This window comes from Gigantopelta aegis, chromosome 4 (genome assembly GCF_016097555.1).
Source record: "Gigantopelta aegis isolate Gae_Host chromosome 4, Gae_host_genome, whole genome shotgun sequence".
In the NCBI taxonomy this organism is placed as follows: Eukaryota; Metazoa; Mollusca; class Gastropoda; order Neomphalida; family Peltospiridae; genus Gigantopelta; species Gigantopelta aegis.
The window spans coordinates 11,116,539-11,188,627 of NC_054702.1; the positions used below are offsets into that span (position 1 = coordinate 11,116,539).

The 72,089-nt window shown below is 37.0% G+C and overlaps 3 protein-coding genes across 4 annotated transcripts in view; 2 read left to right on the top strand and 1 right to left on the bottom strand.

The window, feature by feature from the left end:
- Window positions 1-1,228: 1,228 nt before the first annotated feature.
- On the top strand, window positions 1,229-8,957 carry LOC121371964. Its single transcript, XM_041498193.1, has 5 exons — window positions 1,229-1,816; window positions 3,445-3,795; window positions 6,377-6,613; window positions 8,002-8,040; window positions 8,482-8,957. The coding sequence occupies exons 1-5, from the start codon at window positions 1,513-1,515 to the stop codon at window positions 8,748-8,750; spliced, it is 1,200 nt and encodes a 399-aa protein (XP_041354127.1). The 5' UTR covers window positions 1,229-1,512; the 3' UTR covers window positions 8,751-8,957.
- Window positions 8,958-12,538: 3,581 nt separating this feature from the next.
- On the bottom strand, window positions 12,539-34,856 carry LOC121372658 (dentin sialophosphoprotein-like). 2 transcript variants are annotated; one of them, XM_041499104.1, is made up of 3 exons: window positions 33,970-34,856; window positions 29,811-29,993; window positions 12,539-18,383 (listed from the first exon to the last, which is right to left on the bottom strand). In XM_041499104.1, the coding sequence occupies exon 3, from the start codon at window positions 18,318-18,320 to the stop codon at window positions 16,098-16,100; it is 2,223 nt and encodes a 740-aa protein (XP_041355038.1). In that variant the 5' UTR covers window positions 18,321-18,383; window positions 29,811-29,993; window positions 33,970-34,856; the 3' UTR covers window positions 12,539-16,097. The 2 variants fall into 2 exon arrangements, with proteins under 2 accessions (XP_041355038.1, XP_041355039.1); XM_041499105.1 differs by lacking the exon at window positions 33,970-34,856 and having other exon boundaries at window positions 29,811-30,243.
- Window positions 34,857-54,047: 19,191 nt separating this feature from the next.
- LOC121372380 overlaps window positions 54,048-72,089 on the top strand; it is a 119,105-nt gene continuing 101,063 nt past the window's right edge. Inside the window, exons 1-5 of the mRNA XM_041498684.1 lie at window positions 54,048-54,101; window positions 54,783-54,933; window positions 59,775-60,149; window positions 62,075-62,457; window positions 68,625-68,671. Of these exons, the coding sequence (XP_041354618.1) occupies window positions 54,786-54,933; window positions 59,775-60,149; window positions 62,075-62,457; window positions 68,625-68,671 (953 nt within the window). The 5' untranslated portion in view covers window positions 54,048-54,101; window positions 54,783-54,785. The remainder of the gene's footprint in view (window positions 54,102-54,782; window positions 54,934-59,774; window positions 60,150-62,074; window positions 62,458-68,624; window positions 68,672-72,089) is intronic.

Genomic DNA, 72,089 nt, shown 5'->3' on the forward strand with positions numbered 1-72,089 from the left:
TGATGTTCAATGAGGGTGACAAAGCTAGCACTGAGGCTTGTTTTAATGAGGAGCAAAACGAAGCAGTTTGATGCAAAAGATTGAAAGATTAGTTCTGTAAACTATCTGATCAAGAAGGTTAAAGACGCTGTAAACATCAATTCAAAAAGATTGAAAGATTAGTTCTGTAAACTATCTGATCAAGAAGGTTAAAGACGCTGTAAACATCAATTCAAAAAGATTGAAAGATTAGTTCTGTAAACTATCTGATCAAGAAGGTTAAAGACGCTGTAAACATCAATTCAAAAAGATTGAAAGATTAGTTCTGTAAACTATCTGATCAAGAAGGTTAAAGACGCTGTAAACATTAATTCAAAAATAGTTGATTGGCGTCACGTTGGAATATCTGACGAATGTGCCATCTGGTCGTTTACTTACTTATATTTTTACAGTATACCTCATATACCGTTGAATTACAGCCAGAGTGTAAATAAAGTTCAAATTCAGTTCAGTGCATTCTCCAAGGTATTATATATTAATTTGACTTTCAACTGGGAAAGGTGCAATGCGCATGATGTGTTATCTTTTGACGCCTATGTAATTGGGCATAAACACGAGAATAAATTATAATATAAACATTTTGTAAGATAGGTGGAAAGCATGTGCACTAAATTTAACTACACTGAGTTTATTTTAAGTCTGTAATCTCGTGTATATATTTCTTATGTAAGCCTTTAGCAGAGATAATCTATAAAACAGGAAATATGAAGAAAACAAATCTACAGACTAAGCTTTATGCTTAAAATTAAAATGCAAAAGCTTTTAAGAGGCAGTTCAGTTTCATTTATATCAAATTATATAAATATGTATTTGACATAGATTGACGTTTTGTTAATCAAATAAATCTAATAAAAATATATAACCACACCCCTTTGCTCTAGGCTGTAACTGCACGTGTATATACGATATAAGTAGTTCAACATACTTTTTACATTAATAGCTGGCACAATTTTCCACAGTATTAAATGAATGATAACATCGGCACCTGCACGAAATGCCAGCAGGTGCAAGTATCTCCTGGGGAGACGCCGTCTTCGTTTACCGCGAAGAGCCGCAAAGCTACAGAAGAAACCGCAGTTCGTTGGCATGACATTGATGATTCGCATCTCGAGTTGTATAGTTTTAGTCGATCACCGTGTTTATCGAAAACACGGATTGAGTTACAGAAACAGATGGAAGGCGCTTTGGGTAACGAGTAATTGGAGTTATCATGACATCAAACCAGATCTTGAGAGAGCTTAAAGCGATATACAAGACGCAAATCCTTGGCAAGCATAATGAAGAAATAAAAGAAGTTATCAAAATAATCGAGGGAAGGGGCACTCGCGTGAATTCGTGCCGCATAATGGAAGTATCGAGGTCTCGAGATAGGCCAACTGTTCAAATGAGGTAATACACACGATCAAATAGATTCATGGCATTCCTTCTGCAGTTATCCCAGCTTCTACACCACAGCATTCTGACAGTTGCATCATGAAGCCGGCCCGTGCAATAAGTGTTGTCCTAGTTGTGATTACCATCACATCCATGACCTGGGGAGAAGATGTCAGTATCGGAGACACATCGCCAATTCCTGACTTCGAATTTCCAGACTTCGATCCAGGAAACAGTTTCTTTCAACCTAATGGGGTTATACAGGGTATGATTTTAGGTGATATACTGCAGAGGATTCAAAATTTAGAAGCATTTTGTGAAGTGGATGGCGAAAAGTTTCAAAAGCTACCAGACACGTCAGTACCGTCGGGCTTTGCTCCAGGCCCCCGTCAGGAGGAACAAGGTAGGAGAAACGAATGTTTGGTTTCATAGCATGAACTAAATGGGTGGGTGGAACCATTAATTGAGCAATCTTAGTAACCATTCCTTTATAAATATCACATCTGTGGGTACGTAATCTACTTAATGCATGCATAGAAAAGGAACGATATGTTTGGAATGGATAAACCGCAATGAGTCCACAGACGGGGATCGATTCTACAACCTATCGTAAATCAGGCGAACAGTCTACCACCGAGCTACATCCCACCAAGTGCATGCATAGTTAAAAGATTGTTTTGTTTAACGAAACCACTAGAGTACGTTGATTAATTCGTCACCAGCTATTGGATGTCAAACATTTGGTAATTTTGACACGTAATCTAAGAAGAAACCCGCTACATTCTCCATCAGTAGCAATGGATTGTTACATGCACTTTCCCTCAGACAGGACAGTACAAACCATGGCCTTTAATACACCATTCTCGGCCATTGATTGGGTCGAGAAAAAGTCAACCACAGAAAAGGCCTACCGATGGGATTCGATCCAAAGCTCCACCGACTGAGCTAGATTCAGCCCTGCATGTGTAGAGTAAATTCATACGAAAAGGAAACCTTTCGACAAAATATTGTATTTGAGGAAATATCCGTAAATCATGCACAGTATATGTAATCCATAATGCGCAATTTACAAAGAGGTTGATTCCATATAATATCAAGGCTCGAAATTATTTTTATGGAATGGAAAGCAAATGTCTGCTTCCGACATTTTAATCTGGAAGCAAATACATTGTACAAGAAATTGAGAAACTGGTATGTGTGTGTGTGTGTGTGTGTGTGTGTGTGTGTGTGTGTGTGTGTGTGTGTGAATGACGCATTGCAGATTATGTCATAGGCGATACAAGTGTCGGAGGGTGGTTTTGTCCCGCCCTCAACCTTGAAGATGATGTGACCAGATTATGCTTTGGTTCTTCTGTTGAAAGGCGAATTAATATGACTGATCACACACACACACACACACACACACACACACACACACACACACTCCACCTCCCAGCTGCAGTCATAGTCAGACACCTGTGGATTTTTATGCATACACGCTAAAAATAAAAAGTTAAAGTTTCTTTTGTTTAACAACACTACTAGAGAATATTGGTTTATTAATCATCGGCTAGTGGATGTCAAACATTTGTTAACTGTGACACGTAGTCAGAGGAACCCCGCTACGTTTTTTCTTTAGCATAAGATTTTTTTTATGCATCTCCCACAGACAGAACATCATATACCACGGCCTTACATATACCAGTCGTGGAGCACTTGTTGTAACGGGGAAAAACAATCAGAGAATATCGACCTTTTGATCCAAGCACTTCAGGTGAGCGGTCCATGGACTTAGCTAGATCCCGCCCCTTTTATGCATACGCATACAAATTACAAAAATGTTGGGGTTTTGTTGTTATTGTTGTTGTTGCTATTGTTGTTGTTGTTATTATTGTTGTTGTGTTTTTTGTTGTTGTTGTATTTTGTTGTTGTTGTTGTTGTATTTTGTTGTTGTAATTTTTGGTTGTTCGTTGTGGTGTTTTTGTTGTTGGTTGTGGTGTTTTTGTTGTTGCTTGTTGTTGTTTTTGTTATTGTTGTTCATTTTCCTTCTAGACGTGAATACTAAAGAAGAACCAGGACTCGAGTTTCCGCCAGATTTTTTCGACTCCGACGACTTTAGCCTGACGTCCAAAGTGGAGGAAGTAGAGGCAACTCTACAGCTCCTCCGGGAGTCGATGCAGGAGTCTAAACGCGAACAAGGTGGTTTCCGTGGCGACCTTGAGGTGGTCAAGGAGCAGGTGGCCAGTGTACAGAAACAGATGACCGAAACGCAGCAGGACATCGCCCACACCAAGGAGGAATTGATGGCAGCCATTGCGGAGACCAATGAAGTACTGACCACCCAGAACAAAGATATTGGCAAGCTGCAGAAGAGTGCTTCCTTCGTTTCATCAGGACTGGCAGGTAAGGTGACTAAACACAAAACAAAACAAATGTATACATCTATGTATTCTCACGGGGGAATCATGTCCCTCCGGACTTCTGTTAATGCATATGCTACTTAAGATCTTAAAATTGTCTTGTTACTCAGATTCAGAACGTCTATACATAGTCTTACGGTGTAACATGAATTGCAGATCTCGGAATTTCTACACGTATTTATATTCTTGGGGTGTAACACAAACTCTTCTATAATTCTTGGTTAAAGGGACATTCCCGAGTTTGCTGCATTGTAAGATGTCTCCGACTAATAAAATATTTCTACGATTAAACTTACATATTAAATATATTTTCTTGTTTAGAATATCAGTGGCTGTATATTCAATGTTTTTGGTCGTCTTAATATTTGTAAGAAGCCCAAACTGGATTTCTTCTTCAAATAATTTCGTACGTACGAAAAAATATATTTTAGGAAATAAAATGAAATTTAACCCAGTACAAATATTAGAACGATCAGAAACATATTTAATACACAGCCACTAATATTTTATGCAGGAAAATATATTTGATATTTAATTACAATCGTTAAAAAATCTCTGTTAGTCGATAACACCTTAAACATTGCAGCAAATTCAGGAATGTCCCTTTAATACATATGTTGCCTTATAGTTTATTGTTACTCAGAATTGCTATACACATTCTTAGGTTGTAACCCAAACTCTTCTTCAGTTGATTGTTAATACATATGTTGCGTTATAGTTTATTGTTACTCGGAATTTCTACACATATTATTAGGGTGAGTAACTCAAACTCTTCCTCAGTTCTTGGTTAATACATAGGTTGCTTTGTAGTTTATGGTTACTTAGAACTGCTACACATATTATTAGGGTGCAACACGAACTACAGTTAATACAAATGCTATGTTATAGTTTATTGTTCTTACTCAGAACTTCTACACATATTCTTATGGGTGAAACATAAACTCCGGTTCTTGATTAATACATAAGTTGTTTATTGTTACAGAAATATAATATTTATATGGAATTATGATGTTGTTGCGATTGTCAGAAAGCAAATACCATTGTTTTCTTATTCAAATTCACCATATATGTTCCTACTGTTTAGCTAATGACACGGAGTCGTAAAGGAATACAGTATCGTATCGTTCTGTTTGGAAGAGTCAGATTAAGAATAACGGTATCGTATATCCTAGGTAAACATCATGGGCGTGATAAACTGGCTTCAGAAATTGCAGTGTGGTTGATATTTGATTGATTTTTAGTACAGATACCGTTCTTGGAGATCTGATGTCTATAAAACATTTTTTGGAATAATACACCTCAAACTGAAATGATTCGGTAAGTCTGTAAAACAGTTTCTAAGATAATACACTTCAAATTGAACAGATTCCGTAAGTCTGTAAAACAGTTTCTGATATAATACACTTCAAATTGAACAGATTCCGTAAGTCTGTAAAACAGTTTCTAAGATAATACACTTCAAATTGAACAGATTCCGTAAGTCTGTAAAACAGTTTCTGATATAATACACTTCAAATTGAACAGATTCCGTAAGTCTGTAAAACAGTTTCTAAGATAATACACTTCAAATTGAACAGATTCCGTAAGTCTGTAAAACAGTTTCTAAGATAATACACTTCAAATTGAACAGATTCCGTAAGTCTGTAAAACAGTTTCTGATATAATACACTTCAAATTGAACAGATTCCGTAAGTCTGTAAAACAGTTTCTAAGATAATACACTTCAAATTGAACAGATTCCGTAAGTCTGTAAAACAGTTTCTGATATAATACACTTCAAATTGAACAGATTCCGTAAGTCTGTAAAACAGTTTCTAAGATAATACACTTCAAATTGAACAGATTCCGTAAGTCTGTAAAACAGTTTCTGATATAATACACTTCAAATTGAACAGATTCCGTAAGTCTGTAAAACAGTTTCTAAGATAATACACTTCAAATTGAACAGATTCCGTAAGTCTGTAAAACAGTTTCTAAGATAATACACTTCAAATTGAACAGATTCCGTAAGTCGGTAAAACAGTTTCTGATATAATACACTTCAAATTGAACAGATTCCGTAAGTCGGTAAAACAGTTTCTGAGATAATACACTTCAAATTGAACAGATTCGGTAAATCTGTAAAATTGTTTCTGGGATAATATTAATTCAATTCAATTACGTTGATATGTATGTATATATGTGTGTTTGTGTGCGTGCATGCATATATATAGGAGGGACTAATATCTTGGCAACAGAAGGCCGTGAATTACTCGTAGAGTTAGTAGTAGGTTGTATGCTTTTCTTGAAAGGTTTTGAACCTTGGATAATTTTTGGTATATTTCGGCACCAACATCCAAAATCCGGTTGTGCTATTACCTTCTCGTATATACTAGTATATTATTAGGCTAGCTGTATAATATCATCTTAAATTTAAAAAATGTTTTGAACCTTGGATAATCCTTGGTATATTTCGGCACCAACATCCAAAATCCGGTTGTGCTATTATCTTCTCATATATACTAGTATATTATTAGGCTAGCATATGACTTCCTTCAGGCAGTGTAATGATTTTCTTTCTTCAGATCTGCGGCACAACCTGTCACATTTAGACCGTTTGGAGATGTCGGTAAGGCAGGCGGTTAACTCGTATGGTAAAACCAGTCGGCATGTCGATCTTTTAGTAAGAAATGTGACGTCACTCCAAACAGACGTCGACGATATGCAGGCGGCACTGAATCGGTCGACAGGTGGCGAAAAAGTAGACCACAAATCAAATGTAACAGACCGACTGATAGCTCGACTTTCCAAGCAGATGTTAGGTAAATATTTGATTAAGTAAATGCAAAATACAGCTGTGGTTAATGCACCATGCCAGAGGCGGATGTAGGGGGGCCCAGGGGCCCGCCCCCCACCCTACATTTTGTGAGTTATAATTTTATTATATATTTTAAAAAAAATTACGATCCCTCTCCAAACCTCCCCAAAGTTCCCTTGGCATTCCGCCTCATGTCATTGCGCCCCCCCCCCCCCTGGATTTTCTGGATCCGCCACTGCATGCATAACCACGGTAGCCTTGTCAGACGGGAGATATAAAACGTTTTGTTAAGAAAGAAATATTGATTTCGTTTTTGTTTTGTTTGTTTTGTTTTTTTCTTTTATTAACTATAGAATAAATCTTAACTCAGATGTATAAATGGGGGGGGGGGGGGGGGTATATGCATGAATTATATTTAAGGAGGCTCGAATCTGACTAATACGTATATATTTAAAGGTACAGACTATGTAGCATATAGCCCTATATATATTTTTCGGTTAGTTGATTGATTGATACAAGATGCTTAGCTTACTCATTAAATTATTAAAAAGAGACCGGAGGGCCGTAACATTTTATATGCAGTGATTTCTACATCTGGCGCAACCGACATTTCAGTTAAGTGGTTTCCTACACAAGTAACACATCATCCTGTCGGCACGTGACATGTTTTAATATGGCTGGATATGGTATCTTGATCACTAAATGTTACAGTACAACTCGTGTGTACAAAAGAGAACACTGGAGATATTAAAACATAGTCACAGATATTATTACTTCAAACGAAGGAAATGTTTTATTTAACGACGTACTCAACACATTTGATTTACGGTTATATGGCGTCGGACATATGGTTAAGGACCAAACAGATATTGAGAGAGGAAACCCGCTGTCGCCACTTCATGGGCTACTCTTTTCGATTAGCAAGGGATCTTTTATATGCACCATGCCACAGTCATTATAACACATACCACGGCCTTTGATATACCAGTCGTGGTGCACTGGCTGGAGCGAGAAATAGCCCAATGAGTCCACCAAAGGGGATCGCTTTACCACTGGGCTACGTCCCGCCTTACTTCAAACGAATGCAAAATAAGTATTGAAATATACCATCTTCTGTCCTCTATCAACAACAGAGGTAAGTCTAGATAGATTTATATCTAAACCTCGGCGGTGTTTAACACGTAGATAGAAATATCCATAAGATGTACATCCCAACTCGGCAAACGTTAACCATTGGTTACTACAGCGAGGTAGTATTAAATAATTATATTACATAAAATCATTAATGTGTATATTGTTTTGTTGTGGGTATTTAGTAGTCAACTGTCTATGTCATTGTCTTTTTAAGACTAGCTGTATAATATCATTGTAAATTTAAAACATGTTTTGCAGGAATTAAAAAACGACTCAAGAAAGGAGAAAGTGCTAAATGTAAGTACCCGCGGGTCTTTGTTATTACATACGTACGTACATACGTACGTACATACATACATACATGCATACATGTGTGCGTGCGTGTACGTGTATTATAGATATTGTGTCATTCTGCTGTAACCCCATATCATATAACAATATTTTTTTCAATTAAATAGCTTGATAGTTCTTTTCCTCATTTTATGACTCATTGAAAAGATTTTAAGTGTATCATTTTAAATATTGAAGTTTGTTGATGTCCTTTTCCAACTTCCTTTCTTTTATCTGTAGCCTAAAGCAAATTGAACATTGCAGTATTTTAGTTACCATACTATTTAAAACAACAACAAAACAAACATCCATTCAACCAGAGAAACAACAACAACAACAACAACAACAAACATCCATCCAACTAAAGAAACAAACAAAAATTTGCACTTTTTAAACTTAAAATTTCAGGTGAATCTGGGAGAGTGATGTTCATGAACTACCCGTTCTCTTATGGAAACTGGCCACAAAAGCGTGAGATACATTTCTCCAGACCGTTTGCCCGCCGTCCCGTCATCACGCTGGGCATAACGCAACTGGACGTCAGCTACAAGTACAACACGCGTGCTGGGGTGCGGCTCGTCAAGCGCTCTAACGTCGGCTTCACGCTCTCCTGCGACGGCTGGTACAACACGCGACTTTACAGGGTCGAGGTCACCTGGATGGCCTGCTTGGTGTAATGGACGGCCAAGAAAATGGAAGCTTATTTTGCGTGACGATGGAGAATTCAGTTTTATGACTTGTTCATTTGCCTGAAAATATATACATTAACATTTTCTTGAAAAGTAATTTATTCAGCCAACAGCAGAATCGTGATATCCCACTTGTTATCAATATTTTGATACATAATTGAATTGTGGCTTCGTAGCCATAAATGGAAAGAAAAATGTGTTTATTTATTTTTAGGTAGCACTCTTTAAAATGGTATGCGAGCGTTAATAGGAGAAAAGGATGTGTAGTAGTTGGTATAAAGTACTCCTACTGACAGCAGCTAGAATTTCCCATTTGTTCTGTTGATAGAGCGCTGGACTTTCATACTAAGGGTCTCTGGTTCATATCCCCTTAGTGGAGGTTGATTTTTCTGTTACATTTGGAGCCGACGAAGGGACTTGGTGTGTTCTAATGTAAGAATACATTTATAACCCAGTCAGGTAGGACCCATAACAGAACCTCAGGTATGCTTTTTCGTTAAACTACAAATTAAATTGAATTAGACAAGAGAGTTACTTTTTAAGAGTACTGCTAAAGCAATACATGTCCCCAAAACGTCTTTGTATCTCCTAAATTCAAGAGACAGGAGATAGCCCAGAGGTAAAGCGTTGTCTGTCTGCCCCGTTGGTAGGCCCTTTGGGCAATTTCTCGTTCCAGCCAGTGCACAACGACTGGTATATCAAAGGCCGTGTTATGTGCTGTTATGTCTGTTGGATAGTGCATATAAAAGATCCCTTGCTACTAATGGAAAAATATGGCGGGTTTTCTCCGAGACTATAGGTTAAAATTATCAAATGTTTGACATCCAATAGTCGATGATGAATAGATCAATGTACTCTAGTGATGTCGTTAAACAAAACAAACTTTTTAATTCCCTTTGAACGTCTAAGTTTAAGGGCCATAACCCTGTGAACAATTGGTAAAGTCAAACTTGATCTGTAACAGTACATGATAAAGCTATGCATAAAATATCAGCTCAGTATCTTGAGGCATTGCAAAAATATAGTCCGTATAAAACAAAAGTTTAAGGGTCGTAACTCTGTCCAAAATGGGTAAGACGCAAGGTAAAGTACAACAGTTCAGCCAAATATCATTGTAGTAAAAAAATAAAGTAAAAAACCCCCCCAGAAAGTCTGGAAAACTGCGTGGGACAGACACTTGGACTTGAAGAAAGAATGTTTTATTTAATGACGCACTCAACACATTTTATTTACGGTTATATGGCGTCAGACATCGTTAAGGACCACAGAGATATTGAGAGGAAACCCGCTGTCGCCACTTCATGAGCTACTCTTTTCGATTAGCAGCAAGGGATCTTTTATATGCACCATCCCACAGACAGGATAGTACATACCACGGTCTTTGTTACACCAGTTGTGGAGCACTGGCTGGAACGAGAAATAGCCCAATGGGTCCACCGACGGGGATCGATCCTAGACCGACCGCGCATCTGGCGGGCGCTTTATCACTGGAGACACAAACCTATAGTCTATATACACTGGTTTGACCGGTAAAGGACTAATAAATCAACCAACATACAAAACAACACCCTCAATTCAGATATAACGATATAGTGGGTTATTTACACACACACACACACACGCGCGCGCATGCAGTATAATGCTCCAGGTTGTAAATGTACGTATACACATGTATTATTTTATTTGAACACGTGTTGGCAACCATTTACATTACTATAATAGTTTGGCACAATTGGTACAATTTTCGACAACAAAAACTAATACCAGCACCTGCATATAATGCCGGCAATTGTACATATTTCCGAGTAGAACACAACATCAAAGCGAATCCATAGTGGGCTTCTAGTTATACACACGACGCGGCTAGGTTGCCAAGCATAGTGAAGCCAACAAATCGGAATATTTGAGAGGGTGGGATACTTGTGTAAGCCTTACGAGAAAGATCATCTGTATCGAGATACACACGATCAAGTAGATTCGTGGCATTCCTATTGCGTTTGAGTTTCAACAACATTCTGATGCTTGCATCAAGAAGTACGCCCGTGCAGTAAGTGTGATCGTGTATTTGATTATCATTGCGTCCGGGAACTGAAGGAAGGAAGGAAATGTTTTATTTAACGACACACTCAACACATTTTAATTACGGTTATATGGCGTCAGACACATGGTTAAGGACCACACAGATACTGAGAGGAAGCCCGCCGTCACCACTTAATGGGCTACTCTTTTCGATCAGCAGCAAGGGATCTTTTATATGCACCATCCCACAGACAGGACTGCACATACCACAGCCTTTGATATACCAGTCGTGGTTCACTGGCTGGAACGAGAAATAGCCCAATGGGCCCACCGACGGGGATCGATCCTTGACAGACCGCGCATCAAGCGGGCACTTTATTACTGGGCTACGTCCCGCCCTCCACATGAACTGAGGACAAAGCATTGCGGAATTCGAAGGTCAATCTGCAGTTACATTTTTCCTATTGCAGCAAGGGTAAATCGTTCAATATAAGCCTTAATTAGACAATGTCATCTTATATTTTCATGAACTCCACACCCTAGAGATTAATTTTAGCCACAGTGACAAATGTTATACTTCCGGCCCCGGTTACTGAAAAACTAAGGCTCTTTTTCAGCCTCTGCTGCAGGACTATTAAGCTTTTGACGTTTTGAAACAGAGGCCGAGTATATAACGTGGCCATTAACTTGAATAGCGGATGTTGGCCTTTATAGAAGGCAAACCTTCTATTTAAGGCAGGCCTCCATTTTGTTGTTGTTTTTTCCGACGCTCCCAGTCAGACCCCCAACCTCCACTAGAGGCAGGGGCGGGATTTAGCTCAGTCGGTTTAGCAGGATCGAACCACATTGGTGGAACCATTGCAACGATTGTTTTTCGGGGGTTTTATCGTTCCAACCAGTGCACCACATCTGGTCAAAGGCCGTGGTATGTGCTTTCCATTTGTGGGAAAGTGCCTATAAATGATTCCTTGCTGCCAATGAAAAATGTAGCGGGTTTCCTCTGATGAAGTCAGAATTACCCAATGTTCGACATCCAATAGCCGATGATTAATAAATAAATGTTCTGTAGTGGTTTCGTTAAACAAAACAAACTACTAGTATTTGTTTAGATATGTGTACGGACTCCGTGTATTGGCGGACTCCTATTCTCGTGAAAGTATTTAGAGGCTTGAAATGTCGGCTAATGCACGGCGATATACGAGTAAAATAGAATTTCCATTCAAATAAATAGCCGTTTGGTTGTTTCCGGGGGGTTATAGTGTCATAGGTTAACAATATAATGCGTCAACTAATTATTGCATTGATACATGGGACGCATTTTTCACATTAATATCTTGCTCGCATTAATTTCATGATTTACAGTATTCGAGGCAGGCCTCTGTGCACAGATTTACGGTAACTTGATATATACATTTTTTTTTAGTTTAACGACACCACTAGGGCACATTGATTTATTAATCACCAGCTATTGGATGTCAAACATTTGTTAATTGTGACACATACTTTGATAAAATCCACTTCATTTTGTCCATTAGTAGCAAGGGATCGTTTACATGCACGTCTCATAGACAGGACAGCACATACTACGACCTTTAATATACCAGTCATGGTTCACTGCTTGGGAGAAGACTTGATATGCAAGTACCAGCTCTAAGGCATTGGTGGGTGATATGCATGATAATAGGTACCTTAAATTCATCAGTCTATTCTCAATAAATTAAACATCAATAAATCAAGTGATTAACAAAAACGTATCAACAACTGAAATTTCTTTAATAGTTTTGGTTTACATTGGTGTATCAATATCAACAGCATAATACATATCTAAAATGTTTTTACAAAAACAAATGTGTACAATATAGAAATATCTGATATGATAATAAATAGAAACAAAAACCTTTAATGGACAAAAGGAATGGATAGCTCAGTAAATTAAATATAACAGTGATTACAATGTAATGGTATAAATGCTTTCTCAAATCCTTGATATAGCAGTTTAAAATTATTGTGATCAGATAAACTGTCCCCAAAGAAGTAACTAGACGTGGTCATTATCGTTGGTACACTGGTCATCACATAAAAGGATTATCATCAGTCCTATCATTGTCAAAGCTGCAATCTCACCTTACCACATATTATTTACTAATGCAAAACAGAAGAAAATACATTGATCATTGGTGGAAATTGGTGAACTGTAAAAAAAAAAAGAGGAAATCTAGAGGGGTCCTGGAAATTCTTGAAATCCTAGGTTAAAATCTGTGTCATCTGACACATTTTGGAGGAAAGGACGATTAAAATGCGAGGAAACGCAATGTTCCATGAGAGGAAACAACTGATCCAATGAGAATTCCCACCCCTGATTTATATAGAACATGTTTTATCACCATCAGTGGTTATATCATCAACATCATCATCAAATAAACCATCTCCCAAAAAGTAACTAGACTTGGTCATCATACTTGGCACAATGTTCATTCCATAAGTATCACATGTACATGTAGTCCTATCATTGTGAAAACTGCAATCTTGCCTAAAAATATTATTATATTATTTAATAATCCAAAATGGAAAACAAATTACATTTATATACAACCTGTTTTATCACCATCAGTTGTTATTGCATTATCATCATCATCATCACCATCCTCATCATCAAATAAAATGGCCCCCAAGAGGTAACTAGACTTGGTCATTATCTTTGGCACAATGTTCATTGCATACAGATCTATCACATTATTAAAGCTACAATCTTGCCTTATTATATTATTTACTCATGCAAAATATAACAATTAGTATATATACAACCAATGTATGATCTCCATCAATCTAAATAGGTTGTTTGCCGCTAATATGCCATCAAGCAGTTTTAAAATTTCCTGACGTCATAGGCCAGAGACACTAATCCTGTTATTTTTTTATACAACTTAAAACCAACACTGATTTAAGCAGGTTAAAACACCACCTGTGTTAGTGTTTTCCCTAGCTTGTTTTAGCATGACTGATTGCAAACATATTTTATTGTACAACTTACGAGGCCCTATTCTTTTAGCATGATAGGGTACCATGACTCAATAGTCTACATCAAGAGCGATATGCTGCCCTGAGATTAAGGTTTGTTTTGTTTAACGACACCACTAGAGCACATTGATTCATTAATCATCAGCTATTGGATGTCAAAAATTTAGTAATTTTGAGTCTTAGATAGGAAACCCACTACATTGTTTCATCAGTAGCAAGGGATCTTTTGTATGCACCACCCGACAGGATAGCACATACCATCGCAGGGTTCATACACTTCAAATGGTTTCATTTTCCAGGACTTTTAAGGGCTATTTTCGTTCATTTTCCAGGACTATTTTACCTTTTTATACACACACACACACACACACATATATATATATATATACACACACACACAAACAAGTATGAAACAGCTTAGAACGTTTATAATTATTGGTGTGATCTAAACCGGTCTTGTCCACACCTCCTTGTGTAAATTAGTTGTCAATTAAATTCTTGCAGCTGAAGCTCAGCTGCTAAATCAAAGCGTGTTGCACGTGCGCCTTCTGAAATATACATCTCCTTTGTTTTGGCTTGGCTCAAGTAGATCGAATAAACATAGGCGACACCACCAAAAGAAACAACACTGTTACGATTATTGAAAGGAGACCTTTGCAAATTTCTATGGTGTTAAACTCATTCTTAATCTCACGTTACATCGATTGGGTTTATTTAAAGATATGGGCTTCTTTCCGGTCAAATGATTAATCATGGTCACGACTCGCCGCACAGGATTCAGACCCAAGCGGTGGGCCATTGTTAAAGCGATAGCTCACTTTGTGAGGTGTTAATTCCTACTTAATTATACACTGTTTAATTAACGTTTACGAGCTAAATGGATTTATTCAGTTACTCCAATTTGTCGGGATTTAACAGGTCCATAAAATTATTTACATGCAAGTAGTCAACTTATATGACGTCAGACGCGTGCTTGTTTTTCTAAAAAAAAAAAATTTTTAGCCACCTGTCGTTAAACGTACTTTCCGTTAGGCATTTTCGCAGAAGTGATTTACACATCTACCCGTTTTTCTTTTTCTTTTTTTTAATGTCATACTGGTATATATATTTTTATCCGGATTCCATGCTTGAAGAATTGTGTCGCCATCTCAATTAAGAGTATCTACTCGTGCCCTAACGAGCACCACTACGCCTATCTATAGACCAAATAAACCAACACAGTATTTCCTGATCAACAACTGACCAATGGCAGTCGACCTCATTATAATCATCGATGCGTTTAGGTATTGTTTTTGTGGGGATTTTTCTTTTTTTCTTTTGGGGGAGGGGTACCTAAGTCAAACGCGATTATTTATGTATTTGTAACATCACTAAAAAAAAATTAGAATTTTTTTTTTCAAATTTCCAGGAGGTAAACTGACTTTTCCAGGACATTTATGGACTTTCCAGGGTAAAAAATAAAATAAAATTAAGCACTTTCCAGGGTTTTCCAGGATGCGTGCGAACCCTGCATAGTCTTTGATATACCACCCGTGGTGCACTGGCTGGAACGAGAAATAGCCTAATGGGCCCACTGATGGGGATCGATCTCAGACTGACTGCACATCAAGCAAGTGCTTTACCACTGGTCTACATCCCATCCACCCGGCCTGAGATTAAACGAGACTTTTTCAATAATTAATTTATTTTTATTTCAATCATTTTTTTTTTTTTTTTTTTTTTAAATAACAATGCCCCAAAAGTGTTTAGTCTACCATACTGTGCCAAGTTTCTAGGAAAAACACTACAGATGCATTTACAAACTGCCCATCATACAAAAACACAAAAAAACACTGTGTAACCCAGCCTCGGAGTGTTAAACTGGAGAGTAATAAATACTTGTTACCCAGATCAGTGAGTACATACTTGCAGAAAAAGAATATCAAAGAATGGTGTGTAATGGTAAGAAAATTAATGCTGGGGGTCTATTCTAATTGTATAAATAATAAAAACATACTTGAGATTTTCTTAAGTTTCATGCAAACTTTTAGCGACTATTCAGACTTTTTAAACCACTGTTCCAACCTCACCATAGAATCATGACATCAATTAGTCAGGACCTTTCAATAAACATAATACATATAATGGCACGAACTATACACCCTATATATACATTAATACATCTGAATATGGTCTTATTAACTTAATACATCCTGGGATATGTTTTGCCTGATTGCCTTCTTAATATACTGAAAACACAAATTGTTATAGTAAGTAATACAGATAACTAAAGATTTGCTGAAGTCACAAAAAATTCTATCAGTATGTATAAAACATGTCATATATTTCATCCTCTCTCATAATGTAAGATGCAATATCGGCAGGAAGGCAAACTTTCACCAAGCTTTTTGTCTGCTTGTTGGACCTGCATGGTCCTTTCCACAAATCCACAGCAACATAAGACCCCTCTTTGGAAATTATATTTACAACATCTTTGTTTTCAAAAGTCTTGATCATGCCATTCAACTGGTTGAACAAACGCAAATAGCGGTCTTGTTCGGTAGCATGTCTTTTGAAAGCCTCACTGCGAAGTCCGGCCATTTCGTTTCTGTGTACATCTCGAAGACGGTGTGCCTGAAAGGTATGCTCTTGGTGAAGCTGAAGAATTCTGAACTGCAGCAAGAATGGGTTGTAGATCAACTGTTCCTTCAGGCTCTGCAGCTCAAGCTGCTGTCTCACGTGAAGGGAGCGGACCACAACAGAGTGCTTGTACCTCAGATCCGATTCCTTCTCCACTTCCTGCTGGTGGAGAAAATTCAGTTTTTTCTCCCATTCCTTGTTGATTTCATCTAGCTGTCCCTTTAAGCTCTTTAATAACTCTTCTGTACTTTGTCCAACAGAGCATTTATTAACACCCTCAATACACCGACGTTTGGCTTCTGGTAAGTCAGTTGGATCTACGTCAGATTGAGTGTACATGTAATTGTTAACAGTTCTAATCAGTGGTGGAATTCTTTGTTCACCTTCCAACAGACCCTGATTAAAACAACCTTTCTGTGTTTTGTGGAGTCTAGAACATTTTGTGAGGTTAATGTCAGGTCTTTGGATGCCAGACGTCTTCCATTTGTCCTTAACAAGCTGCATCAGCTCAGTCTCCTCAAGTAGATTTTGTCTTTCAGCTACAAGTGAACTCTGAATAAGAATGTCCTCCTTTTTAACAGTAGTCTTTGCTGGCGATGTCACTTGTCCACTTTGCTTCACCTCATCTGATGTTTGTTGAAGACCCAAGCTTGAAGCAGATGTTATTTCACCCTCTATGACTAAAGGCTTTGATTCATTATCAACTTCTAGTTTCTCACTTTCAATTTCTTTGTCTATTATGAACGGTTTGACATGTGAAATGGGCACAGTGCTATCCGCAGAGATGGACCTGGTTGATCCACTATCAGAAACAGTTTTTTCACAAACAGATGCAGTTGATTCGCTACTTTCAGTTGTTCTTTCAGACACTTCAGCTTCCCTCAGAGTTTTCTCTGACTGTAGAATATTTATCACAGTGGTGTCAAGGTCGTCAAGATTATCATCTTCATCATCACTGAAGGAAAATGTGTCAAGTCCCAAGATGTCAACACTTGCATCAGCCAAATCATCTACAAGAGTCTCATCATAAACATGCTGACTCTTATCAACACCTTTAAACCGACCTGGACTCGAATCTTCAGGTAAATCACTTCTTACTATTGCATCACTGAAGAAATTAGGATCCGATACCTGTGACACAGACAGAGATGACCTTCCATCAATGACAATATCTTTCGCTTTGACCTTTGGTGAAGAACACAGCAGCTGTTCCAGGTCAATCCGACTGATCTGGTTCTCAGCAGCTGACTCTTGTTGGAACATGTCTCTCGTTTCTCCAGTCTTTGCTGTGTGCTCATCACAAAGAAGAGTGACCTCTTGCAAGAGTTCCTCAAAAGTCTTCTCAAAAGTATCATCCGATATTTCAATACAATCCACAGAATCAGACTCCAATGTTGCATCTGATATTTCAATAACTGAAATTGAATCTGTTGTGTCCACTGAGAAGACATGAAATTTGTCTTCTGAAGAATCCTTTGTTTGCGACTTGGGTGTGGAATCATCTGAATCATCATGTGGGTTTGGTGTGCTGTGTAGTTTCCAAACAGGCATAGTGTTTTCATGCTGGCGTCTTGCAACAGGTGTCAGCAAATTAGAGCTCTGATCACATTTTATTGGCGTAAAAACCAAGATTTCCTTTTCTATATCTGCCTGACTTCTAGTCTCATCATGATTTTGACCAAGGAACACTGATGTATCGCTAATAGATCTATCACACTGAATTCCTTTATCAACTTCACTTTTAATACTCTGTTCAGTTTCTAATTCACTGCACATGTCGGTCAAATTGTCTACTGTTTCATATAAAGAGCAAGAGGCATCAGTGGAAGCTGCATCTGAACATATACATAGAATAGTCTTCTCTAACTCCTCAATGTCTTCCTCTACAGCAGATTTATCCATAATTCAAATTGCTTCGTTATCTTGTATCTTATAATGAATCTGCTACAGCTTTGCAAAACGTTCCTGAAATGAAACAAAAGAAAAGAAAAAGCTTTTAATTTCTCAAATAAAAGAACACTCAATTACTAATATTTACATCATTGTAAAAAATATATGAAAGGCAGACTTGCACCACTGACTTTATTTTTTGCTATGCCTGAACATATCAAGATGAAATTTTGTATATAGCTGTCATGTACTGGTACAGAATACAGATAAAGTTTAACTTTCATGGCAATTTACCCATTTATCACAGAGTTATAGCCCTTGAACATTTGTTGGGGCAGGTAGGGGACATTTATTACTTTAGCAGTACTCTTGGAATGCTTATTTAACTGTAGTTAATTTTTTAAGAAAATCCACCTGTGAACAATACAACTTCATCTTTTTTAGCTTTCATATCTGAAATTTGAACCTACTACTACTAACTGAACTTGTAACTTGGTCATTTGCATCATCAAATAAACATGTAATTTAAACTTTATAAACCTGATATTAGTGATTGTAATGTATTCATATGGAATACAATGAAGATTGTCAAATTGCTAATTGCTAATTTTTGACTACATTTAGTATATGGCTTATAAAATATTACTTAAATTAACCACACTTTTAATAATTTTCAAGAAAATACTCTCCATACCTAAATATTGGCTAAACAGAAATTTACTCCTGTGTGAGCCCTGGTATTACACTTACGGGCCTCCCAGCCACTTGTACATATTAAAATATAGGAAATATAGTAATTTGCATACCAAAATATAGGAGTTTTATAGGAACATTTGGACCATGCAATTATCATGATTGTAGGCATTTTACACGGATTTCTAAAGACATTTACTGTACATTACTAATGGTATGTTCTTACCTTGCATATGTACACAAGATACCATTTACTACCTCAACAAATATATTCCAAGCAGCAGTCCATGCCGATATCCAGGATACTTTGAAAGTTGGTGCATCTTGTATCAGTAATACATCCTCCTCACCTCATCAGGTGAGCAGGATCTTGATTGGCACTTGATACAGATCTCCCACATTCAAAGCACCGTCTAAATTTCTGACAGGCTGGCTACATTTCACTGCGAATATAACTCAGTAACATATTTTATTTATCGGCATTTTGGCAAAGCAAATGTGTCAAATATAGGAAATGAATCTCAATATAAGAGATTTTATAGGATCCTATAAAAAATATATAATATAGGAGGTTTGGCAGGCCTGCACTTAATCAGTTAATGCCAGGCATCCACTGTTGAGACTACTACATGTAGGTTCGAAAGAAAGAAGTGTTTTATTTAACGACACACACAACACATTTTATTTACGATTATATGGCGTCAGACATATGGTTAAGGACCACACAGATTTTTAGAGGAAACCCACTGTCGCCACATAGGCTACTCTTTTATGACAGGCAGCAAGGGATCTTTTATTTGCACTTCCCACAGGCAGGATAGCACAAACCATGCCCTTTGTTAAACCAGTTATCGATCACTGGTCGGTGCAAGTGGTTTAAAATTACCCATTGAGCCTTGCGGAGCACTCACTCAGGGTTTGGAGTCGGTATCTGGATTAAAAATCCCATGCCTCCACTGGGATCCGAACCCAGTACCTACCAGCCTGTAGACCGATGGCCTAACCACTACGCCACCGAGGCCGGTACATGTAGGTTCGAAAGAATCCTGTCATTTTGGGTTATTAGGTTTATATAAACTGACGATCAAAAGAAAGTATCCAATTATATTTTGAAAGTATAATAATTTGGTGATAAATAAACACGAGTATACTCAATAAAACCCATAAAATGATAATATCACAGTTCACAACAGCACTAGGGGTGAAATGTGCGATTTCATAACGGACCACTCATAACAAAGGTGAATAAATTTGACCACAAAGAACATGTTTCAATAGCGTGTATGTCCACCATGTGCAAGTATGCAAGCATGGACCCAACGTCGGACAGATTTCCGTCAATGACAATAAGGTCTGTCCGCTGTTGGCCACAGATACCACCCCAAACCATCACAGATCCACCACCAAACGGTTCAGTCTCCTGAACACAGCACGGAGCTGTTCTCTCTCCTGCACATCGGTATATCAGAGTCCTGCCATCAGCTCCGAATAACTGGAACCTGCTCTCATCAGAAAAGAGTACACGTTACCAGTTCCAATGTTGCCAATGTTGAAACTGACGTGCCCAACATAAATGTTGAAGTCGATGTTGCCTCGTCAGTGTCATCCCTCTGAATGGTCGATAGGTCCTGATACCATGCTTGTCGTAGTCGACGATGTACAGTGTGACGACTGATGACATGTCCAAGGCCAGTCACTGCAGATGATGTCATAGTGAGGAATCTGTTATGTAAGTGCAAGATGCGGAGATGGCGGTCCCCGTTGGCTGTTGTGACGCGGGGTCTTCCACTTCATGGTCTGTCTGCAGTCCTGCCAGTCACCCTGTAACGCTTATCAACCTGGTGATCAACAATTTTGTGCAATTCAGGATTCTTGCCACATGGGCATAACTCGCACCCACCTGCACCATACCAATAGCTCTCTCTCTTTCTTCAGCAGTTAGCCGTGCCATGTTCTCTGGTGTTTTACTGTTGACTGAGCAATGGCACCCTTTTTTTACACCCTTATGTGCACAAGTATCATGTTTCTCGTGCAGTATAAATTTGATGAATAAACTCATTTTGCACGTGCGGCATCACCCAAATGCAACAATGTGCGACTATTCGTCATTGATTGCATTATAACGAACAATACTGGAACCTACATGTGTATCTAACCTTCCATGAACGTGTATTGTGTTTATTTATCATAAAAATAATTGGTATACTTTCTTTTGATCGTCAGTTTATATTTGTTGCCATTTTAAGCCAATGTTTCAATAAACAAGAGGACTTATTTAATTTTCAATTGTATCAGTAGTAGAGAATTTTATTAATTTGTGAAGACCACCTCGGAATATTTAAATATTTAAAATCTAAAACTGTTTGTAAAGACTGCCCCAAAAATCAAAGTACCATGTTTCAGAACTATTATGTCGAAACTCTAGAAGACAGACTTTTAAATTTTCAATGTACAATTTTAAAATGTTTTAAATTTTAAAAAAATTTCTTCTAAATATCTCTTTTTTAATTTGTGAAGACTGCCCATGAGAATACTTGTACTAAGTTTCAGAACTGGAGACGATAGACTTTTAAATATTCCATGTTAAATAATTATTTAAAATTGTTAAATTTAATAAATATTCACAAATTCAAAATATCTTTCTATTAGTTTGTGAAGACTGCTCCAGAGAATCATAGTACTTACCAAGTTTAAGAACTATTCATCAAAACTCTAGGTGATGTTAGACTTTTAAAATTTCAATTTAAATGTTAAAGACATAATGAAATTTTTAATAAAATTTAAAATATCTATTAGTTTGTGAAAACTATATCAGAGAATACTTATACTAGGTTTCAGTGTATTCAATTAAAACTAGGAGATGATAGACTTTTAAATTTTAAATATTAAATTTCTATTTAAAATGTTAAAGTTAATAAAAATTCAGAAATTTAAAATTTCCTTATCTATTAGTTTGCCCCAGAGAATGATGGTACCAAGTGTCAGAACTATCCTACCAAAACTAGGCGGAAAAAATCCAAGTCGACGAAGAACATGATGGCGGAAGCTAGACAAAGGGTAGCAGTAAAGGCAAACCAAACATGTGCTGAAGCAACACCAGTTGTGAAATGATAACTGGATTGTTGATGTTGATGAGGAGACTATGAAAAAACAACCATCTTAAGTGATAGAACTTCATAGGAAGTATTAATTATCTGATGAAGCAGGAAATGAGTGCATGTTTTAAAGGATAATTAATAGCAGTGCAGCAATCAGTGTTTCTGCCAGAAAGAAATTTTTGGATGTGGCACTATGAAATTGAATATTTACAATGTGTGTGCTGAATACAACCACAGTCGATTGGGAGTATGGAAGGCCTCCCCCAAAAAGAAAATAACCCATGTTTAGGATTAGGGTTTAGAAAATCAAACAGTAATGATAAGAGTCACTGATTTTGTCAAAAGGTCAACAAAAAACAAAAAATATCTGCCAAAACATTTGGGTATGGCACCATACCCATTTTACTCTCTGGCAGAAACCCTGGTGCTGTATAAATAGTTGACCCCCCCCCCCCCCCCCCCAAGAAAAAAGTTAGCTTGTTTTGTTTAACGACACCACGAGCACACATTGCTTTATTAAAGTTAACGTTTGTTTTGTTTAAAGACACCACTAGAGCACATTGATTAATTAATCATCGGCTATTGGATGTCAAACATCTGGTATTTCCTAATGCAGCAAGGGATCTTTTATATGCACTTTCCCACAGACAGGAAAGCACACACCATGGTCTTCGACCAGTTGTGATGCACTGGTTAAAATGAGTAAAAGCTATTGATTTATTCATTATCCTCTATTGGATGTCAAACATTTGGTAATTTTGACATGCATGTGCATGTATAGTCTAAGTATAGACCATTAGCAGCAAAGGATCTTTTATATGCACCATCTCACAGACAGGACAGCACATACCAGTCGTGGTGCATTGGTTGGAACGACAAAATAGTTGACTAGGTTCTAATTAAACTTATTTCCATTTGGTGAATTTTACACTATTATGCCTCTTATTAAGGCCCCTACCTAGGCTGTTTTGGGTGCATAAGAAAAAAGGAAAGAATGAAATGTGCCTTTTTAAATGATGCACTCATCATAGTTTAACTACATGTACAGTTACAAGTATATAGCATTGAATATTTGGTTTGGGACCACAGAGATAATTAGAGAGGATACAGTACCTGCTTCCGCCACTCCATTGGGGCATTTTTTTTTATTGTTGTTTATACTTATTTACATGCTAAGGTTCAAGCATGCTGTCGTGGGCACACACGTCAGCTATCTGGACTGTCGGTTCAGGACAGTTAGTGGTTAGTGAGAGAGACGCCGGTGTGGTGGCTTCACACCTACCCACTGAATTGTTAAACTTGATCTGGATGGGAGACTGTTCTGGAATGCCAACCCGGTACCTAACAGCCTTAAGTCTTGTGGCATAACCACTACAACACCAAGACCAGTTCTTTTTTGTTAGCAACATGGGATCTAGTATATGCATCATCCCACATTCAAGATAGGACATACATGTACATAACAAGACCATTGTTGCACCAGTGTGGAGCTCTAACTTTCTAGGTGTAAGACAATTTAAAAAATAAAATGACCCAATGAAGAAGTTAGTTTTGTTTAACGACATCACTAGAGCACATTGATTAATTATTCATCAGCTATTGGATGTCAAACATGTGGCAATTCTGACACGTAGTCATCAGAGGAAACCTGCCACAATTTTCCTAATGCAGCAAGGGATCTTTTATATGCAATTCCCCAGTCAGGATACCACATACCACAGCCTTTGATATACCAGTCATAGTGCACTGGCTGAAACAAGAAATAGTGCAATGGGCTCACCGAGGGGGGTCAATCCCAGACTGACTGCGAATTAAGCGAGCGCTTTATCACTGGGCTACATCCCACCCCAAAATGAGTCCAGATTAAACTGATTTTCCAATAAACACACAAAGTGTATTGTAAGGATTCAAATCTACAGTCCGTCTCATTGACATTTTCCAAGAAACACACAAAGTGTATTGTAAGGATTCAAATCTACAGTCCGTCTCATTGACATTTTCCAATAAACACACAAAGTGTATTGTAAGGATTCAAATCTACAGTCCGTCTCATTGAGATTTTCCAAGAAACACACACAGTGTATTGTAAGGATTCAAATCTACAGTCCGTCTCATTGAGATTTTCCAAGAAACAAACACAGTGTATTGTAAGGATTCAAATCTACAGTCCGTCTCATTGAGATTTTCCAAGAAACACACACAGTGTATTGTAAGGATTCAAATCTATAGTCCGTCTCATTGACATTTTTGCTATTGTTAACCATCAACAGTTTATATTAATATACATTGTTGATAGTTTGTCCTATCAGATAATGATGAACAGAAAGAAGAAACTGTCCAAAAACTATCATTTCTGTACTGACTGGAGTTCATATTTTGAATTATATATTAATTCAAAAATATATGGTAAATTGCAAACAAGAATTCTGCAGAATTAAATGTCTGGCCTACCATAAACGTATTCAGTGTCATTGATAGTGCATCTGTAGATATCTATCTCAATGCATGTTAAAAATGTTTTTAAAACATTAAAAAAAATTAAACATCAAAAAATTTAATTAAAATTTTAAAATAATAAGGTTGAAAAACAAATTTTGATGTGCACCGAAGTGAACATTCATAGATAGAACTATAATTGAACCTTTATTGATGCAGGACATGTCATTGTGATTTATAAGAAATGTATCTACATTTGTACAATCAATGTTGATGCCGCAGCCACGAAAATGTTATACCTATACTTCATCTTTTAAGTTTGTACATGTATTGTAAAGGTAAGAGAAAACGTACCAGACTTAGCAACATCAGGATAAACAATGGTGTTGACAGTATGGTCACTGGTTATAAAAGTGTATTATATGAATATTGTATGAGAACTTCTTTTCTTTGCACGACAGTTCAATTAATTAGGATTTTATGCACTTATTTTGATGATAAAAACACCTAAAACAAGTAAATATCATTGATTTTAAAAACTAAGTTTCATTAGTAGTATTTGATGTACACATCATTTATTAGTTGTATAAGTGAACCGGACAAAAAGTCACATCCTGGCTCGTACTGAAATTTTTATAAGAAAATGTTACATCATAAAGACATTTTTTTTTATAGTAAATTGCTATACAGCATTTAGAAATAGACTGGATATTGTGTTAAACAGAGTTCTTCAATAAGCAAACATTCTATCAGGAGAGAAGAGTTTTGAAATTTACTGCAGTGTTAAAAAAGTGATGTCCATTTTCGTCACATGCTGGCACATTTTATTTTTCACTTTATACATTAAGTATTTTTTCTCTCCAAAAAACAAAATTAGGCCTGATATGCTTATACTACTATATGTAATGAGTCTATAAATGATAAAACTGCATTCCCATTTAAAAAGGATTTTTAGTGAAGATCATAAGAGTCAGAATGTCACATCCTGGCTTAAATCATTACCATGGAATGGCCCATAAATGACACCAAAGAATAATTATGATCATTGACCCACCTATTGTGCTGTCATTAGTTCAATAGACAAAGACTGTATCATTAACCATACTTTATTTTGCTAATTTTCAAAAAAGGCGATAAAAATGTGAGCTGTGAATCTACACATAACATATAATAGCACATGATACAACACAAACAAGTGTGGGTGTATATAAATTATATCATCACATTCTGGCACTTTGTTTTATGGTAAATGCAAAGCAAGCATTTTGAGAGACTGCTAAAGCAATATATGTCCCCTACCTGACTCAACAGTCAATAATTGTTTGGATCTCTTAAATTCAAGAGCCAAACCCGTGTATAAAGTGGGTAAATCACCATCAAAGTTAAACATGATCTGTAACAGTACATGATGAAGCTATACACAAAATTTCAACTCAATATCTTCAGGCATTGCAAAACAAAATACCGGAAAACAAATTTCAATATCTCTTAAGTTCAAGGGCCATAACTCTGTCAAATATGGGTAAATTGCCATGAAAATTAAACTGAGGTCCCACTACACAGATATCATCTGCCACTGAAATTCATGTTAAATTGCCCAACTTCAAATGTAGATTGCCAACAGAAAGGGTTGTAATTGGCACCAACAACAAGCAGAATACACCACTGGGAACATACATTATATAAGCATTTATTTTCACTCCAAAATTGAGAAAATTTCAGTCTCAGATTTTTGCTACATGTATATGACTGCATACAGGCGAGTCAAAGTGTTGCTGTGAGTGGCCAGATTGGCCAGTCAAAAACAAATCCCAAGTGATACCCTGCAAATTCTACTTTGATAGTAGGATACTGTTATATATCAAAACTGTTTGTCACTATGACTGTACATTCCAAAATAATCATTATGCACAAAAGCACAGAAATTATGGTCAATTTGGATATTGACCTTGTGACATTGAACTTTGATCTTTTGGCCATATTAGTATAAAAATTAGCAATTGGTTAATTTGGCAACAGACATGGTGAGCCCCAATACCAGCTATATTCTGTTCTGGTCAAATAGGAATTCTCCAGTCCTGCTATAAAGCCGACATCCTACATCATTTAACTATTTTCCTAGTATCTCTGTCATACCATGAATATGCCTTTGAAGTTTGAGCAATGATTTACTTTTAGCTCATTCAGCTGGTCATAGCATTTACCATATTCAGCAATGTTAGGTTTCTGAAGCTTGCTACATTTGGCAGTGGCAGATTCAACTGCTTTATGCTGAACTAGTTATATTTTATTTGGTTTAATCAGCAATAAAATCAGGCTAGCATAAAATTAAAACAAAGCTTGTTGATCAAAGATCACAAGAGAAACTCAACATACAGATACTTCACGTTTCAACTTGAATTTACATGACTAAATAGATAAACCTAGGAACAACAAGTATTCCTAGTTGTATTAATATAAACTATTTTTCATCAAGTTTTGATAACAATGCACCCGTCCTTACATAAAACCAAAATAATGGCCCAGCACGTACTCCAATAAGGAGTCGGACAAAAGAAACCGGCTCCGAGTACACCATAATCCATTGCACTGCACCCAGAAGGGACTGGACAAAAGAATACCAGCCCCTTCACCCAAACCCAAAATAAAACTTTCCTTGGCGCTGGCAGGACCTTGGGCAAAACGGACGAACTTACTCCACCTCCATGGCAACAGCATCCAACATCAAGCTCTCCATCACCGCCTCTACCTCGTCCGACCTACACAATTGCTCGAGTCTCCCCTGGGTTGTCATGCCACGATCAGAAGAGATCAGGCCCTTTTTAAGGGCCCTACGGGCAACCTAGGGAGACACCCTACAGCACCAAGACGGTCATAATAAAGAGCCACATTCGGAATACTAAAAGCAAAACCTATTGGCTCTCCTCACTATTTTCATTCAGAACGACCATCAAAATTGCGCCAAATTTCCTTCATGTAAACGCGCACCTCTTTCTCTTTGACATAATCCTCCGGGACTTTCAAATTTCCATAGCACCAATTACACCCCGTCTGTCACCAACATTGGACTGCTGGTGCTCCCTTGCACTTGCCAGTGCAGGCGTCCTTTCTCTAACACACACACACCCCCGCCCCAACTTTCCTGTCCTGGACAGAGGGAACCAGCCAAGGCCGGTCCCTGTGTCCAGGATAGGCGTGTGCTACAACAGCCTGTTCTGAATGTGCACGTAAACCTCTTTCACTTCACATCATCAAGTTTTATATGGACAGATTCAATAGTAGTTGGGCCTAAAAAATAAATATGTTTCCAGTTTCATCCTTCAAAAAAATAGGGTAGGTAGGTAGGAACTTTTTTTTCTTCTCTTTTTTTAAATCAATTAAAGGGACACGCCCTAGTTGTTAACCATTACACCGTTGTTTTTCGCTATTAAACCCATTTTTTCACAAATAAAATTGCACTTTACTTACCGTTTATTATTTAGAATATACATTTACATTAACCTGAAGTGTTTTTTGGTAATCCTGGTGTTTGTAATACCACAAAATGCATTTCTCGTATTTCTTAAAAAGCCACGTGCCTCTGAAAAAAAAACGTTGAGCAGACAAGGTCTAATCTATTTTTAGAGAGGATATTCCCATTTCAATGTCACAGACGTTGGTATACCATGTGACCGTTATCATTTTGGTTCGGTTTGTTTTCTCGTGCACGGTTCGCGCAATCAACATCCGATTTGTTGGCGTTTGCTTGTTGTTCATTTGTGAGGTTTTTCTTCACAGTTCGTGAACATTTTCATTAACAATAAAGTTCAGACAAGTAAGTATCTCAATGCAAAACGTTACAAACCCTTAAAACCAATAATTTTGCCAAGTCTTACGATATCTGGAGAGGGGATACAACCTTTGAGGGGTGGGGGATACAAGCTATATTGTTACCTTTATTTAAATAAGAGTAGAAAAACAAAAATCTTACATTTTCATCCTGGGGAGGGGAAGTGCCTCTCTACCCCTGACAATGACAACTACTACTACTACTACTGCTGCTATTACTACCACCACCACCACCACCACCAATAATAAACGGTGCATCTAATTGCTAATAACAATAGGTTAGGCACTAGTACCCGGTTCCGAATAGCAAATGTAGGCTAATTGCGGTTTATACAAAATATATAAAATGTATTATTTCAAACACTGTAGTATAGTCAACATGATCAGTGTCATCTTATTCCGATTCAAGTATCATGATTGCTGCAGCAGCCACTTCCTAAACAGAAGCACCCATGTTCGTAAAGTAACTTCCTGTTCCAAACTCATTCCTTTCGCTGTCCAGGAGAGAACAGTTGGAACAGGTCCAGGAGAGATGAAAGGAACGCACCCCCAAGTCTGTGCGTACTCTGTGGAATTTGTTGTGACGTAGGCATTTTTGTGCTTCGAGCAACATCTACTGGTGACATCAGAATACTAACTTTCAAAATTATTTCAAGCAATTGGGACATGGGGATTCCCATGGTATTTATCAATATAAAACCTGCCTTTTCACTCCATTTTATAAAACGTGATCTAAGTGTGTTACAGGTTTGTAGATTAACCAAAATTATAATTTATTTTCGCTGGATGGAACTAGGGCGTGCGGCTTTAAACAGAGAAAGCGTAATCGGTCAAGGTGTTCCAAATCTTGTTTCCCAATTGCAAAAAATCAGGGATCGTGATTTTTTAAATTTGGGTAGGTCAGCAAACCAGAAACACACATATTTTTTAGATCTTTGTTAAATGTTTAAAAAAACAAAAAAATTAAAAACAATTATTGAATTTGCTTTTTTCTGCTACAATGGTAGGGTAGGGTGCAAAGAAATTTGTTTCCACCTTACAGAATCTGGGATAGGTATAGGCAACACTTTTTTTTTTTATCAAATTATAATTTATTTTAAAGGGCAACTCTTTTTGGGGGTGAAAAAAGGTTTTGGGTACACATATCTTAGTATCTATACAAAAGAAACGGTTGAAACTATGTGCAATGCACTTTAACATGCCATCAAGTAACTTTGTCATTAAATGACAACCGTATACGTAGACCTACGATATTTTATGAACATGACTCCCGATACTCACATTATTGCAAGGCTCACATTAATCTATACACTTTCTACGTCCTACACATGCTCATACTCGATACAGTTAAACGGAGTAAGGTACATCACGAAAATATATATAATCATACTCAAAGCGTTTTTCGTTTGCTTTTAACCGTTTGCCGATACATAACAATAGCCCTTACATGTAAATGCTAAGATATGCATCTGTTTTTCTTTCCTGGTAAACGTGAAGTTACGACACAATCATGTTTTTTGTCCGAGCTACTGCACACTTTCCACCGCGAATCAAAGAGCGCGGGCCGTGAAGAGGCGGAGTCATAAACCAAAATAATGCACAGCACCACATCATGGCTTTTTTCTTCTTTCTTTAAAAATTAAAAACAAAACAAAAACTACATTTTCATTTGTAATTACGAAAAAATTATTTTAACTTATATAGTCTACAAAATGTATTAGTACCGTAGGCCTACGTACTTTTTACTTTTTGTCATTAGCCCAATACCGGCCAAGTTCAGCCAGCTGTTTTTCGCTAAACGTTTGCAAACTATTTTGACTGGTTCCCGAATTGGTAATTAGATTTACCGTGTAGCGTAAAAAAAAACACCCCAACAGTTTAGCAAACGTTAACCACAAACGGCTGGCTGAAGTTCTCCCATTTTTGTACCTACTACATTAGCTATATGGCTCAAGGTAGTGGTTCTTCAAGTGTGCGTGTGCGTGTGCGTGTGCGCGTGCGCGCGCGCGTGACAGGAATAATAGTCTTGGGTGGAACGTAGCTCAGTTGTAAAGCGCAAGCCTGATCGCTGTCGGTTTAGGATCAATCCCCGTCGGTGAGCCCATTGGGCTATTAATCCATAGACCAAAGCCGTAAATAGTATCACCCGGGTGGGAAAACCTTCAAGGTGATTTTTAATAGCCCTATGCCATTTTTAATGGGTCGAGGACAAATACTTGTACAATATATTTGGGTAGGGGAAACAAAATGTATCAAAACTTGGCAAACCAATTATCATAGCCAAACAAATTAGGTAACCAGAGGACATTTTGGTGATTTTAAAATTGAAGGAAAGGAAATGTTTTAACGACGCACTCAGCACATTTTATTTACGGTTATATGGCGTCGGAAATTTTTTTATGTTACACCTTGGCATTATTGCTTCATGTATGAGGGTCATATTTCGTCTTGATTGCTCGCAGTGTGAAAAATAGACACTGTGAGTCATTGTTAAAAATAATTCACTTCACAACAAACAACAGAAAGTCATATTTTCAAACTAAAAGATAGGAGTGGAAAACCCATAATTACTTTGCAGACAATCAACAGATTCTTGCCAGTAACAAGTGGGATTTTTTAATATATTTTTTAAATTATTATTATTTTTTTCATGGCTTTAGTTTTCAACTTTTAATAGGGACCTCTTGTGCAATATACGCTATGAAAAAAAACCCTATATTAGAACCAATATCTCAGCACTCATGCCACCTAGGCTTTGGGGGTAATAAAAAAGTTTTTTAAATAGTACATTTTGTTGTAATTACAAGATTTCCTCAAAGAACAGTCTGGTGCATTGGTAATGTTCAAACAATTTTCAATAAGGGGGCGGGGGTTAAAATATACTCTTCAAAAAAGTAGGGGAACTCTAACAAAAATCGTTCCAGCCAGAGCACCACGACTGGCATATCAAAGGCCGTGGTACGTACTACCCTGTCTGTGGGATAGTGCATATAAAAGATCCCTTGCTGCTAATCGAAAAAAGTAACCCATGAAGTGGCGACAGCGGGTTTCCTCTCTCAATATCTGTGAGGTCCTTAACCATATGTATGACGCCATATAACCGTAAACAAAATGTGTTGAGTGCGTCGTTAAATAAAACATTTCCTTCATAATAAGAATTTAAATGTCCCCGGGGTTGGGATAGAGTTCACAATAGTTATATAGAAATTGCATTTAAACTAATTTCTTCTAAATCTGGGGAAATTCAAGCTGACTACGCCAATGATATTATTAAATACTTTGTACATTAACATCTACATTTGGAATAATTTTTATACATACACCAAGACATTATTCGATGTCGTAAAATCTCGATGTCGATCAACCGTTTGTTCATGAATATTCAGTAGACGCTCAGTAGTAGTCTCTCCCTGTCCCCACAGGCCCTACCTCGCCTCCCCACTTGCTACGGGCCTGCTAGCCCGAGTGATCTGCCGTTCGAGAGATATAGTACGTCCGTCCCATCCGTTTGTAAATAATTTCAGTTTGGTTTGACTTAAGAAGAAAAGTTAAGTGTTTTTGGAAATAACCCCAAAATACTTCTTTTTTTCTTTTTGTGTGTGTGTGTGTGTGTGTGTCCAGTTTAGAAAACAATCATCTCATAAATAAATAACTTGTAGTAAATTGCATAGTATGAAAAAAGGGCGTTCCCTGTGCAAGGACTATAGACGGCCATTTAGATGGTGATGATAGAAAAAAGCATTGCATGTCTGCTGAACAGGCGCTGATCCAGAGCCTGAGGTTGTGGTACAGGAGTGAAGGGCAGGCATGGCTTTCCTTTATTTTATTTTGGACGTCGACGAAAAAAAAGAAAGAGGGCCGCGCCCTTTGGTATCCACCATTTATAGGGAATGACTGGTTACAGTCTTAAGATATGGGCTTTATCCTGCGAAGGTTAGAATGGCGAATGCAGCGAGGCTCTGCCGAAAATATAGAGATTTATCTAGTCATCGTATCTATCAGTGTAGCTCTAATACTGAACGTGAATTTAGGAAAGGTTTGCTCGAGGTAGACGATAGTGACAGGTTTGGGTACGTTTTGGTTTAGTATAAATGTTTAACCAAAACTTGATGAGAACGAATTGTAAAGATTGTAAAGTAATATATTTTAACATGTTATAAAGAGGATATACACACACACACACACACACACACACACAGACAGACATACGCGCGCGCACACACACACACACACACACACACACACACACACACCATATATATATATATATATATATATATATATATATATATATATATATATATATATATATATATATATATATATATATTTGACTATGCTACAATGTTTGAAATAAGAAATTTGCTATTCGGCTGCGCACCGGTCACGGGTTTAGTACGAGTGCCTAACCTATTGTTATTAGGCTATTAGCAATTAGGAAGAAAGGAAATGGTTTATTTAACGACGCACTCAATACATTTTATTTACGGTTATATGGCGTCGGACATATGGTAAAGGACCACACAGATATTGAGGGAAGAAACCCGATTTCTCCACTTCGTGGGCTACTCTTTTCGATTAGCAGCAAGGGATCTTTTATATGCACCACCCCATAGACAGAATAGCACTTACCACGGCCTTTGATGTACCAGTCGTGGTGCACTGGCTGGAGCGAGAAATACCTCAATGGGTCCACTGACGGGGATCGATCCCAAACCGATCGCGCATCAAGCGAGCTACGTCTCGCCCCCTATTAGCAATTAGTTGCACCTATTATTATTGTTATTATTATTATTATTAGTAGTAGTAGTAGTAGTAGCACCACGACTGGTATATCAAAGGCCGTGGTATGTACTACCCTGTCTGTGGGATGGTGCATATAAAAGATCCCTTGCTGCCTGTCGTAAAAGAGTAGCCTATGTGGCGACAGCGGGTTTCCTCTAAAATATCTGTGTGGTCCTTAACCATATGTTTGACGCCATATAACCGTAAATAAAATGTGTTGAGTGCATTGTTAAATAAAACATTTCTTTCTTTGTTGTGGTTGGACTATACTTATAAATACAACCTACATAACGTGATACAATAGACTTGGGCCCCTGCGTTTCTTCGTTCGATGAGCGGAGGTAGGCCGACTGTAATCATGTATGCACATTTGATTTGATGGCATCAATTCTTATGCATTGTTGGTTCAAGTAGCGAACCAACCAACCAATATGTTTTACCGTGCTCATATACCACTAGAGTTTCGAGCACGCCTGTCACGGGCTTAACCTCTGACATCGCCAGTGACTAAGTCCGGGTCAGGAGGGGGGGGGGGGGGGGGTGAGTTTGAGGTGGACGGAATTTGCAAAAGAAATATACAAGTAGGTTCTGAGACCTAGGCCAAAAACAGCTGATATAACCTGCTCATGTCAGGATCAAAAACAATTTAAAACCAAAAAATAAATTACGAGTGCTCGGCCGAAAAGGTTTTAAGGTGATTTGAGCAATTTTGACGAGCTACCAATTTAAAGTGTGCTGGACTATTTACAAAAAAAAAAAATATAAAATTTTGAATGACGACCTAAAGTTTTAAAGTCCAACATGCCCAAAAAGGAGCTTACCTGTCCTAGGTGAGGTTGCGTCTACGGCGAGCTGATGAGGGGTGTTGCTGACAAGTTTGGGACTTCGCTCCTCCGTTGCATCAGTGCAGGGATGACTTGTCCGTAATCCTGTGGATTGTCTGGCTATCCATATCTCGCAACAGGATCGCTTGTCGGTGGTAGCCGTGGCGCCGTATGGTCAAGACGAGTCCCGAGTGTCCTTCCTGAGCCGGCCACAGATCACAATTAATTTCGCTGTATGTTTCTATATATCCTTAGAGGCTATCACATTTTTATTAATATCAGCAGGCCCATGGATTTTTGTATGTACCTTTGCCTGCCTGGGGGACACATACCCTGAAAAGGGCAACCCCTGTTGTCCAGCTCTTTCTCCCACGATATTGGTTTAAACAAACACACCCACTAAACCTGGCCGGAATACACCCATTTTACACAAAAAGCACTAGTCTACTTCTGCATGGGCTGGAATTATCACAAACAAACTACATGCTCTTCCCTGTCAACTGTCAAATAATTGCCACTTCATAGCTGTCTGCCATGAAATAATCACAGTCAAACAGCAGACTACTTCAATATGACTTCCATCAGTCAGCTGTTGCCAGGCTTGGTTCAGGAACTTCCCCTTCAGCGTCGCTGGGTCACGCGTGTCCCCCTGCACGCAATGCCGGAAGCTGGGCTTGATCTTCCTAATCTGTATCTTCCACTGCTTCTCCTTGGCTGGCTGGGAGGTGCTGGTGTTGCTGCCTTTCTCTTCGCTGCCGCACCAACAACAGGAATCCGGGGGGTCGAAGTAGGAACCCGCGGCGGCGATTGGTACATCGCTGTATCCAGCTCGTAATAGGTTACCTCCGTTGTGGTCCCTGGGATCGATGTCCGTCGGTGGGCCTATTGGGCTATTTCTCGCTTCAGCCAGTGCACCACGACTGGTATATTCTGTGTTATCCTGTCTGTGGGATAGTGCATATAAAAGATCCCTTGCTGCTGATCGAAAAGAGTAGCCCATTAAGTGGTGACGGCGGGCTTCCTCTCAGTAGGCCTATCTGTGTGGTTCTTAACCATGTGTCTGACGCCATATAACCGTAAATAAAATATGTTGAGTGCGTCGTTAAATAAAACATTTCTTTCTTTCCGTTGTGGTCCTCTTCGCGATCGGTGAAGTCCTCTTCTTTGGTGGGGTTGCGGCGACGCAGATGCGACTGTCGCTGACGGTTGATCCACCAGCTTTGATTCCCCCCCCCCCCCCCCGTGCCGCCCCTGACGCACGTTTCCTCTTCCTCCTCTTCCTCTTCAAAGGGACCGCGTCGCCGTACACCAGTCACGGACACGATACACCACGCGATACACCAACAACATTCCGTATGACTGCATTAATCCCCCCAGGTGGAGGGGGGGGGGGGGGGTAAGCTCAGAGCGCAGGTAGCAACGTCGTACTTCATAGCTGGCCAAGCTCGGAATGGTTCAAGTAGCAATGAAAACTTTTGTTCAACTAATAATTATAATACATTTGCAAAGCAATTTTAAAATAAACTAATGAAATGATAAAGTAACACGAATCCGCAGCACAGGGACGAAAATGTAAGGGGGTTTGTGTTGTCCTACTCTATTTAAATAAAGGTAACAATATAGCTTGTACCTCACCCAAGGTTGTATCCCCTCTCCAGGTATCGTTACTTTGCAAAATTGTTGGTTTTAAGGGTTTGTAACGTTTTGTATTGAGATTCTTACTTGTCTGAACTTTATTGTCAATGAAAATGTTCACAAATTCCCTGAACGACCAGCAGACGACAACAAATCGGATGTTGATTGCGCGAACCGTTAACGAGAAACAACCCGAACAGAGTTGGAAGGTAAGTTCGTTGACGATATTGTTATTTCCAAAACACCTTTACTTTTCTTCTTACGTCAAACCAAACTGAAATTATTTAAAAAAAAAAAAAATTGTAGAAGGATGGAACCTCACAAAGCAGACGACAACAAATCGGAACCATGCACGACACAAAATATCTAAATTTGAAACACAACAGGGCCCATGCTTATGTCCAGACTCAATCTCTAATGACGTCACACGCATACAATCTGTATGGCGTTGTCATGGCATTAGTGTCTCAGACTCTGTTATAGTCTTGAGTCTAGAGTCTAAACGTTTTATAAGCACCAGGCCCCGTGCTTATAAACCTTAAAGTCTAGACTTTAATGAAGTCCAGACTTTAACGTCATGGCAACGCCATTCAAATAGTATTACGTTAAAGTCTGAACTTTATTAAAGTCTAGACTTTAAATTTTATAAGCACGGGCCCTGGCAACGTCATTCAAATAGCATTACGTTAAAGTCTGGACTTTATTAAAGTCTAGACTTTAAGGTTTATAAGCACGGGCCCAGGTCAGGTTTCACGGCGAAACGTCACTGTGTCGTCACGCAATATTTCGTGCGACTAATCGCGAGCGCCCTAGGCGTGAAGCGACTCTAGGGGGGTCTGGGGGCATGCCCCCTCCCCCCCGAAAATTTTGAAAAATGAAGGTCATTGTGGCTGTCTGAGAACATTATTTAGAGTAAAGTGGGGGGGGGACATCAGATATTCTGTCCCCCCCCACTGCTAAAAGTGGGGGGACATGTCCCCCACCAAATGACGCCCATGCCTACAACCCACTTTGCCTACACTCACAGTGTTTCAGAAATTTTTGGGTATGGAGCTGTGGAATTGAATGCAACCACAATCAACAGGGGTTATGGAGGCCTGTCCCAGAAAGAAAATGGGTTAAGTTTAGGGCTAGAGTTAAGAAAATCATACAGTAATGATAAGAATAATTAATTTTATCAAAAGGTTAACTTAAAAAAAAAAAAATTGCAAAACCAATTGGGTATGGCGCCATACCCATTTTACCCTCTGGCAAAAACCCTGACTCAGTTTGCCTACAACCCAATCTAATTAAAATTAGCTCCACTATTACATGTGGATCTAAAGACAGCCAGTTGGAGCTCATGTCCACCAATCAAAAACTTACTTGCAGAATCCTGCCAGTGATTTAAAACTAACAACACTGCATAGTCCCCAATGTCCAGGTAACATTTCGTCTGTAAATAATAATTTAAATATTGACCAATCACACTTCGCCTTTTATAACGTTATTTGGGAGCATACAAATTCTAAAAATATCGGGCGAGTCTATTTTAGTGGCCGCAGTACAGCGAACCATACTAATACGTACGGGATGGGTTATCAGTCTTCAATTTTACATTACAAATTATTTATTTATTAAAAAAACTAAAAACTAAATCAGTCTTCAGTTTTACATTACAAATTATTTATTTTATAAAATAAAACATGTTTTAAGGCATTCGTAATTCACACGAAACATGTATACCCTCAGGATAATTCGGAATGTTTTCAAATTATTTTTAAATCACTGGCAGGATTCTACAAGTAAGGTTTTGATTGGTGGACATGAGCTCCAACTGGCTGTCTTTAGATCCACATGTAATAGTGGAGCTAATTTTAATTAGATTGCCTACAACCCAGTTTGCCTACACTCAGTATAAAAAGATCACATCCTTAGTTAAAAGTGGAACATTCCATGCATGATCACTGTGTATAAAATAACATGACAAAATAATATGACAAATACATATTTTATTATAAAAACGATTAACACAACAAAAACAATTAAACTATTAAAATGACCTCACAAATATTAAACAAGTATTTCATACAAAGTTCAAAGTCATATTGACAACTGCATTTTTAACAAATGGCTGGCAGCGTCTAAAAAGTCTAAAGGTGAACGTCATGATCAGTGTTGTGTCAGTGAAGTTGACAGATTCGGAGGTGGTAGCGTAATTGTTTGTGGTGCTTTCTGTGAAAATGGCCGTTCTCGATTTCTTATTATTCGTGGCAACCTCAACGCTGCTGCATACCGCGAAGCCATTTCTGATAATTCTTATATTTATATAAACATTTAACTTTAATGCTATATCAAAGAATCATGGAGACCATTTAACTTTGATCACATATTAAAGATCACAGTATGGGATCATTGGACTAATACTAATCACCATAACGAGCATGGAATCACCTTTGCGCAACTAAGCCCCAATTACATTACTTATGTTCATTGTAATATTTATTGTTTATTGGCAAAGGAATTAACGTGCACATTCAGAGCAAGCAATTGTAGCGCACGCCTGTCCAGGACAGGAAAGGATGTGGGGTGAAGGAGGGACCGCCTGCACTGGAAGGTGCAAGGGAGCACAAGCAGTCCAATGAAGGTTGGTGACAGGTGGAGGGTGATATGGTGCTATGTAATTTGGAATGTCTCGTAGGATTAAGCCAAAGAGAAATGGTGCGCATTTTAGTCAAGGAAATTTGGCGCAATTTTGATGGTCGTTCGAAATGAGAAAGGTAGAAAGCTACATATAGGTTTTGAATTTAGTAGGCCGAGAGTAGCTCGTTATTAAGACCTCGTAATTGTTTATATAATACAATGTTTTTATATTGGTTTGAGACACAAAATAATAGGGATTGTCCCACTGGGGATATCACTTTTTCATACAAAAATCAGGCAAACTGAGTGTAGGCATACTGGGTTGTAGGCAAAATGGGTGTAGGCAAAATGGGTTGTAGGCAAAATGGGTGTAGGCAAAGTGGGTTGTAGGCAGAATGGGAGGGAACCTATTTGTTTTTTTGGTGTCCTCCCATTTTGCCTACAACCCACTTTGCCTACACTCAGTTTGCCTACAACCCACTTTGCCTACACTCAGTATGAAAAGCATCTTCATAAATCAAGGCTAATATTCGTTCCTCCTATTCAGCCTTGATACATGTCAAGAAATCGTGCCACAAAATGCTTAAATTTCATTGGATGCGATGAGATCTGATTGCAACGAATCGCAACGCTCCTTATAGATTCCCTTGTTATTGTAAACAAAGATGGCAGCGTCAGCGTCCGTGGAAACGTGTCGTGTTTGTCACGATATGTTAAAAAAAAGATTTCGGCGGTTAATTTTTGATATTGCTTTCAAGATTGTCACATGTTACCGATGCTGTGATTGGTCAGCGATGTTATCGTGTAAGGGACATAATCGGTGTTACAAATGTTCTTCCAATAGAGGGCGCTAGTAGTGTATATCAGTAATCTTGACTACATGTATCAAGGCTGAATACGAGGAACGAATATTAGCCTTGATTTATGAAGATGTATGAAAAGATGCAATCCCCAGTTAAAAGTAGAGCATTCCATGTATGGACCCTCAGTATAAAAATAACATGACAAAATAATATGACAAACACATATTTTATTATAAAAACGATTAACACAACAAAAACAATTAAACTATAAAATGACCTCACAACTATTAAATAAATATTTTGTACAAAGTTTAACTTTAATCCTATATCAAAGAATCATGAAGGCCATTTCACTTTGATCACATATTAAAGATCACAGTATGGGATCATTGGACTAATACTAATCACCATAAAGAGCATGAAATCACCGTTGCGCAACTAAGCCCCGATTACATTACTTATGTTCATTATAATCTTAATTGTTTATGTAATACAATATTTTTATATTGATTTGAGACACAAAATAATAGGGATTGTCCCACTATGAACTGGGGATGTCACTTTTTCACACTGTAGGCAAACTGAGTGTAGGCATACTGGGTTGTAGGTAAAATGGGTGTAGGCAGAATGGGAGAGAACCTTTTTTTTGTGTGTCTAGACACGTTGACTTAGACACCGTCCAAATTATACACCTGCCAATCAGGAACCACAGGTACAGGCCACGGAGGAGAGAAAAGACCAATTAACTAAGAAAACACTCCGATTATCATTTCAGTACGTGGGTTAATGTAGGGACAAAACACAATGAAGTTATTTCGACACTTTGACAATGATGGTTTATTTTGTATTGAAAAATAATATATACTTATTGCTGGCTTACTGGGATGGATATTATTACAGAACATTGCGATGCATTCGCAAAAATCAGGTATATTTTGTTTCTTCAGTTCTAAGACTAATTCCTGACGTGACACGTTAAGTATTACGTAACCACCGGCTCACCAGAGGGCGTATTCACTGGGATGGTACAAAATGGCTGAATATATACTAGCCGTCACATTTAACCGTTTTATTAATTAACTATACGATTATACTTGTTGATATTAAGCAATAATGTGCATTATATATCGTTGAATATGCATACCAGGCCAAATGCCTTAATTTGTCCCATCCTTTAAAGCTTAAATTTTCTTCTCTTTTTTTTCTAAAAGTGGTAGGAAAGCTTTGAAATGCGGTAGGCGGTAGAACAGTAAAGAAATTGGTAGTCTACCGCGTGAAGCGGTAGGGTTGGCAAGGGTGGACGGACGTTTCGGCCCGGACGTTTCTGTCCGGATGTTTTGGCCGCGGACGTTTCGGCCAACATATATTGACAGGGTGGATGTTTCGGCCTCACAACAAAAAAATAAAATAATCAAAATCAAATTCAAAATCAAAATCAAATAAAATAATAAGAAATACAATATTTTATTAAAATCCCAACTTTATTAATGTCACAACAAAACCATTCGAAATATTGGGGAAAAAATACACTAAATGTTACGGAAATTGGTTTAATGAATAATGCTGATGCTTATTATCTGACTACTCTTAGAAGTTAATTACTCATAATTTACAGCATGGAATTAACTATTGGTATCAATGGGCTCTTGTCTACTTAACTAATCTTCGATTAAATAACATATGCAACAGTTACTTTTCATCACAGCTGTTAGTATGAGGTATTTCCATCAGCGAAGCCCTTGGACAGAATCTGTGATGTTATGACTGTTTTCTTTGTATTCAATTATAGGTTTTCGACCGATTTTGTCCTGGTTTAATAACAACAACAATAGTATTAATGATAACAGTGATATTTTGCCCACAGTAAGCGTGTTAGAACCATCGGAATATAAGCATGTTAATACCTACCAAACAAACAGTATGTAAAATTTAAGGGAATAAAGTATTGTGCAACATACATTTAAAAAATAAAATGAGGCCGAAACATCCTACTTGGACCTCCCCTGCGCGTGCTATAACCTCACCGTGCTGCAGGGGTGTATCATTCTCTTTGAGAATGGCCAATACAGCATAAACCCCCTTGTTTTCTTCGAGATACAATTAAAATTTTGAATAAAAGTCAGTATCTATCTGTGATATTTGTATTTTTGCACAGTTCTTTACACTGTGTTTTTATTTAAATCTTGAATTTTTATATTGATGTTGACCATCACTTTATTTATTTGCATTACCATAGTTTGATACCCAATAGCCGATGTATGTTTCGTACTGGGGTGTCGTTAAACATTCATTCATTCATTCATTACTTGGACCTGCCCTCGAGCCGAAACGTCCGCGGCCGAAACATCCTACAATCGTTGGCAAGTATGCATGTATATGGGTATACCGATAATACCGCGCATCCCTAATGTATAGGTGGTTATTGCTGGTAGATTAACGGGTAGCTGGACGGGACTTGGGAATCGCGACTGTTTACAGTCCACTGTGTGTGTGTGTGTGTGTGTGTTTGTTTCTTTGTGAGAGGGTGTGGGGTGTTTTTGGTTAGGTTGTTTTGTGGGGGTTTTTTTTTTTTTTTTTTTTTAGCAGTGCTAGTATAATTTAGGTAGGACTTTCCTTTGGCACTGTCACGTATAAAGAACATAAATTTTTAAAAATATATTTATCATAAATAGGGTTAGGGTTAGTGACAGTGCCAAAGGAAAGTCCTTCCATAATTTATGACGTCATGAACTCAGATTCCAAATATTGTTTCAATCTGAGTTCTCGTTGGTATTCTTCTTCTGTTGCATTCTTAGACTACAACACTGTTTTTTAACCTCCCCCTTTAAGCGCAGGTTAAATTGCGCAGGTTAAATTGCTTGATATTCACATTAGGATTTTGTCAAAGCTACAATGAAGTTGTGTTCATCACGCGTCTCGATTAATCCACCCACTCTGGGGCTAATGACTAATGAATTCGGTTCGTTAACCAAGTTCAACGTTGAGGACAGCGGCAGAGCGGCATATGTCACGCCTGTTTATAGCGAAGGCATATGTACCTGCACCAACCGCACCAACACCAATGGGTCCGTAGCCAGAATTGTGTGTGTGTGTGGGGGGGGGGGGGGGGGGGTCGTTTAGGCTTATGGAGAGACACGAAGTGACAGCCGACGCGAATTGCCCGAGTTGCCCGGGGGAATTTTGAAAAAAAGTCAACCTCTCCTACCTCTGCCTCCAGGTAAGGGCTTAGTCGGACTTTAAATGTTTTTTGGCCGCAGTTCAAAATATTATGTTTATTTTTTAATATATAATCCGACGCACTTTATTTTGACAGCCCGTCAAAATTTCTCAAATCACCGTAAAACATTTTTGGCCGAGTATTCAATTTCACTTTTGGACTTAAGTTTGTATTCTAGACATGATTAGTATATGTCCTTGACCTATAACTTATAAATTCCGCCCGCCTCACCCCTCCCCCTCCCGTCCCGGACTTAGTCACTGGCGCTGTCAGAGTTTAAGCCCGTGATGGGCATGCTTGAAACCTTCGTGGTATATAAGCATATATGTTCAGATTCAGATTCTTGATATTGTTAACATCTCGGATCGATGACAATATAAGTTGATCTAAATATAAGTATTTCTCAGATTTGTGGCACTGTATAAATATTTTCCAAAATTTCGTAACTGCTTATTGTTATTAATTTTAAACAATTTAATAAGTTTAAACACAGAAGGGTTTTTCCAATAATAAGGTTTGATATATTGTTTTCTTAGATCGTTATATAATGGGCAAACCAGTATAAAATGAAATTCATCTTCAATTTCATCAGCACAAGCGAAACATGTTCTTTTAGAACGGTCAGTAGTGTTATATCTATCGGTCTCGGTAGCTAAATTGTGAGATGGCAAACGAAATTTAGTAATACATTTAAAAAAATGTACAGGTATAAATTTGGACAAATAATATTGCAGTGAATAGACATCGATCAGGCATTTGTAATAAGTACATTTTGGTGATGCAAATATCTGACTTCTAATCAGTTGTTGTGATTGATCTAATAATCTTTGTTTAATAGCAGGTAAATGTTTGTCATCTATGTGTTGATTAATCCACAATTCACCGACCCTAAAATAAACAATTCATGCTTCACATGGTAAGCCCAGTTTTGTTCGCTATATTTCTCAACACAATCATATGATATGAATAGCAAGCATTCAATATGCAATTATTTGTCTTAAGAATTCTGTGCCAATATCTTATCATATTAAATAATGTGTAGACTCTTAATGGTACACGACCAAGTTCAACATAAATCATCGAGTTATTTGTGGATCATTTAGTACCAAGTAATCTTTTATAAAAATCAACATGAACTCTTTCGACAGCTTTTCCTTTACGAGAGCCCCAGACCTCAGATGCATAACATAAAATACTAGTAATATAACAATCAAACAATGAGAGTATTGTTTCAGTATTTAAATATAATGAATTCATTTTAGAGCATAACGCAAAAGCGGCCTTTCTACCTTGATCCTTAATTTTTCTATGTTAACTCCATTCCCCAATAAAAGACGAACTATAATGTGGATTTGAATGAATTTTTATTTTTTTATTTTTATTCCGACAATTAACAAGAACGAATCTAAGCTCATATTCTACATATTACTAATACTAGGTATGTTTTAATAAGTTGATAATAAACATTCTAAATTGTTTAATAAAAATCACATTTAATACCAGGCCCCTCCAGTTTGCTCCAATTAGAGGGGAACCCGCCCCCCCCCCCCCTTCTCTGGTAACTACCTGGTATATATAGGGTATATAGGCCTACATACACGTACTTTTCTTTCAATACAGTAGGCATATAGGGCCTGTATGATATGTATCGTAACTGGTTATAGCGGATTGTTTATTTAAAAACAAATAAGAAAAAAAACCCCGCAGGTTTGTAACATATGTTTATTTATTATAAATACATGTATATAATATAAACTTATGCGAGAACTAAAAAATAATAAGTAAGAAAAAGCCATTTGGTGTCGATAAAATTCCATTTTGGGACGCAATCATTTGATATGAGGGCTGATTAAAATATGGTATGGAACGTGATTTGATGGGTTGCGATCGATACACTGGCATATTAATATTCCGAGTACTCTGGAAAGCAATGGGGGGGGGGGGGGGGGGGGGGGGGGGGGGAGACGACGAATTAAGTCTCCCCAGTGTTTGGACAACGATAATGATATGAAGTTGACTAAACAGTGTGTGTGTGTGTGGGGGGGGGGGGGGGCGACCTGACCAACCGCTGGGGCGAGTTGACCTGCTCCCATTTTGACACCTCATACATTAGTCCGGAGGGACGTAGTTAGCGTGGTTCTTACTACGTCCAAATCTGCAAAAGTAGTATTGCCTTAATGTGCCCCGTGCACTGCAACAACATAGTCACAGTGCGGACTTCGACAACATTAAAATATTTCTGTTACGTTGTCGTATAACTAGCCCCATGAATGTGACGCCAAGGCATTCAGAACAAATTGGAGAGGTACATGTAAGGGAGGATACAGAACATTTTACAGTTATTTTGAATATGCTATTAGTTCACAGATATTATTAGACTACAGATACAATATAATGCTACAAGAAACACGATTGTCGATCTGAATAAGCGGTCTCATAGAACACGAAGAGCATGTTCTAAATGTATGAATCGAACGCATTCTTAGATTAAAACTCCTAAGTTTCACTTTCAATTCTAGGAATTAGGAAACATGAGTCATCAACAAATTTACAGGGGAAAACTCTTAAATAAATGTATATTGCGCAATATTATTGGACGAAGACGTAGCAGTCTGCTAGTTCATTGCGACACAATGTGATTTTTTTTCACGGTAAGAATTAAGTAAGTCGGCTATAACAGGTATCCCAAATACGTAATTACGGAAGTGAATTAAGTAACATGGTTGCAAGCCAAAGGGATTAAAGTAGACTACGAGGATCAAATTTGTTAAAAAAAACAACTAAAAAACCTAAATGCAAATGTATCTTTGATGCAAAACCAATGCAATTGTGGTTATAAATAGTTACTGGTTGATATAATAGATAGATGATATGCAAATTAAATTAAATTAAATTAAAATAATAATAAATCTTAAATCTTAACGTACGTATGATTAGGCAGTTTTGAAGGAATATGTTTTGACATGTTCATTGCGATGTCTTTACCAATTTAATTAGAATCATTTAGCCATTTATCTTAAATTTATTAATTCAAATTGACTTTCTGTGCAATTATTTTAAAGCAAATATTTTTACTTTTTCTTTCATTCATTCTTTTTTCTTTTTTTCTCTCCTTTTTTCTCCTTTTTTTTTTTTTTTTTTTTTAAAAACTATATAGTGACAATAATTATATTCCATCTTAGGTTTAATATTTTACATTCAGAACAGCGGGAACAATGGTAACCAATACTTGTTTTGTGTTTTCCAATATATTAGAACTAGCTAGGTTATAACAATTATATCTGCTAAAACAGCTATTTTCACTTTCAATTCCAAGAAATTGGGTGTGATTAGTTACCAAGAAATTTAATATGAAAGTATAAATGATAGTGTTTATGTAGCAACCTCTTGCTGGTTGATTGTCACAGAATGGGTTTGTAATTTTATTAAACTATGGCACTTGGCCATGGGCAGTTACATATTTACATAGTATCTTTTGTTAGTTTAGCTTTAGTGTATATATTTTATTTGTATTATTAGTGATAAACTCAAACTGACATGGATTGAACATTGAATTTTTTAGAAATACATGTAACCTACATATGTAACATTGTAAAAACAAATATGGTAGTTAATTGCGGACTAGTTACTTTAGCCAGTATTTTTGCATTTCTTATTGAGTAGAAACTCCAGTAGTGGTATTTGTTACTTAAGGATTGTCACTTATTTCTTTGACATTTAGACGTAGTAAAAAAAATTGTTTGGTTCCGGTTACCCGACCGTCCCTAAATTTTTGGTGCCGACCCTAAACTTTTTTTAACCTTTTCCCCACCCTTTTTTTTTTCCACCTGTTTTATTTAATAATCCATTAATATCAATCCAAATTTTCGTCGACTCTAAAAACAACAACTGCAGAGAGATGCCACGAGATCTGTCAGTCCAAGATCTCGTTACCAGAAGACCCGGAACACTTCGCGCAATTTTACTTCCGAAGAGTTCCAAATGAAAAGCTCCCGAGAGCCATTCGGAACTCCTCGTACATTTCCACGAAATATAAGCGTAGCGGAATGTGACGAGGTGTTCCGATTCCTTGAATGTCGTTTCATTTGAAATTGATTTAAATACATGTGTAATATTATTTGATTTGAATGAGCACATTTTTGACATTCTACTCTGTAAATGGAAGACGCCATTGACACCACATGCTCTCGGACGTGTTCTCGTACTCATTCGGAACTACTCGGAACTTGTGAATCCAATCTTCAAAATGTTACGCTAGTTTACTGTTAAAAAGCAGAATGATACAAATTTCTAGTCTATTTCGGTAGGGGAATTCCCTAAAACGTAATCGAACTTCTAGAAATACCGAGTTACGATTCAGTGTTAAACATAAAGAGTAAACATGAAAATAGCCGATTATGCTGAAAAGATTACTTAAATTAAATATTTAGACATCAACTCTATCAATATTTTGCATTTGTTTGACAAATAACCCCTGTATTTATTATTAAATATGATGATATCCATGGCATTTGAAATGAACTGGTAGTACCCAAAACCTTAAGAAATGACAACTCTTTTCACATTTAATAGTGTCTGCAGTGCTGTAGTTGTGAGGGGGTGTAACCATGTTGTGGATCAGACCTTTAAAAGCAAAAATACAAACCTGTTTTACCTCTTTGTCAGTAGTGCAAAGATAATGTGCAGTGTCCATATGGACGACCAAAAGGGAAACTGTTTTCCTGAAAATGGTTGTTTTCTTTTGATATCTCTGCTGTGAGGATAATTAGTATGGAGATCTTTTTGTTAACTTATTTTGTTAATTTTTATTGACATCTTCGTTGTGTTCATGACGTACATTTTGTTACTGCAATACTGGCAATGAAATAGGCCGGGGAGATCAGTGTTGTTGCTGTAGTTGTGAGGGGGTGTAACCATGTTGTGGATCAGACCTTTGATATTAAAACTTTTTTCCAATGAACAAATTATAGTGTTATTTTAGTGTTATCGTAGTTTATAACCTTACCGTGTAGTATTAGACTTGGGTGGTGTTTACATTAATACCCATTGTGGTTTGACTAGGTTACGACGGGTTTTTTTTATAGAAAATAATTAATGATTCTCATTAGAGTATGTATTGTCAGTTGCACTGTAACACAAAGAAAGAGCTTTTAATATATTAATCTGCTATACTATTCAGGAAATATTAGCTCGAAAATGGGGGGGGGGGGGGAAGAAGTTTTCCCTACCTACCTACCCTATTTGTTTTTGGCATGTAACAGGAACCAAACAATTTTTTTTACTTGGCCTTATCGGGACGTATGAAAAACAAAATCAAAACTTTGCAGATGACTTTTTTGTTCATATACCCAAATGAACGTAAAAGAAATAACAGACAATACTTATAATTAAATTAGAATCACACTTGCTAATAATAATACTCAAACTTCATACTTTATTTTGAATTATTTTTAGTCCATTAACAATAACGCTCAATAAGACAACTTGCCCATATAAAATGACGTCATCAGATGTGACGATCCCTGACGATGTAATTTTTACATTCATTGACAAATGAACAAACTCCTGTTGCTACATCTAGACCAATGGGATGACGTTATGTTGTAATGAATGTAACGGAAATTTAATTATTTGAAAATAAGAGGCATTTTTGAGTGGATAAGCTGCTGGACTGTTGAGCTCAGAGATAAACATTTTATGGATTTATCTGGAATTCAAGATTTTTAATCATCTGTACAGTGTTTCCTGGTTTTTCCGCTGTTCAAAATGTTCCAAATTCTCTGTCCAAGACTGACGATGTGGTTTCGGCTGATGCTTTGCATGCAGTTTGAATGGAGGCTGCCATTTTAGACCATTGTGAAACTCACCACTATAGGGCCAGTCTCAGTAGGCCTATTTGACCACAAATATTAAAATTTCCAGATTTTTATATTTTGATTTAACCTACTTTCATCTCTGCAAGTTGAAGTTATTAGGTTAAATCTCATCAAGACTGGCTCATGAATACTTTCTTATTCTCATTAATTAAAATAATAATAATAATAATAATAATAATAATAATAATAATAAAAAGAAAAGCAAAGCAAAGTTCCACTTTCAAGCTGTCCACACCATCACCTAGCCATTTCACCTTCCTCCATGGGTGCAGTATCTGTGTACCTCAGTGTACCCACTAATGAAGCTACATGTAGTGTGACCCATGGTATTATATATAATAATTGCTAGTAGTAGGGGAATTTGATACATGGTTGCATGACATGTGCCTGTTAGTTTAGGCCTAACAATGCCAACGACCACTGAGCCCACATCAAATGAGAAATAACAAATGTTTTGCATGGATGACCACAAGAGACCATTTTGAAAAAAAGTCAAGCATGTGGAGGTGGACAGCAAAAATAGTTAAAAGATAGGAGGAGCTGCCAAGACCTCTTTTACATTCCACTGCGCATGTGCGCATACCGGGACAAGTCGTGGATGCTAGTCGTGAACTGATGCAAGATCTTGTAAAAATAGCCCTGTCTACAAATTGGGTGACATTGACAATGGGAGGCCAAACAATAGGAATGTGAATTAGCTCTCTTATGAATTATTGTATCAATTACGCTTCTGTAAACATCCAACAAATATATTATTGTGTATTATTGCTTATTGCGAAAAAATTATATTTTGTTGTTAACGCCCAAGAAACCATCAGTTTGGATTTGTACACAATAAATATGGGCTAAAATAATCGTGTGTGTGCGCATGTATGTATGTATGTAGGTATTTATCATATTTAATGTGATTTAAATATTTATAAAGCATCATACTAGATTCTGGATTTTTGTCGGGATTTCTTTTTAGCCAATTTAAAATTTTGTTTAGTATTTTGAATTTTTTTTTTTATACATATGGAATTTGAGCTACTATAAAATATTAGAATCAGGCCGATAGGAACGATATTGGGGGCGGGGGTGGGGAGCACAATCTGTAGTGGAGGGACACAGTCTAGTGTTTGTGTGTGTGTGTGTGTGTGTGTGTGTGTGTATGTCTGTGTGTGTGTATTTTAAACCAGATTTATACAAAGTAGTAAAAAGATGGGGTACAGTCCCCCGCCCTGGCCTCTCTTTTGCTACCGACCTGAGAATGGCTAGAAATGTAATTGTATTGCATATACAGATATTTATATTTGAAGCAAGAATATGTAGCCTAAGAAACATGTAATTTTCATTTAATGAGGTTAAACTAGCGGACAACTTGATAATATGGCTACAAACTCAAGATGGTTCCTTTGTTATAAACTCAAGATGGTTTATTATGCACAGTCAAACGATACTTCGTTTGAATGTTGGAAGCAAACATATGAAGTATATAATGCCTCGGACGATGGACAAACCTGAATTTAAGCCAAAATAACTAAAATGGTGAAAGAAAAAGAAGAGTTAGGCCAATAAAATAAATAAATAAATAAATATTTTTCAGATCACATACTTTTAGAATTTGATAACTGTAAATTAATCAAGGTTTCGGTGCTATGTTTATTGACATTTAAGCAAACATACTACGGTGACACACCAGAATTGACGTATACATCAACAGTTGTCAAACAAAAACATGTCAATAGCAACTTTATTTAAAAAACCCCACATTATTTTGATGTAAGAATATCCGACGTCGTTCCCATTCAAAATGACACCACATCACATATTCATATGTCATTTGAATATATCGATCGATAGTTAACTGATAAATACAGGTTACAAAACTAAATAATTTTTTTTTTTTTTAAACTTCGTAAATACCAGATATTTCAAATGAAGATGTATACTGAACAAAAAAAGAAACTTCCGATTTGTACATATAGTATTTGTTGTGTTAAAGAATTCATTGTGTAATGAAATTATATAGGTAGTATTAGCCTTGAGCTGTATTATCAGGATTCATGAATTTTATCGATTATTTTTGCAGTTAATCGTCGACAACGTGAAATTCAATTTGCACGTGCATGCATGGTTCGACATGTCCCGTGTAGTATTCGGTCAATTTGTTTTACTTGTCTTACTGATATTGTTGTCAAGTGAACGAAAACGCTTCAAAATTTGTAAAAAAAATAACTTTTTTTACATTGTAACATTTTTAATATGCCAAGAATACCCAATAATTTACGCGAACGGACGATTGGCATGCTTGATGCTGGCATGTCGACAGAAGACGTTGCAAGGCATGTTGGGAGTTCTAGTCGAGCGATACGAAATCTTTGCGTAAGATTTCGAACGACAGGAAGCACCAACGACTTGCCATGTCGAGGACGTCCGCGTGTTACAACGTGTGGTCAAGACCGCTATATCATGAACACGCATTTGCGCAATCGATTCCAAACTGCCACTGCTACTGCTGCTAACACACCTGGGCTTCATAATAACCGAATCAGTGGGCAAACTGTTCGTAATCGTCTGCGGGAGAACGGTTTACATGCACAACGTCCTTACATCGGATGCGTTTTAACACAACGTCATCGTCTAAATCGTCTTAATTGGGCACTTGTACACACTCGTTGGATACGGCGACGCTGGAATACCGTTCTTTTTTCGAATGAATCCAGATTTTCTTTACAACGTGGTGATGGCAGGGTTGGCGTCTACCGTAGGAGAAATGAACGCTATGCTGACTGTTATGTTCTTGAACGAGATCGTTTCGGGGGTGGGGGTTCTGTCATGGTCTGGGCAGCCATTGTCCATGGTTATCGTTCACCACTAGTCGTCATTGATGGCAATTTAAATGCTCAAAGTTACCGCGATGACATTCTTGCTCATCACGTCATTCCTCTGTTCCATAACAACGCCAACATCTCGATTTTTCAGCATGATAATGCCACCTCGCATACAGCTAGAGACACTGTAAATTTTCTTAGGACAAATAACATTGATTTCATTGATGACTGGCCTGCTAAAAGTCCTGATCTCAACCCCATCGAGCATGTCTGGGATAGTCTGGACAGACGATTGAGGCGTCGTCCCAACCCACCCGATAACGTCAACGAACTTCGTCAAGCGCTCATTCAGGAATGGAACAATATTCCACAGGCAGAAATCAACACTTTAGTCAATTCTGTGCGCCTGCGATGCACTGCAGTGGTCAATTCAAGAGGTGGTCATACCCGTTATTAAGTGGGTGGGTTTTTTTTTAACCCCTACCACACTTGGTCAAAATTTCTCCCAGTTTCTGTTAACCTGTGGCCATGATTTTTGCACCAAACGATGCATCATGGAGCACTCTTTAAATGCATATAATATAACAATTATTCCCCCGGTTTGTTTTCATCAAGTTATGTTCAAGCAAAGTTAGCGGAAGTTTCTTATTTTATTCAGTATATGTGTCTGATATAGATGATAGTGAAAAGTAAATAAAATAAAATAAATAAATAAATAATAATTTGTAGATAAGACAATGTCCATATATAAGATATTGATTAGTAGTTATATGACTGTCTTTTTTTTAATGAAACGATAAGGTGAAAATATAGCTGTGATAAAGGTCTGTGTGAGGTACGGATTTTGATATATGTGGAGAATTAATTATCACTAGAAATCTGCATGAATATAACTATAATTCTAATTGTTAAAAGTAGCAAATACATTTCAATTAAGTTCATTTTATTGTATAAATATTTTAATTTTGCTTTGTTAAAGCCCTTGACAGGCGGCTCCAGAGACTTTGTCTAAGTTAATGTTTCTCTGCTTTTGGTCTTAAACCATTCCAATGTAAACTTTAGTAGACCGTGTTTTGCTGCCGTTGTACCATCTGATACGAAATATGTATGTTAGTCGCTAGAGATTCACAGCTCCTACGAAGCTACTCACAATGCTCATGACAACAGTTACTGTCGATCATGCCCCCTAAGTTCCATACAGCCAGGATTCCGTCTAATTCGGCAAGGGACGTTACTCTTCGCGCGCATGTGCAATAGGAACGCAAAAGAGGTCTATTTAGAGGAAAGAAATGAAGGGGGGGGGGGGGGATTTAAAAAATATATATTTTAGGAAATGATCACTCATTAATTGGTCTAGATAAAACATTGAAATTATGCTCATTAGATGAAATGTATAGGAATATTAACAATCCATTTTTATTTACAGTTGTGCAGTGATACAAGCAAGCCATGATCTAAGCTTTCAAGAAAAAGATGGCTAACTTTGAAAATGGTTAATCCTGGTACAATGTTCAGAAGTTTCTTCTGATTAATCTATTATTTGAAGTTGCAAGTGTCATATTTTGCTGTTTTTATATTTATTTGTGATAAATAAATTAAACTATAGATATGTACTGGCATTTGGTATCAAAAGGGGCTCACCACCTAATTCTTGGCTAAAAAATAGACCCATGTTCAATACGATTAGATTTCTGTCCAGAAATCATATATCTCACTGGCACAACCAGAGGTGGGGCCATGGGGACAGTGCTGTCTCCCAATCACACCTTTTCCCCACCCCACCACGTTATATATTTTCCTGTTGTCCCATAACCTGACTCGGACAATGTGGATGCTCCCCCCCCCCCCCCCCCCCATCCTGGCTTAACCAGTGCCACATCTGAATAAATCTGAACAAATGTATCATATTAGTTAAGGCATTCTGCAGACTTGATGATATCCTTGATCAGTGTTGCCCCAAGAAAACTAAAATTGTTCACAACCCTTTTTTAAATTATGAAAATAGCGATATACATATATAAGTAGCATGTTTTAATTTATATTTACATTTTTATTCATTAAAGAAACATCTTTGAAAAGAAGACATTGAAGCTTAACGATATTTTGTACCAGTTTCCTAATTGCAGTATAAGCGGAAATTGTCTTGGGTTTTTATTTTCATGGGGTTTGAGGGTAAGTGGGCAGCCTAAAAAATATAAAAGCTTGAAAATATAAATTCTTTGCAAAATATTCATTGTGATCACCATAATAAATTGACAATTTATTGGAATATTTAATTTTTATGTATAGATCACAGGAAACTACAATGGAATAGTGTATGCAAGACAAGTTATTATATTCCGTACAGTGAAAAATACATATGTGTATATTGAGCCAGCTTAAAATATACGAGTATGAATGAAACATTTCAAGCTGCATGCAATTAAAGATTACATGGAGAGACTTAGAGAACTTCTCATACAAATCTTAAAGGGACATTCCTGAGTTTGATGCAACTTTTAAGATGTTATCAATTAACAGAGACTTTTTAACGATTGTAATTACATATCAACTATTTTTTTCTGCATAAAATATTAGTGACTGTATATTAAACGTGTTTCTGATCGTTCTAATATTTTTACTAGGTTAAATTTCACTGTATTTCCTAAAATAGTGTTTTTTCATACGTACGAAATTCTTTGAAGACAAAATCCAGTTTGGCTTCTTACAAATTTTAAGACAACCAAAAACACATTGAATATACAGACACTGATATTATAAACAGCAAAATATATTTAATATGTAAGTTTAATCGTAGAAATATTTTATTAGTCGGAAACATTTGACAATGCAGCAAAGTCAGGAATGTCCCTTTAATTGGCTTTATAATAAATCAAAGACTGATTAGTGATCTTGCTAACAGCATACCGTATACTACTCGGTTGCAATTGAGTGCTCTGTTGTTTAACTTTAAGCACTATGCAGTGATATCAGGCACGTGGAAGTTGACATGAAACATTTAATGTTGATTATATATATGGAGTAGAATATTCAGTATGCTAAACCACGAAAATAAAAACAATCTCATTTCAGACTTGCCAATCCACGAATATGAGAAATATCGAAATGTTTATAGTCCTTAAACCATGAACATTTCAGACCATGAAAATTCCCACTTAAACTAGTAAGAATTTCTTGATATTACAAAATACATAAACAATTGGAAATGTATTTCAATCAGATTCTTAAATTCAAGAAATGCTTAAATTAAGACAGTCAAATATCATTATTTGACCTCTGTCATATATATGTCCAGGGTATATCTACATGTAGGTAGAGATATGGATCCATGACACAATGTTTACTCAAAACTGCTATGTTTATTTCGATCCACTGTTTTCTAAAGCTGTTTGGTTCAGTCCCTTAATTCGTCATCAAAATATCAAAGTTTTAACTGTAAATAGACCCATCTCGTAATGTTCCACTTTACATGCAACAAGAATTGGAACTACAGATTTGTGACATCAGAGGGGACGTGTGAACAGAAACAAGATGTGCAAATGGAAAGAAAATGGATTTTTTGGCTACACAGGGTTTTTATAGGGCAGGATGCTTGTTTATTTGTATACAGGCCTTTTATCAAATAGATAAATAAAAACAGAAACAAACCATCACCATCGTGATGCTGACATAAATTTAACATAGCATCATTAAGAAAGGGTCTAGCTAGGTACACATAAACGTATATATAAATTATATTTGTTTTAAACATGTTTTTATTTATATACAACTGCTACCCACTTCAACTGTAGATTTCCTCATTTCAACTTATTTATTTTAGGAACAATTTTCTTTTTATTTAAAGATTATGTCTAAGAGAAAAGTTGTTTTCAAGAATGTTGAAGCATCAGCCTCGAAAGCAAAGAAGTTTCACGAGGATGTAAATTCAAGCGAAGTTCTGTCAACCGGCATCAATATACAAGCTGCCATGTCATCGGTAGACCCTTCGTCAAATGGTGAACAATTAATATATTCTATAACACTAAAGAAAAACACAGAGTAAACATAGAGTAAAAGTAACTGGACCTGAAACAAAGAATAGACTATCCATTATTAAATGACATTTCAGCAGACTGTTTAAAGCTGCAATGCCACCTTCACATCTTGTATAACATTTTCTACTGCAAAATACAAACACTGTTTAATTAAAATGTGTATCCATTGTCAATGTATACGGTCAGCTGTCTGGAATGGCATATCCATGGGAAGAAAAATATTCTATGTAGTAAAAATAATAAAAAGATACATGAGATTTGCAGCTTTAATCAGAGTGTTATATAGTTACACATGCAGTGGGTCTTACATATTTGCCTCTATGCTTCCATTTGATTATATAGTCAAACAGATAGCAATGCAATTTTTTCAGTTTGGACTAACATAAGGATTGGTAATCCATAATCGAACCAAAGGGTTTCTAATGAACTGTAGATCATTCCAAAGATATTGTATTTTAAAATAAAGTTGCAAATATTATGTGTATTAGATAATAACTAGTTGTGTATGTTATCATAGCTTTGAATCGAGTACCGGTATAGTTTTTATAAGATGTTGACTTCAATCAAATTTACCAGCCTCGGTGGCGTCGTGACAGGCCATCGGTCTACAGGCTGGTAGGTACTGGGTTCGGATTCCAGTCGAGGCATGGGATTTTTAATCCAGATACCGACTCCAAACCATGAGTGAGTGCTCGGCAAGGCTCAATGGGTAGGTGTAAACCACTTGCACCGACCAGTGATCCATAACTGGTTCAACAAAGGCCATGGTTTGTGCTATCCTGCCTGTGGGAAGCGCAAATAAAAGATCCCTTGCTGCCTGTTGTAAAAGAGTAGCCTATGTGGCGACAGCGGGTTTTCTCTAAAAAAATCTGTGTGGTCCTTAACCATATGTCTCTAAAGAAGATAATATTATTTGGGCAACTAACGCCATTATTTTTTAATATTTAAGTCGCCAAAACAGAACATTGGTCGCATTTGGCAACCTGGCCACAGGCCGTTTCGGGCCCTGCTGTTGTGTTTCTATCAACAAATTATATAATAACAGTTCTCTAAGTAAACTTTCAAAATCATTAAACAGAAAGTAAAAATCAAGTATTTTTTCTTCAATACAGGATGACCAGATCAAGTATGGCAGACTGGGTCTAAACTCTCAGGTGGTTGGTCATCATCTGTTACGATGGGTTGAACATATGTAGGGTTCAGTCTAGGGGACTGACACTGGGTGTTTGACATCATAAATGAATGTTACTTACAAAAATGTACATGTATACACTCGCAGTTCTTTAAACTGTGCTAAAGTTTAGTATTTTACAATGATAGAAATAAGCAGAATTTTTAACTTGTCCACTGGACAAATACATCTAAAATCTACTTATCCCCCAATATTTTCACTTGTCCACTGGACAACCACCAATGTACATTTTGCTTGTCCAACTAGATTTTCACTTGTCGGGACAAACGGACAAGTGCTTATTTCAAACACTGTTAGTATGTCCTGCAAAGTAAAAATATTTCCTGCTAGAAAAAAGAAAGCACAGGTTGAGTTGAGGGTGTGTGGAAAGTTAAGACCTCTGAGATGGATTTTAGAGCATTATTAAATTAAAATACATGTATATAACAGAATCACAAGCTACTTGTAAATAGCAGATAGCAGATATGAGATAATCGTACAAACATCTGTCTCTTTAAAAAAATGACCTGTAATTGTGTTGGTGGTTTTAGCAGGGGAATTTCTATTTCAGGGAAAATATACAAATGTAAGAAAAGAGAGAAAATTTAAAACAAAAAGGTGCCAAATTCACAAAACATTGTATCTTTACATACACGTGTAGGTGGTATAGCAGTCATACAAGTATTTGGTATCTATTTTATATGGAAGATGGGTCACAGTAAGGATGCAATAAGTGATTTATGTGTAGTGATGTGGAAATTCGGTTTCAGTTTTGGTTTGGGACAAAAAAAATTGAGTTTTGGTTTTTATCAATATTTTATTGAAATTTGATCTGAAAATAAGCAAAAGTCATACTTTATTAGTCTCTTTTGCCCTCCATCCCATTTTGCTGCAGGTTGTAACTCTTAAAAAGCTTTTTTGTAGTAGACACACATGATTTAGAGGGCTGCATTTTCGAATTTAGAAAATTTGGGACCATGAAATTTGAGCGATTTGGAATCATTTCTGAGAAGGACATTTTTCAAAATTTATCTTTTCAAAAATTAAAATGTCAGCATTTCTGTCCATATACTTCATCACTTCATTTTGTTGACCATAATAATTTGTCATAACAAAAATATAATTAATCCAGCATCAATATTTGTCAGGGCGGGACATAACCCAGTGGAAAAGCGTACGCCTGGTGCACGGTGGATCTAGGATTGATCATCATCTATGGGCCTGTTGGACTATTTCTCATTCCAGCCAGTGTACCATGACTGGTATATCAAAGGCCGTGGTATGTGCTATCCTGTCTGTGGGATGGTGCATATAAAAGATCCCTTGGACAAATGTAGCAGAATTCCTCTCTATACCTGTCAAAATGACCATATGTTTGACATCCAATAGTTGATGATTAAAAAATCAATGTGCTCTACTGGTGTCATAAAACAAAACAAAGTTTTTTGGGTGTTTTTTTCAATATTTGTCACCTTAACATTGCAATTACTAGTATATGTATCGGGTTATACCTACCAGTATAATATCACCAAACTAGTAGCCATATATTCATAACATACCAATATCAACAAAAAGGTTGCTACCCATGCATTGAAAAGTATTAGATTTTGAATATACAACATCCTATGATAGGAGGCCTATTAACAGTGCAGACGCATATATTTTATCACCTTGAACACCCACGTAACTCAGTCGGGAAAATGTGGTTAAATATCTGCAATAATCAGTTGTATGATTTCATAGGGTACTAGCATAACTCCATTAGTGGAAATGATCTAGAACTGGAACTGGAATTATATTAACGTGCCCCTATCCACAGAGGTTCAGGCACGCCCACTACGGATTTAGCCTCTGACTTCGCCAGTGACTAACTCCGGAGCGGGGGGGGGGGGGGGGGGGGGGTAAGTTTGAAGTGGGCAGATTTTGGAAAAAAGCCATTTAGTGAAGTCAACGCAAGCGCGGACCAAATAGCAGACACTTCGCAAACTTGAAGTAACACCGAGTGGGAGCCGTGTTCTGATTGGCTGAATTTCGATTCCTCGGTGAGGCCTGGCAAATACCTAAGTCTACAAAGAGTAACTGCATCCAAAAACATGTCTGGACTCTAGAATTTAACCCAAAGTAGTTAAGACTGCTCAGCTGAAAGGTTTTTAGGGTGATTTTGAGCAATTGATCAGGCGCCAAAGTAAAATGCGTCAGACTATATATAAAAAAATTAAACATAAGAATTTTGAACTCAATCGAAAGTGTTTAAAGTCCAACTAGCCCAAAAAGGAGGTTGTTACCTGTCCTAGCAAAGGTTGGCGTCTAGGGTGAGTTGATGAAGTTGGAGGAGTCAATATCCGTGAAGAAGTGCCGGTATGGGTCGACTGCTAGTTGTCTGACCAATGGACGGTAGTTGTCCCCCGATATCGTCTTAACGATACGATGAATCGTCGGGTTGTCCATTTCTTTCAACAGCATTCCCTGGTGGTAGATTCCGGCTTGGTGTATGGTGACAATACACGTCACGCAGTAGGGTTTTAGTGATGGCAAACTCTCCTTGTTGGCTCCTTGGTAGCTTGACCCAGGCTGTTGATCTGGGTTTGATGTAGAGTTTGGTGACATCCTCCACGTTCATCCACACAAGGTTAGCATACCGCTGATGAAGCTTGCCGGCCTGTAGTGTCCACTGGTTGGTTGTTGGGTCGTCGGGTTTCGGCGGTTGCAACGGTTGGCTTGGTTTGTCCGGTTGGCCACTCGGGGGAGTGGTTGCCTTCCGTTTCACTACAGCCGTTTTTCGGGCCTGCGCCTCAACGGGTGCCGCCTGTATAATCGGCAGCACAACCGGAAGCGCTGAAGTAGTGGCCTGTGGAGTTGGACCATCTTGGTCCATCCTAGAAGTCGGGATGTCCGGGGCTGGTGCCTCTTCCAATCCAGTCTTCTTAGGGGGGGCGGCGGTGGGTGTCTCCCCCTGAGCCTTCCCTGGCGCACGTCTCCTCTTCCTCCACCTTCCTTTCTTCGGTGGTACCGGGTCTCCGTATACCAAGGTCACGGTTGCCCGTGACCCAGTGTACGTAATCCGGTATTCGAGCAGAGCTCCATACGAGACCATCAGTCCCCCCAGGTGGGGGGGTAACTCGAGAGAGCATGGACACACGTCTTGTCTCATCGTGATCTATTTGAAACTGAAAAGAACAGAATGATGATCTAGATCTTAATTTTTTCTCTATCAACATTTGTGGTATCTGTATGTAGCCTTTCTGGTAACTTTTATCTATATCATCATCTACATTCTCAAGTCTTAATAGGCTTTTCTAATCTGTGTGTACATTGTTTTTTGTCGGTTCATATTTGCATGAACCAAACAATAATTGCGGTTAATTCTTAAATGAATTCCTTGATCCATAAAAGTTTATCACAAATATTTGAAGTAAAATTCTATAAATTATTATTGCTATAGTGGCAGCTGTCTTGGATTTAAATGATGTTGCTCAAATATAGTATATTTTTGTTATTTCCAAAACACTTTTATTTTTAAAACTAAACTGAAATTAGTGAGTAATGTGTATAGATGCAAATTAGTGTTAGATCTCTGTATATGCATAATGTGTAAATGTAGCCTTGTAAAAACTTTAATTTTATATTTTAGAAATGGATACCAGTATGAAAGCCTGTTTATCTTGTCGGAAAAAGGTGTTAGCCCAAGCTGTATTCTGCCCTCGTTGCCGTAGTACCCAATTTGAGCCTATTCTAGAGGCTCAGCTAACTATTAACTGTCCAGGAAAAGATCAACCTTGTGGAAATAAATTGAATGTTGATGATGTTTTCTGCATGAGTTGTGGAGTTGATGTAGATCAGTCCTGGTTTAAAGGCATTGATTCTCACAACACCTTGAGCGATAAGGCAGATGATTCCAAGGAACTTCAGCCAGATCATGATACAAGAACAGACACCACTGAGAAATCATCAAACCTGCCAATGGAAACAAGTAGTGCTGCCGATACTGCCTGTATATCTGGTGAAGGTTTGTGTCTTTCTTGAATGTGACTCTTACACAGCTGTTTACACTGTTTTATTGATAATTTAAAAAAATTTGTATTGACGTTTATCCATCGTCTTATATACGTTTGTCACCCAATAGCCGATGGGTGGTGTAAAATACTTGTATTCATTCATTCATTCCTTGTAATTATATGTTTGTTGGTAATTTTGCTAATTATAATGCTTGATCTATTTATTAGTAAACTTAGCCCCCTTCTTTTTCTGTGTTTTTGATAAAATCTGAATAAATTGTATGTTTTACATTTTTAGTCAAAATATAATCCCTTTTACTTTACCAGTTGGTCTTAATTGTAGTTTGTCTTAAAATGAAAAGAATATATGATTTTTGACTTTACAAATAATATTTTGTTTATTTGAATTATGTTCCTTCTTCTTTAAAAAAAATACATATAGGCCATATATAGGTGCCTATCATGTGTATATATATATATATATATATATATATTATATAACACCATAACTATTGACAACTAGTGAGGGCAATATTAATTTCTTGGTTCATAAATATACAGAACTACATGCCAGTTTTGCAATGTTGTTTATTGCACAAATTTATCGTGCGCAAGAATATTATACCACAAGACCATGTTGCGCTAATTTCTGTATTTATTACATACAACCTTTGTATATTATGAGTAAAAGTTTTATTAAATAATATCACTTACTTAATCTAGAAAGTTAGTTGAATCTTGTGGAATTAACAGAATGCTGTACGTCCTGGCTAGAGACAGATGTCATTCAAGTGAACACGTCAACGCATTGTTCAATAAAATATTTATTTAATTGCAGTATCAGAATGGTCTTTATTATCATAACAATATAAAATGGGTATGTAATAAAACCTGATATTGACTGAAATATGGTCAGTATTTGTTTTATTACATAAACAAGACTTACATTCCTGGGTTTAAAAAAAAAAATCATAATCAGAATAAGTGTATGCTTACAATTCCCCGCATAATATATTCTAACTGATGACACTTATGTACATTTATCATCACTCATTCCTGTGGTTGAAATGGCACAATGCATGAACCCTGGAATGCCAAAGTAATTTTAATAGTTACAACCTTTGATCTGAATTATAAAACTAATGTCTATTTCTGAAACGACACTTGATGCATGCTTTGATTAAGACCACTTGTTAATGCTAATTAGGACAAATACCATATTCTCATTGGCTATGAACAGTTGCAGTAACATAAATATTAACAATATAGATTGATTATCACTTCTGTGTATTCACTGGGTAAATATCAGAAGGCATCAATTATGACTTACATTCAGATTGAGGCCAAAATTAAAATTTAAGGGAGCTGCTAGCTAAGATCATTATGTAATAAACATATTTATACTACATGTACATTTATTTAAACATACATGTAATCTAGTTTCAGACTGTATTAAAGCCAAACCACATTGTTAATAATTATGATAAATTACTCTCTTGCATTTAAGTCCAGACACATTAATATGTTATGTGAAAAAAACCCCATTAAAATGACACAGATTTCACATACATGTACTAGAATGTGACCTATATCGAGTGTGCTAAGTTATCCCTCTTGAAGAATATTCCATCAAAAAGCAAAATGGCAGATGGTGAAAAATTGTGTGCATTTTGTCCTAGAAAATCTCAGTGAAGTCAATGTATAGTAGACATGTTACAATATAGTTTGTTTGTTGTATTGTAGTTGTTAATTTGCTTGGACATGAATTAAGAAAGTGAAGCTGGAACCATAACTGGAGCTAAATTAACTCGTGAAATCTTGAATTATATACATGTAGATTTTGATTCATTAAGTTTGTGGACATGTATTTACATGAAAATGTTGTTTTTATTTTATTTTCATGTACCAGTATATAACGTTTTCTTTTACCTTGAAGATCAAAATGAATGGGATAGAAAATCAAAGGCCAATTCAGATGTGTCTACTGGTACTCCTAAAAATCAGCAACAGAATAATTCTGATCATAGTTCATCAGCTGAAAATGATACTTCTCATCCCCTTGACTCGAGTAACAACGATGATAATACCAGTGATAACAACACTTGTGACACTGATAAGCCACAGTATGAACAAGTATTTGGTAATGCTGGTCAAATTGCTCTGAACGAAAATAATTCTCAGCGTGGATTAGATGATGCCAGCAAAAAAAATTCTGCACAAACTGAAAATGGAAATAAGACTCCTACAAATGTGAACAAATCTGGTAATGAAAAGAAAACAAATGAAACCAGGCAGAAAAGGAAACCGAATGTGACACAAGTAAGTTTTAGTCAAGTGAAGTGAAGGTTTATAATTTGATAATTTGTTTACATTTGATAATGTTGTTATGATACATGTAAGCAGTATATTAAATATTTTTATTACTTTTCCAAATTCATACATTTTAAATTCAATGTGCAATTTTCATTAAAAAAATATTTTTGGTTGTCTTCAATTCATGTTTTTTTTCAAAAAATTGTCATCCCCACCCTTTGGATCCGTTGCTGAAATGTCATTGAAACTTATCCGGTGTCAAGACCGAGTTTATTATTTTTGTAGGTTTTGGTGTCTTCCTTATTTACATGTAAAGATGATGTCAGGCAACAAAGTGATCGATAGGGCCCAATATATTGGGGAAATCGCTGAAAACCCAATAACGTAATAAACATCCTTAAAAAGGTTGCACCATTTCCGACATTCTTTCCTTTATGCAAGCACAGGCAAATTCATTTTGCTTTATAATACTAGTACTATTAATCTTATGCATAAATATAATTTTTCTTTCTATAAATGTCTAAAGTAATAACTAATATATAGTATGAATGTACCTAGTTGACAACATAATGGGAATAACGTAATAAACAAAATGTTTTTGAACATTGTAATTTGATCCAAAAAATAAAAAACTATAGGATTGTAAAATATATACAGAAATATCTATTTCTGCTGCTTTTTTACCACAAAGGGACCAAATCATAAGTCAGTATGTTACGCTACCCTACAATGAAATATTGTGGCCCAACACATCACTGTTTGGTTTGTGTTGGTGCATTTGGGGCACACCTAACTGTGTACAGTATTTGAGATATCTCATTTCGATAAAAATTGCCCAGTGAGTTAATTAGTGGGTCAAATTAGAGTACTTTTTGTCGTTATAGATTTCCATTTTAATTTTCGCATAAATCATCCCTTTGTTGTATATCAGACATTGAATTTGTGGAAATTATATATTGTATACACCTGTGCAAAAGTTAAGCACCACCCAGATCAATAGTGAATAAAAACAATTGCCATACTTCTTGTCTTTATGATACCTGGTGGTATTGCATGTGCGAAAAGCATGTGCATACCAGTATATATATTTCAGGTGAGGTCCATGCAATGAACAGATGCAGGGGGCGACATGTGCAAAAGTGTAGTTTGAGGTTTATACATACCGATTTAGACTATCTCCACTGTTCTCTTTGTGTGTGAACACTATGGCAAGATGAAGGTTGCCTGAAGTCACAGAATGGCAGATTATTGGCATGCATGGTATGCAGTGTCCTTCAAAAAAAAAAAAAAAAAAAAAAAGCAATAAAAAGGGATAGCTTGGTTACCATATATCGTTGTGTGTTGCATGGTCAACTTTGTGGAAAGACATACTCCTTATTTTGCCTCTCAGTATTTGGTACAAAAAGATTGATATGAAATACAAGCCGACTCATCTTTTAATTCAACCAAAGAAGATGTCGGTCTGATCATTAATGTGGAATAAAAAATTCTGTTCATTTTATTTCCATCATCATTGAATGAATCGATCACTTTGATATCGCCATCTGATAAAAAGCAGTTTCATTTTTGTAAAGGCGGTGTATATATTATTTGGCACCCAGGATAAATGATTTTAATGATGAACACTATCACTTCCATTGTTTTTATAAGCTGTGATATCCCCCCAAAAATGAAAAGTTATAAAGAATTGCTGAATAAATAGAATGACAGAAATGACAGAAAGTGAAAATCATCAGTTACAACCAATTAAATCTGCAATTGAGGACAAAATATCAGATGATAGTTAGTGGAAACAAAAGATAGAATGACCGTTCTGATCACATGACAAATTTGGCATCAAAGAAGTGGTTTTTCAGTCGGAGATTGCCGAATCCAAAAAAATAAAATGTTTTCATAGCTCAAATGAAATATAACTTTTATTGTTTGTATTAAACATACCAATAGATACAGGTATGGGACAAAATAGAGGCTGTTAAAAATACTGTTAAATTAGGTTACAGTAACTATCGTAACTACTGACGTTTTTTGTCAGTTGCTTTTTTGTACACAAAACACGGCTTGTTTCCTTTGATGTCCAGTGTGCAGATTGATCAATTTGTTTTTGGTGTGGAAAGAAGTGTGCATTTGGAAATAGCAGAGATAGGTGCTGTGAAATAAAGAGAGGCGCAGAAAACTAAAGGAGGGTGGCAAACGTGAAAAGATGGCAGCAAAATGCAGTAGAGGGAAGGACCACCCCGCTTAAATGGAGTAGCGAGAACACAGGGTATGTCTCGCAGAGAGATTTGCAGAGAATTGTACATTAACCATACTGTCATCAGTTGTTTGATTCAAAAACATGTCCACAATCATGATGTCAAGGATATAAGCCAAGATCTGGACGACTGAGGAAGATCGGGTCTTAGTACGCCTTGCAAGACGATCCCCATTGACCAACAGCAGAGTGTTAAGAACCCGATGGGGAACACACAACAGGGTGTCCATGTCCACTGTCTGGAGGAGGCTGCATGCTGCTGGGATGAGAGCTCGGAGACCAATCAGATGTCTGTTACTCACTCAACATCACAAACAGGAGCATCTGAGGTGGTGCGGTGCAGTAGCCCACTGGAACCTAAGGACAAGGAGAATGGTACACTAGTCATATGAAAGTCGGTTCCTGCTCCACACAACAGATGGTCAAACTCAAGTATCTAGAGGCATGGCCTATATAATAATAATAATAGATTTTTATTTCAGATCAGAGATCCATAGAACATATATAAACATCACATACAAAACTGATTACATAATATACAGCAGCTTGTGCCAGCGATTTACACATACAGATTTGACGTACACAGTTGTACACCGCAGGTGGGCAAGTAGGTCGTTTGAAGTTGTTTCGATTCTGCTCTTCAGCGAATATGCTGTTGAGCGAAGTAAAGCGCCAAAGCTTTTTACTCGATGACTGACAAACATCTTGCTGGCACTGTATGGTCGTCGTTGTCCGATCATCCATCGGTATGCATTATTATAACATATGTTAAGATCTTTCATGGTATCCTGCTTAAATTTCACCCATAATGCACCCGCGTACAAATTACTACAATAACTCACAAATAATTGTGTTTTAACAGATTCTGAACATTTTGCAAATCGCCGCAACAACATGTTTGCACGTACACAAAGGGCTCTATACTGTCGTTTAATGTCTTTATCGTCTTTCATGTTTTTGCATATGATATGACCTAGATATTTATAGTTGTCAACAAATTTCAGTACATCACCACACAAATATATCGAAGGCACATTGATCAACTTCAGAGTTTCTGGCTCAATACACATACAAACAGTTTTCATTGTATTATATATAATATCATAATCTTCTGCAAATTTCTAACCAGCAGAATATTCTGGAAGCAGTTCTCTTTGGTGGAAGTTCATTTATGGTCTGGAGGTGCATCTCATTTGACTGTAATTTGGATTTGGTGACTGTACACTAATGGGCAAAGATACGAGATAGAGTTGTCGCTCCTCATTTTGATAATCATGCACTTGCAAGCCCCCCTGTCTTCATGGATGACAATGCGTGACCTCATCTTGCCATAGTAGTACTCGACTATCTGCAATGGCATGCAACTGAAACTCTACCATGGCCTGCAAGGAGTCCTGACCTGAACCCTATATAGAGCATATCTGGGATTTTTTTGGATGCATGGTGAGGGAGAGGGATCCTGCTATGCAGAATTTACAGGAATTGACTCAGGCATTTCACAAGGAATTTAATGATTTGTCGATTGGTGTCCAGCATGAGGAGGCGTGTCCAGTCTATCATCCAGGCACAATGTGGCTATATACTCGATATTGATCAGTGACCTACTAGAAACCGTGATGAGATGTTACCAACTATCAGGTCATTTGTATCAGCTGTGGAGCAATAGTTGTAAATCATATGGCAAATGCTAAGTTTCATGTCAGTTGTTCAAGTGTTAATAAAATACTTCAGTATCACCATGGCATCATCTCAAGCATTTTGTTTCTTTCAATATTATCTATTGCAGTCAAATATACATTTAAATTTTTAAAAATATTATTGGTATTCTCGAAGTACAATATGGCGTGTATGTGTCTGTGAAAAAATGGGTAGTGCTTAACTGTGCGCAGGTATATATTTTATGTGTTAAGCATGGATTGTTAACATTTTCTAGAAAGGAGGGCACTTAACTGGGATTTAATTCGGTCTGTTATACAGGGAGCATATTCAAATGTACATGACATATCACTTGCAGCAACCTATGGCCTATAGTGTCTTGAGTGATTCTAAACTGAAGATTATTTTCTTACACACCCATGTAAGAGATAACCTGTTGTAGATCCATACGTTGAATATTACTTCAGAGACTCATGACTGGTTGTTTCACAGCAATGACCCAGTCACCACAACCATACCATCCAATAAAATAAGGACAACTGAAATAGACCTCTTTCACATTCCAATTGCACATGCATGATTTCGTAGCAACTCAAGGAACTTACATAAAATTATGCAACATAACACATTGAAGGTTATAGAAAATGTTTATACTGTAGCGCTGATGGGGATTATATCATCGTCCAATTATTAATTATTTTATCAGTAGGGAGCCCGAAAATGTTTGTGAATTATTGTGTACCACGAAATAAAAAAGTTTTTGTTCTTAATGTCTAAAAAACCATTGTTTTAGCTTCGTAAACAATAAATATCAGATATGGGCTGAAATAATATTAGTGTGTGTTTGTATGCAGATATTTATCTTACCTTAAAATGATTTAAATAGAAAGCATTATACCGATAAAAACATTCTGGATTCTTGTCGGGATTTCTTTAAACCCTTTATTTATTTAAAATTTAATTTGGCATTTGGAATGGAATAGTTAAAAAAAAAAAGTACATATAGGGTGTACAGCTTCTCTGTCCCCCCCCCCACCCCCCCCCCCCCCCCCCCCCCCCCCCCCAACCTCTCGGTTGCTACCAACCTAAGAGTGGCCAAAAATGCATTGCATATACAGATATTTATATTCGAAACAAGAATATGTAGCCTAAGAAACATGTAAGTTTTATTTTTTAGAGATTAGACTTGCCCACAACTTGATAATATGGCTACAAACTCAGGATGGTTCCTTTAATATAAACTCATGAGGGTTTATTATGCACAATGGACAATCAACAAAAGTAAAAAGACCAAGGAATAAGCCAAAATAATTAAAATGGTGAAAGGAAAAAATAAAATAAAATTAATTAATAAATAATAAATCAATCAATATATCAATCAATAAAAATAAATAAAATCAGTTCATTTTATTTTATGCATGTTTTAATTTTGCGTTGTTAAATTAAGAACTCAAAAGGAGGTTCCAGAGATATTGTCACTACTTTTGGTCTTAAACCATTCCGATGTAAACTTTAGTAGACCATTTTTTGCAGTCATTACACCATCCGATATAAAATATGGTTTTGTAATTTGTCAGTTTCACAGGCCTTGAGTACGAGTTGCAGAGACTTTGTCCAAGTTGTTGCACTTGTTTTTGATTTAAAACATTCTGCTGTAAATTTTAGTCTTTCACAGCCTGTTAGTCGCCAGTTTCACATCTGCTATGAAGCTACTCATGACAACTGCTGGTCACGCCTCTCAAAATGCTAAATCGTGTAGATCTAGTCTAATTCGGCAAGGGATGTTACTCTTCTCACACATGCAGATGTCATGTGAAATAGGTTTATTGCTTGTTCTGTGATGTGAAAGTTAACCTGAAACTGATTACTGTGTGACTGATAAGTTAACTATCACATAAGTGACGTAAATAAGTTTTAGTTGGCAAAAACTTTAAAATTTATTTTAAACCTCTTTTTTTTTTTAGGGTATGTAAGAAATAGAATATTACATTTGTCTGTTTTTAAATACCATTTATCTTACAGTTTGTTTTAAAATGTATTAAATATTCATTAAATATGTTTTATACAACTCATAAGTTAAATGGTGTCCTGTGACATCAGAATATGATACCTTTAATTTTCAATTCTCCCTCCTCTGCCGCCATTGGGAATGAGCCAATATTTAGAATTAAACAAATAAATTGAAAAAACCCAAACAATTATCTTCCTGCAAAGAATGGTTTCATTATTTTATTTATTTATTATTTTTATTTTTTATTTTTTTCAGAATACCCAGTCCAGTCAAAATGATCCAAACTGTCGAAGAACCACACGGTAGGTATACTGCTACCCATGCTGGGCAATAGCAGGTATTATATTTTATCTCAAGGAAGCTCCCTTATTTCATTCCAAATTTAAATCAGTATCTCCTGACTATCATACTTATAATTAAAATCACTTAAACTAACCCAAAATATTTAAAATAATATTTCCAGTGACAGGGATATATAGAGGTTATTACCAGAGTGTTTTTCGGTATCGTCAATATCATATATTAGGAATAAAAATTGTATTATGCGAGGCTCTGACAAGCATAATACATTATTTTTATTCCTAATATATGATATTGACGATACCGAAATACACGAGGGTAATAATCTCTTTATCATGTAAGCTCAAGCTTAATACGTGTTTTGGTAAACTGTGCACCCAACTTTAATTCCAGTCCGCCATTACTAGATATTCAAATGACGTAAGAATATGTGATGTGGTATATTTTTGAATGGAAATGACATCAAATTCGAATGACGTCATTTTGGATGTCCTTCCATCAAAATAAAGTTATGCCTAACGTTTTTTGTTTTCTGAATGCTGGACAGCTTTCAGTGTCAAATTGCCATTGAAATGTTTTTATTTGATGACTATGAATGCATACGTCAATCATGGAGTGTCACCCAAGTACATTTGCTTAAATGTCAATAAACCTAGTGCCGAGACCTCGACTAATTTACATCTAATTTGCAAAGTTATCAAATTCTTAAAGTATGTGATCTGAAAAATATCACATACTTTGATTGCACTGAAAATGTAAGATATTATAGGATAAATATATAATTTTTAGCAACAAAGAGTTCATGTAAGTAATTAAATATCACATACCATATTTCCTCTAAAATGTGCTAGGCCTCCATGCAATACGCATTGGTATTGCATCTCCAATAAACATGAAAAAACTAGGCTAGCTATGAGTAAGAACAAAATCAACAATGACTTTAATTTTAAGTGGAACAGTACAATTAAGTGTATGTTAATTTGTTCATTATTTTGTGTTTATTGTTTCAGTTTTAACATTTAAAAATAAATAAGATTTTAAATAAAACTTATTCTGGCACTTAGTCTTTATGGTAAATGCAAAATAAGACATTATTTATCAACAGAAGTGTTATTATTTATAAGCTTATCAGTTTCACGATTACTACTTGCCTCCCTTTCTTCAAATTGGCTCTATACATGTAGCTCACCCGTGACCATGAATTTCTGAAAATGACCCATGTTAGTTATTTGATGCATATATGGCCTACTGATGCCAAAACAAGTTTAAAAACAAACATTTGACACTTTGCTACATTGTTATGCTCTTCCCCGTGTCTGTATACAATGAAACAATATTATATATGACCCTCGATAACATTGTGAAATGCAATTAAGATATAGAGGATATTTCATGGGGTTTTTTTTAATATGGTTTTTATGTCAACAAGTCATGTGTGATATATACTACTCAAAAGAATTTAAGGGTCAGACGATATTTTCGACATTATTTTCTGAATGTCAATTATATTAGCTAGACCATAATGTCACGCATGGTATTGTTCCATTTTGACGAAAGTGGGTCTAAGCAACCCATAAATGAATTAAAATCCACTGTCATTGACACTGTCGACTAGTTCTAATGGCGAAAACATGCTTACATTTGCACGTAAATGAGGGCGAAAGCGAAAGGTCTGCTAAGTGCCCATAACTTGCTTTTTCACAAAGCGCTTCATTTACACGCTTTGCACGTGTATTCCATGTTCCCAATGCTGAATTTCTGTATAATTGGAGTTTGCGTTCGTGTACGGTGCACACTCCAAATTCGACAATGGTACGACTTCAACTGACTATCAAAGATCGAGGAAGGGCTATTGCTTGGCTTCAGGATGGCAATACGCAAAGAAATGTTGCTCTGAGACTTGGTGTCAGTCAGAGTGTCGTTGGCCGACTGTGGCAACGGTACCAAGCAACGAATTCTGTTCGAAATCGTCCACGTTCGGGAAGACCCCGAAGCACTACAAATAGAGAGGACCGCTACATCACCAATATGGCTCTACGTCAACGCACAACCACTGCACGCCGATTACGTGACAATCTGCGGACTGCGACTGGAACTCGAGTGTCTGATCAAACCATACGCAATCATCTGAGAGCCAATAATCTACGCTGCCGTCGCCAGGCTGTTCGACCACCACTCCTACCACGTCACAGAACGGCCAGACGTCACTTGTGCACGCTTCATCTGCGGTGGCAACGTGTTCAGTGGGGTTGAGTGATGTACACTGATGAGTCCAGCTTTAGTCTCCAGTTCAACGACGGTCGGGTTCGTGTCTACAGACGTCCTGGGGAGCGCTTCGCTGACGTTAACGTTAGACAACGTCACCGGTTCGGTGGTGGCAGTGTCATGGTGTGGGGCGGCATCTCTATCCACCACAGGACCCCCCTTTATGTGGTGGATGGCAATCTGAATGGAATCCGCTATCTGAATGAGATTATCCGGCCGTTGGTTCTCCCAGGCCTTCAGCAGATTGGCGGCGGGGCAGTTCTGCAGGATGACAATGCCAGACCCCACCGCGCCAGGGTGGTAACGGACTTTCTCAGACAACAAGGTATCGCCAGGATGGATTGGCCAGCATATTCGCGTGACTTGGCCCCAATAGAGCACGCCTGGGACGAATTAGGCAGGAGAGTTCAGGATAACCATGCCCCTCCGGCCAACCTTCATGATCTGGGTTAACTTCTTATGGCAGAGTGGCAGGCCATTCCCCAAGAGTTCTTCAGACGTCTGATCAACAGCATGAGTCAACGATGTGTCGAGTGTATTCGCGCCAGGGGTGGATTCACACACTATTAAACGAATGTTCTAATGTGTAAAATCCATGTTTGACAACCTTCAACTTTGACAGCATGTCATGTGACTTTCTTGTATACAGTGACGTTTATTTGTGGTTTTTTGTAAATATGGAACAATAAATTAAATTTTTGGTGTAGTTTACATCATCAATCTAATACACTCTGAAACTTATTTGGTTATAAATTTTTGACCCTTAAATTCTTTTGAGTAGTATATATTAGATATTACAAACGTCCCACATGTTTGGGATTTTTACTTTTCTTTGCAATATGTGTCAAAATATTGATCTGAAATTTTGCATCTAGCTTTATCATATAGATCAAGTTACAAATCAAGTTTGAGTTTTATGGGAATTTACCCCTTTTTGGCAGTTATATATATGGCCTTTAAACCTAGATGATGTTACAACTGTCACAGTTTTCCTGACTTTTTGTTTGCAACATACATCAAGATATTCATTAAAAATTGTGCATTTGCATGTACTTTTATAACATAGAGTGACAGATCACATTTAACTTTCATGGGGTTTTAATAATTTTTAACAGTTATTGGCCTTGAACTTTGGAATTATTATAACCATCACTT

Excerpts from the sequence above, each read along its gene's own strand:
- LOC121371964 (XM_041498193.1), top strand. The coding sequence starts at position 1,513 with ATGAAGCCGGCCCGTGCAATAAGTGTTGTCCTAGTTGTGATTACCATC. Across the intron at positions 3,796-6,376 it reads CGTTTCATCAGGACTGGCAG|ATCTGCGGCACAACCTGTCA; the intron begins GTAAGGTGACTA and ends TTCTTTCTTCAG. Across the intron at positions 6,614-8,001 it reads ACTTTCCAAGCAGATGTTAG|GAATTAAAAAACGACTCAAG; the intron begins GTAAATATTTGA and ends CATGTTTTGCAG.
- LOC121372658 (XM_041499104.1), bottom strand. The coding sequence starts at position 18,320 with ATGGATAAATCTGCTGTAGAGGAAGACATTGAGGAGTTAGAGAAGACT.